Source organism: Notechis scutatus, chromosome Z (genome assembly GCF_049901735.1).
Source record: "Notechis scutatus isolate UNSWTSFEM ecotype Mainland chromosome Z, rNotScu1.2, whole genome shotgun sequence".
Lineage (NCBI taxonomy): Eukaryota > Metazoa > Chordata > Lepidosauria > Squamata > Elapidae > Notechis > Notechis scutatus.
The window spans coordinates 35,624,305-35,696,393 of record NC_142025.1 but is presented as its reverse complement, the minus strand read 5'-3'; the positions used below and the strand labels follow the sequence as shown (position 1 = coordinate 35,696,393).

The 72,089-nt window shown below is 38.3% G+C and overlaps 1 protein-coding gene across 2 annotated transcripts; it reads left to right on the top strand.

Annotated features, from left to right (window-relative positions):
- The first annotated feature begins 12,777 nt into the window (after positions 1–12,777).
- Positions 12,778–66,086, top strand: ABCB5 (ATP binding cassette subfamily B member 5). 2 transcript variants are annotated; one of them, XM_087946590.1, is made up of 28 exons: positions 12,778–12,826; positions 13,594–13,678; positions 13,761–13,818; positions 15,339–15,486; positions 17,370–17,436; positions 18,316–18,507; positions 25,470–25,641; positions 26,868–26,992; positions 27,819–27,996; positions 31,571–31,684; positions 32,848–32,958; positions 33,302–33,427; positions 33,680–33,883; positions 37,323–37,493; positions 39,668–39,829; positions 41,023–41,298; positions 42,053–42,199; positions 44,467–44,571; positions 45,306–45,383; positions 46,878–46,961; positions 52,731–52,934; positions 54,048–54,148; positions 55,370–55,510; positions 58,144–58,300; positions 59,695–59,892; positions 63,525–63,731; positions 65,289–65,435; positions 65,569–66,086. In XM_087946590.1, the coding sequence occupies exons 1-28, from the start codon at positions 12,778–12,780 to the stop codon at positions 65,764–65,766; spliced, it is 4,005 nt and encodes a 1,334-aa protein (XP_087802716.1). In that variant the 3' UTR covers positions 65,767–66,086. The 2 variants fall into 2 exon arrangements, with proteins under 2 accessions (XP_087802716.1, XP_087802717.1); XM_087946591.1 differs by having other exon boundaries at positions 39,668–39,842; positions 41,039–41,298.
- The last annotated feature ends 6,003 nt before the right edge of the window (positions 66,087–72,089 follow it).

Below are 72,089 nucleotides of genomic sequence, written 5' to 3'. Positions count from 1 at the left end.
TTCCACTATTTTAGTCCATGCTAACTGGAAATGGAAACCAACATGCTAAGTATTAAGAATCCTATGGACCAATATTAAAGAGATACATAGTTTGGGAAGTGGGATAGCTAAATAGCTGGATGGATGGATATGTAGCTATCTAGCTATCCTACTTATATCTAGCTATCCTATTTCCCAACCTATGTTGTAGAGCGGCGGTTACAGAGAGAGACGGAGCCAGATCAAAGCTAACAATCTTTATTCTATCGAATAAAGGGTTGCCGCGGCTGCCGAGGCAATCTGACAGCCAGCTGGCGGCGACAGTTGATGCCGTTTGACAGCTCCCTTTTATAGCCGGCTGTCAAACGGCATCAGCCAATGGGAGCGATCGGCGCTCCCGCGCAGGCGGCGGACCAGAAGGAGAACTGCTACCTAGTCCTTAAACATAGCACTCCTTCCCCCTGGCCGCGAGCATGCGTAGTCTCGTAACCAGGATGGCGGCTTTCGCTCGCGGCCTGATCTTCGCGGTTCCAGAGGCTTGTCGGCTGCTGCCCAGTCCTGTTCTTCCCGGGCAGTGTCAGGAGTCTGCGGAGGGTCGTCGGCCAGGGTCCTGGACTGGCTATCGGGCTGCTGCTCGGGTGAGTCTCCTCGCGGTGGTCGGGCAGCTGGGTCGTCGGGCGGCTGGTAGACCGGGTCCTTCAGCGGGTTGGCTGCTACAGGCGGTGGGTAGACCGGGTCGTTCGGCGGCTGGTTGACCGGGATTTTGGCGGCAGGCTTGGTCCAGCACCTCCTAAGTTGGTCCACATGTCTTCTCCAGACTCGACCATCTTCTAGGAGGACTCTGTAAGACCTGGGCCCTGTAACAGAAACTATCTGCCCTGGCAGCCATAATGGGTGCCCTGCATAGTTCCTGGCATAAACCAGGTCTTGCAGGGCGAATTCCCTGGCATGGCTGTCAGAAGCCAGGGGTGAGCTGGGAGCGTAGTGGGGGTGCAACCTGTCCAGGGTGGTCCTGAGGCGTCTGTCCATCAAAAGTTCAGCAGGTGACTTGTTGGTGGATGGGCATGGAGTGGCGTGTTGCGTGAGTAGTTGTGGACAGCTTGGAGTGCCCGTCCGCTTGGTCCAGCTTGGCCAAAACTTCTTTGACTGATCTAACAGCCCTCTCTGCCATCCCGTTGCTCGCGGGGTGAAAGGGGGCTGTGAGGGTGTGTCTGATGCCCAGGTTGGCTGTGAAGATGGCAAACTCATTAGAACTGAATTGGGGCCCATTATCTGAGACCAAGGTGTCAGGCAGTCCATGTGTAACAAATATTCTGGTCAAAACCCTTATGACTGCTCGTGTTTTGGTGGAAGGTAACAAGGCCACTTCTGTCCATTTGGAAAATGAGTCTACAACAACCAAGAATGTTCTCCCCAGCATGGGACCAGCCAGGTCAATATGCAGCCTGGCCCAGGGTGCCCCCATATCCTCCCATCTGGTTGGTGCAGCTGTGGGTGGGGCTGCCCTTGTTGCCTGGCAGGCTTGGCATGCATTAACCCAGTTGGCAATTTGGGCATCCAGTCCTGGCCACCAGACGTAGCTGCGGGCCAAGGCCTTCATCCTTACAATGCCCGGATGACCCTCGTGCAGTGGCCTTAAAACTGGTTCTTGCAAGGTGGGTGGAATGACCACCCTAGACCCCCATAACAGACAGCCCTGTAGTGAAGACAACTCCTGCCTGCGGGTCTTAAATGGCATGAATGCAGATGCAAATTGAATATCAGGCCACCCCCTCCCCACCCAGTCCAGGACTTGGGAAATCACAGGATCTTTTTTGGAGTGTGCAGCAATATCCCCAGCTGAGACTGGCAGGTCAAGTTCATTGCAGTCGAAGATTGCGTGGATGGGAGCTGGGTCCTCGACTGGTGTTGGCAGGGGGCATCGGCTGAGGGCATCTGCATGGCTCAGGTTTATTCCAGGGCGATGTACCAAAGTATATGAATAAGCGGCCAGAAACAAAGTCCATCTGGTCATTCTTGGGGATAGCACCTGTGGGGTTTGCTTGTCACTGGCTAACAGTCCCAATAGAGGTTTATGATCCGTTACTAGCTCAAAAGAATGCCATAGAGAAACTCGTGGAATTTTTTTACAGCAGCCACAGCTGCTAGGGCCTCCTTATCGATCTGACTATAGTTTCTCTCTGCAGCAGAGAATGTCCTTGAAAAATAGGCAATTTCTTAAGTTTGTGGGCTAACCATCTCCCTGGCTTGTTTGCGTGCTCAAAATAAATTTGTTTAGTCATTTTCAGACTACTCTCCAATTTTTCTTGTTCCAATAAATTTAGATTGTGTTTAGTTGTTATTAACTGATTCTGTATGCTTTGATTTTTGGGGTTCTTTTGTAATTGGGTTTCTAAATCCTTAATTTCTTGTTGTAAGTTACTTTGTTGGGCATACTTTCTTTTATTTCTCATAGCATTGTAAGAGATAGTTGTTCCTCTTATAAATGCCTTCATTGTGTCCCATATATTTTGTTTCGAAGTTAGTTCATTATTATTTTCTTTTAAGAAGAAGTTCAGTTCTTCTTTCAATTTATTAGTGTATTCTTCTTCTTTTATTAAGTGAGTGTTAAGAGTCCATATTCTTTTTGGTTTTCTTCTACCTCTCCAGGTTATTTGAATTGGGTTATGGTCAGCCCAGTCGTTTGGTAAGATTTCGCTATCTTTGATTTCATTAATTAATTCACCATTTATCCAAGCCATATCTATTCTTGTCCAAATTTTGTGTGGGTTAGAGTAATAGGTAAACTGTTCTTTTTTTGGGTTTAGTTTCCTCCAAATATCTACCAGATTCAGTTCGTACATCATCTCCTTACATGGCTTCGAAAATTCTCTTTTTCCTTTTTTATTCTTACTCATGTTACTATGATCCTTCCGGTAGTCAGCAATAGAGTTAAAATCGCCAATCAGAAAAATATTGCCTTTTCCGAAATCTATTATTTTTTGATGAAGATGTTTGAAAAATTTACCTTGATCATCATTTGGGGCATAGATTACTACCAGTAAAAATGTAATGCCATTAATCGAAGTTTGTACCACCAGGGTCCTTCCTTCAGGATCCACCCAGATTAACTCCGCTTTTAAATCATCTCTCACATATATTGCAATACCTTTCTTTTTGTGCTCATCAGCTGGTGCTGTGAATAATTTTCCCAGTTTCGGACAGTCTAGAAATTTCTCCTCACTTTTCCTAATGTGTGTTTCTTGTATGCAAATTATATCAACATTTTGTTTTATTAGTTTAGTTAGAATCCTCTTCCTTTTAGCTCTTGAATTTAGGCCGTTTATGTTGATGGAAAGGATTTTACTTCCTTCCTCCATTTACTTAAGTCTGCCTCGCTTTTTGTCTCGTAATTATACGGCTCTCTTCTTGTAGGAGGTATGGGGATGTTTCTACTCTTCTTGTTGTAAGTTGTCTTTTCCTTGAGTTTGGACGGGTCTTTCTTCCTTGTTCCTATGGCGGTTCCGATCTTCCTGCATGTTCCTTTGGGTTTCCTCCTTAGTGTGTTGATCCTCTGTGGTTGTTAGCTGTTCTAGAAAGTCTTGTGCTTGTTCTATTGAATCTATTTTAATTTTTCTTCCCTTCCACGATATTAGCCCTGTAGTGAAGACAACTCCTGCCTGGGGGTCTTAAATGGCATGAATGCAGATGCAAATTGAATATCAGGCCACCCCCTCCCCACCCAGTCCAGGACTTGGGAAATCACAGGATCTTTTTTGGAGTGTGCAGCAATATCCCCAGCTGAGACTGGCAGGTCAAGTTCATTGCAGTCGAAGATTGCGTGGATGGGAGCTGGGTCCTCGACTGGTGTTGGCAGGGGGCATCTGCTGAGGGCATCTGCATGGCTCAGGTTTATTCCAGGGCGATGTACCAAAGTATATGAATAAGCGGCCAGAAACAGAGTCCATCTGGTCATTCTTGGGGATAGCACCTGTGGGGTTTGCTTGTCACCGGCTAACAGTCCCAATAGAGGTTTATGATCCGTTACTAGCTCAAAAGAATGCCATAGAGAAACTCGTGGAATTTTTTTACAGCAGCCACAGCTGCTAGGGCCTCCTTATCGATCTGACTATAGTTTCTCTCTGCAGCAGAGAATGTCCTTGAAAAATAGGCAATGGGTGCCTCAGATCCATTTGAAAGCCTATGGCTTAATACTGCTCCTATACCAAAAGGTGAGGCATCAGAGGCCAACACCAGGGGCAAGTCCTTGTTAAATTGAACTAACACAGCGTTTGAAGTTAAAAGAGACTTTACTGCCTGGAAAGCGTTGGCTTCTTTTTGTCCCCAGTGCCAGGGGGCCTTCTTATCTAGGAGCCTATGTAGGGGTTCAGCTACGGAGGCCTTGTGAGGCAGAAAAGATGCATAAAAATTTAGGAGCCCTAAAAAGGCCTGTAATTCAATTTTGTTAGAGGGAGTGGGTGCCTCGTGAATGGCTCTAACTTTACTTTCAATGGGGTGAATTCCGGAGGCATCAATTCGATAACCAAGGAAGTCTACTTGATTGGTAGCAATGGTGCACTTGTCTTTTTTCAATTTGAGCCCATTTAGCCTAAACCTGTCAAGGACAGATCTTACTCTGAGTAGCAGTTGTGCCTTGTTGATGGCAGAGACTAAAATGTCATCGAAGTATGGGACCACCCCGGGTAGACCCTGGAGGATTCTTTCCATGAGTGATTGAAAAATGCCAGGGGCTACGCTGACTCCAAACTGTAAGCGTTTACATCTAAAGGCGCCCCTGTGTGTAACTATGGTTTGTAGGTCAGCAGTGTGCTGGTCCACAGGAAATTGTTGGTATGCCTGGGACATGTCTAACTTTGCAAAAATTATGCCTGGCTCAAATGAGTGGCGCTGGATTACAGGTACTGGGTATACGCTAATTTGGAGGAAACGGTTGAGTGACGTCTTATAGTCAGCGCAAATTCTCACGCTGCCATCCTTTTTTAAGGGGGTAACTATGGGTGTTTCCCACTGCAAAATCTACCTGTTCCAAAACTCCTTGTCTAATGAGTTTGTCTAATTCAGCGTCTAATTTGGGCCTAATGGTGAAGGGAACCCTTCGAGGTTTCAAACGGATTGGGGTGGCTTGTGGACCAACATAGAAAGATATGGGGGTGCCTGAATAACACCCTAGTTCACTGCTGAAAACGTCAGAGTAGTCCTTAAAAAGGGCATCAACTTCAGAATTAACCACAGAGTGAATCCCTGTAATGTTCAGGCCTAGGGCAGGGAACCAATCTAGTCCTAGCAAGCTAGGCAGGGCACCATCTACAACTAACAGTGGCAAGTAACCTCTAAAGTTCTGGAATTGAATGAGGAATTTTCCCTTACCCAGGACTGGGATGGTTTTCCCCTGGTAGTCCCGAAGAGTCAGGTGGCAGTTGATCAGCTTCTTCCTCGAGAGCGAAGGCAGTATCTTCTTCAAGGTGGTCCACGATATGATGGAGAGGGTTGACCCGGTGTCTACCTCCATCCGGCAGGGCTTACCTTCTATGAAAAGAGAAATGCTTATTTTGTTAGAGTTATGGGCGGTATTGCCCGCGTGATAACATGTGTAGCAGTTTTCCACTTGCCTTTGGGAGGAGTCAGAAACTTGAGGTCTTTGAGAAGGGGCCTGCTCTGCTTGGCAAACCCTGGCTATGTGCCCTCTCTTCTGGCAGTTCAGACAGATAACATTTCTGAACCTGCAAGTTGATCTAAGGTGGTTACCCCCGCAGCTCATACAATGGGGTTGCTGTTTGGTGATCTGGCTATTGTTTTTCCTTGGTGGGCCTAAGGATGTTCTGGGACGTGTGAGGCAGTTTACTTCTAATGGTTCTCCTTCTTCTTCTTCTTGGGAGACCTCATCATAATGAATTGTAGCCTGCCCTTGTTTTGAGGTGCTTCCATGAATCTCAGCTGCAGATAGTTCTGATAACTCAGCAGCCTGAGCTTCCTCAATAGCTAAGGATAAGGTCAAATCTTTTTTTGCCAGTAACCTCCTCTGAAGCTTTAGGTCCCTAACTCCTCCCACAATTTGGTCGAGCAGCATGTCCTCAAGGTAATCCCTAAACCCGCAGTGTATGGCAGCTGATCTTAATGCTGCCATATACTGACTCACAGTTTCCCCTTCAGCTTGAACCCTCCTTCTAAAGGCTAGCCTCCTAGCTATCTGAGAGGGCCTGACAAGATTTCCCTCAACTCATCCCAGGGGATAGCCTTAATAGACCGTGGGGACACCAGCTCAGAGGCTGTGTCAAAAACGGTAGCCCCACAGAAGCTTAAAAAATAAGACCTTTTTCTCAGGTCTGTAGCTTCAGACAAATCAATTGCATTCAAAAAGCATTCGAATCTGTTCATGTAAGATTCCCAAGTCTCTGCTCCAGGCTGGAAATGCGGGAATGTCGGAGTTGAGGCCATTGGAGTGGCAGGGTCGGTTTCCTAAGTAAGGAAATTCTAGAGATCTCGCTTTTAGAAAAGCGTTTCTGGTTGTGCCTGTCAGCGGCGTTCGGCTCCTCAGCTGTGGAGCTTTAAAGTTCGCGCTCTTTTGGAGAGCATCGGCGGCGGTGACTTCAATCAGCTCTTAGCGGCTTCAGCTCTTTCTTATAGTGACTTCGGCTCAGTTGTCTCGCCTGGTCATCTTTGCTGCATCCCGCCCTCGTCGCCAGTGTTGTAGAGCGGCGGTTACAGAGAGAGACGGAGCCAGGTCAAAACTAACAATCTTTATTCTATCGAATAAAGGGTCGCCGCGGCTGCCGAGGCAATCTGACAGCCAGCTGGCGGTGACAGCTGATGCCGTTTGACAGCTCCCTTTTATAGCCGGCTGTCAAACGGCATCAGCCAATGGGAGCGATCGGCGCTCCCGCGCAGGCGGCGGACCAGAAGGAGAACTGCTGCCTAGTCCTTAAATATAGCAGATGGGTGGGTGGGTGGATGATAGATAGATAGATAGATAGATAGATAGATAGATAGATAGATAGACAGACAGACAGATATGGATGGATGAATGGATCAACAGACAGACAGGTGAACAGATGGATATAGATAGAGAGCAGATTATCCATGTATTTTCACCATGTTATGAAAACCCCAGCCGATCATTTAACAAACCAAAATTTAGGAGAAAATATTTCTTAATCTAATGCACGATCCAAATTACTCTATGTTGTGACATAAATATGTAGTTTATACTTCATGAATTTGTGAACACATGTGTCAATAAATGTATTGTTTTTTCATAGACCTGAATTCTCAGTTTTTTGCTACAATTAAAAGAGCTGTCCCCCAAGAAGTTATGTTTTATCTGAGATGCTTTAATAAATTCTTCTTGGCATAAGACTTTCAGAAGTTTGAGCTATAACTCTCATCTTTCCAAGAATGAGCTGGATGTGATCAGAGACTATATCCAACAGTTTGTGGATTGAAGCCATGAATATGATGCCACTTGGCTTATGCTAGTAATTTAAGTGATACTGTTAATGAAAAAAAAGGCAGAGAAAGAAAGATGGAAGGAAGAGGAACAACTCTTAAAAGTTGTTGGATCTCAGCTTCTAGCAGGTCCAGCCAATAAGATAAATGGGGAAAAATGATACCATGTTCATATTCTACTCATACTATTTCCTGTGGCACCTGGATTGCTATTGTGTGAAAAAAGATACTGAAATAAGCAGGTCTTTGGAATGAACTAGCACAGCCTTATAAATTCGTATGACATTTCTCTGATTTTTTTAATTTATTAACCATTATATGTATTAATACTTTTGTTTCAACATGCTATCTTTCATTATGTTAACTGAGAAATCATATTCAGCCATTTCAAGTAATAGAAAATTCCCAAATAAAATAAGCTTGGATGAGAAAAACAGAAGAGGAGACAGGTCATGAAATTAATATCACTTATCAACCAAAATGAATTTCATTCTTCTGTGACTCATCGTCTTTCAAGTTTCTGGCATTGACTAACAAGGATTTAATTCAAAAGGAGTTGTCTAATCTGTCATTACTAAGATTTGTTGAAGAAGACAGAAGGATTTGGCCTCATTTTTAATCTGCTTGGTATAATATTTATATTGCTGGTTGAGGAGGAAGGTTCTGCTTGAATTCTATTTTTTACTTCCAGGGAAAAGAATATATTCAAGCTAAGATATATATTCATATATATTATGTCTTATAGCTTGAAAAAAAATGTGTTTGCAAAGCTGGTATCTTAAAAGAAGCTTCATTCTCATTTGCCTCAAAAGAAACACCAAAAACCAGGGCTGCAGCTATGCAAAAGATTCTTTCAACCTTCTCAAGATCCCCTGAGCTGGAACAATACTGGCTGAGACCATGTGCAATAGGGTGTCTGGCCATGTGCCATTTAGAGTTGCACTTTGGCATTTAATCATTGAGAAAGCAATGGAAAGGAAGAGAAGACTAACCTGAAAAGGAGATGGGGAAGTTTAATAGAATCTCCAAAGATGATGTTTTCTTCTGAGAACTTGGTCTCTTTCTTGAATAACATTTTTAAAAATTTAAGTGAGAAATCAATTAAATTATAGAGCTTTTGGGGAAGCAAATTCCTTAACAAACCATTCGTGTTCAACAAGGCATGTCTTCCTTCCATAGAAACATAATGTAACTACTAATGTAACACACTTAGTAAGAGAACGTTTTCTTATTGCTAGGGGGGGAAATCATATGACTGGTTAAGGATTTGGCTATCTTAGATATTGGAAAAAATCACAGAAATATCTTGTCTGAAGACTGTTTAGGAGGCTCTCTTCTTTTCACAACAAATTATCTAAATAACTTTATTAATGTTATGAATAACATAAACGTATTTTAATAAAGTTTAACAACCTTGATAGAAAAGCAGGCTCATAATCCTGCACTTTTGATTGGTCCATGGATAGCGAGCTGGGATTGGTCCTTACGGAGCAACCTGATTGGCTATTAGCGGAACGTCTCTCATTGGGTACAATTTAAACGTTTCAACGTAAGTCATTGGTTAATGGGACAGCAGTCAGCCCTATAAAAGAGCTGTTGTTGCCCAGGGTTTTTGCTCTGTTCCTGATCATTAATAAAGAGTTGAAGTTCACTGTTCACAGCCTCGTCTCCATTCTAAATTGGATTTAGCGCAGGCATACCAACAGTTACCCGTAGATGCGGAAACTGCGGAAGCACAAACTATTGTTACGCACAGAGGCGCCTTTAAGTGCAATAGACTCCAATTCGGAGTGAGTGTAGCCCCGGGAATTTTTCAAAGCCTGATGGAGAGACTTTTACAAGGCATAAAAGGAGTCGTGCCATATTTTGATGATGTGTTAATTGCCGCCCCGAATAGAGAAGTTTTAGAAAGGTGTCTCAGAATGGTTCTCCAAAAATTCAAAGACGCCGGCCTCAAGGTTAAAAAAAATAAATGTCAACTGTGTACTGAAAGGGTGGAGTTCCTTGGATACCTTCTCGATAGTCAAGGAATCCATCCCTCTGATAACAAGCTAAAAGCAATAAAAAATGCCCCGACACCTAAGAATAGAACAGACCTCCAAGCCTTTCTGGGGCTCATTAACTTTTACAACATCTTTTTGCCCCAGAAGGCGACCGTAGCTGAGCCCCTACACAGACTTCTCGACAAAGGAGCAACCTGGGTCTGGGGACATCGAGAGGAATGCGCTTTCTGACAAGTGAAAGACTTACTAACTTCCGACGCTGTATTAATGCAGTATAACGAGACTTTAACTTTGACTATTACATGCGACGCTTCACCGTTTGGAGTAGGAGCAGTTTTAAGTCATGTATTACCAAACGGAAATGAAGCACCTATTGCGTTTTTCTCACGTACATTATCAAGGGCCGAAAGGAACTATAGCCAACTCGATAAAGAGGCTCTTGCTGTTGTATCATCTGTAAAGCGTTTTCATGAATACGTGTATGGACGCCCATTTACTATAATTACGGATCACAAGCCATTGCTTGGTATTATAGCGGGAGACAAACCAACCCCTATATATTATCGCCAAGAATGACTCGCTGGTCAGAGTTCCTAGCTGCCTACAATTATCTACTGCAACATCGCCCGGGGAAAGCCATTCCCCACGCTGACGCTTTAAGCCGTTCCCCACTTCCGGAAGCCGTCGACGACCCAGCTCCAACCCTCACGACACTCCAAATTGAAACGCTACACTCGCCGCCGCTCACGGCAAGAGATATCGCCATCGAGACTAAACGGGATCCTGTTTTAGCACGAGTTCTCAGCTGGGTCGAACGAGGATGGCCACTCGACCAACTCCACAACAACTTCGTGCCATTCAAAAACCGGCAAACAGAACTTTTCTCCCAGAAGGGCTGCATTCTCTGGGGAGACAGAGTCGTCGTCCCAGAGAGGCTACAACAGACAGTTTTACAAGTACTGCACAATGGACATCCGGGCATTGTGCGTATGAAGGCGCTCGCACGGAGCTACGCGTGATGGCCGAGCATCGACAAACAAATCGAAGCCTGGGTAACCACGTGTCGGAAGTACCAAGACGTCATCAACGCCCCACCTAAAGCAATGCCAACCGAGTGGGAAACCCCTCAGGGTCCGTGGTCCTGCATCCACATTGATTTTGCGGGACCCACCAAAGGACACACTTTTCTACTAACAGTAGATGCCTATTCCAACTGGCTAGAAATATATAAAATGAAGACAACCACAACTGAGTCAGTCATTAACAAACTGAACAAATTATTCGCAATGCATGGGTTACCAGACGTTTTAGTTTCTGATAACGGGCCCCAGTTCACTGCTCTGCTTTTTGAACAGTACCTAGCAGACCGGGGCATCCGCCATGTGCTAACCTCGCCGGCACACCCTGCGGCCAACAGAAGGGCGGAGCGAATGGTACAATTCGTCAAAAAAACACTACAAAAAATGGATTCTGGAGACATCGACGACAAGCTGAACCGAATCCTGCTTCTTCAACACATCACCCCACACAGCGTCACGAATAAAACGCCTGCCGAACTGTTAATGGGACAAAAACTTGGCTCCCACCTCGACCGCCTACATCCTTCTTATTCACCAGAAAAACCCTTCGGGTCTAGCGGGAAGTGCCGCGAATTCAAGGTAGGCGACTTGGTGTTTGCTAAAAATTTCTCCGGCGACCCATTGTGGGTCCCTGCAACCATTACCCAACCCACCGGCCCCAGATCCTACCGCCTACAGACTAATGATGGGAGAACTTGGAAACGCCATATAGATCAGCTTCGCTCTAGATTGCCACCCATTTCCCGTGACTCCCCTTATTCACAAACTGAGGGGGGAGGGAATATCGAGGGAACCGAAAATGGAATAGATAATGATGTAATCAGGGAAACCCAGCATCCAACCCAAAGAAGCGCGCCAACTGAAGAAGAATCAGGGAGCGGGGAAGTTTCGCCGCGGGGAAATACCATGAGGGAGGCAAGCCCACGGAACCCAGAAGTAACTCTTGGGGACTGGGATAACAACAATGGCAGCCGCGCCGAGTCCTCCCGCACCGAAACGGAAACACCCATACCAGAAAGACTTGGAAGCGTTCCACTGGAATCAGACTGCAGACAGAAACCGGTGGAACAGCGAAAATCAAACAGGCAGGTGAAATGACCTGCATATCTACGCGACTATATCACCACATCCCTCCAAACGGAACTTAGGGGGAGGGGTGTTATGAATAACATAAACGTATTTTAATAAAGTTTAACAACCTTGATAGAAAAGCAGGCTCGTAATCCTGCACTTTTGATTGGTCCGTGAATAGTGAGCTGGGATTTGTCCTTACGGAGCAACCTGATTGGCTATTAGCGGAACGTCTCTCATTGGGTACAATTTAAACGTTTCAACGTAAGTCATTGGTTAATGGGACAGCAGTCAGCCCTATAAAAGAGCTGTTGCTGCCCAGGGTTTTTGCTCTGTTCCTGATCGTTAATAAAGAGTTGAAGTTCACTGTTCACAGCCTCGTCTCCGTTCCTTGCGCCCATGCTCAGAACTTAACAATTAATAATGTTATTAAACAAACGTTTAAATGTTTCCCAAACCTGATAGTCTGAAGTCACTGTTGCTTATGATATCCCTAAATTTATGTTAAAAAAAGAAAAGAATGATCACTGTAAATCACAAATGGTCAACATTTTAAAAACTGAGGATGAATGGAGAAAGTTTTGATGTTTTTCTTTGTTATTATTTTAATGGAAAGTTATATTTCTGGAAGTTTACACTATTTTAAAACTCTTTCCATTCTCAAATTGGCAGGAAATTGCTCTATCAATTTCCAGAAATTACAGTTAAAAGGAGTACCAGGGTCTTGTAGGCTTGGGAACCTTAGATTGCCAGTTCATGCTACACAGATAAGGAAATATCTTTTCAAACTTTAAGTAAAATAATCAGATGATGCTTTGCTGAGACAAAAATATGGAGTACATAGGACTACATGCAGGTCAATGGAATATGAAATCTGAATTTCTTAGTCTCAAGATGAAGATGACATAAACGGTGGTAAGATGAATTTCTGGAAAATCTTGAGATTATGCTGAAGAATGTATGCATTTTAATCAATACTTTATGACAGGGAAACTTGACAAGAAGTAGTTGAATTAAGTTGATTTCAAAACTTTTGAGTATCTGGATTGAGAGAGGATATTTTCACTAAACGTCAACATTAAGAGAAATAATAAAAAAAATTAAATGAGCATATTATTTCTGAAATATAATTTCTTTTGATGTAGATTTTGTTTTTGAAACTGATCGGTTCTTCGGCTGAAATTGGGTCAGAGAACAAATCAATGAAGGATCATTCTAGAAGTTACACAGTGAATGATGTTTCTATACCTGGTAAATCTGATATTTCTAATAATTTATTTATATTCACATATTCTTTTCTAGGCTATGCATAGTAAATATATCATTACATTATAACTGATCACTATTCAAGCAAACTACCATGTCTTTTGGAGTTAGAAATTCAACAAATTACAACAATCTTTCCAATATCTGAAAAAATAATGTTTTTACCTTTTGGAACAGAGTACCACTGTGGGATAGGAGTCCTTTGAAATTCACCCTAAGAAACTTTTGATAAAGGATAATCTCAGATTTCATGTTATCTCATATCCATCAACATATTAAAGTTCTGTTTTAAAAGCTGTGTTTTATATTATGAAGTCTCTGGCCTATAGTTTACACTTTGGGAAATAGAAACATTCAACCATTGTTGAAGTAATTTCAGATTAAAGCATTTTGTTTAACTATAATATGCATTCATGTAGAGTAGTTGTTAAATGAAAATGTCAAGAATGCTGCCTTTTTGCCTTATACAGTATATGAACAATTTCCTATTCTATATAAATATCTTTTTAAAAGTTTCATGTGAACATTTTTATAATTATAAAGGATATATTTAATAGAAAAAAGCCAATTAGTTTTGCTCTGTTAATTATTGCTATATAACAATCCACTTTTAATCCATGTTTAATTTCTTCATAAGTTGCTTCATAAGTATGCCAATTCTAGACCTTTTACAGTCATTTCTGCAGGTTTATTTTTGTACAGGTAGATCAATATATTCGTAGGATGTTAAATGCAATCTGCTTCCCCATTAGAAATTTCAAGCAATGGCTGTGACAATCCTGCTTTCCAGCTGGATGAAACTTCTCCACAAAAGAGTCATTTAAAAAATAAGAAAATGTAAGTTTAATTTAAGCCCTTGCACACTTAATTTGCTAGAAATTGTTTCAGTTGACTTAATCTCCTGTTCAAACCTTTTTAGAAAGAACAATGAAACCTCTAAGAAGAAAGAAAAGCAGATGATTGGATTTTTTGAACTGGTTAGTTTGCAATCCTATTGATACGAGTTTTCTTTTATTTATTTATTTTTTAAATAGGGCAGCAGATCAGTTTAAAATATATATTTTAACCCAGATGAGGAAAATAGTTACTTCATTGTATAATGATTTGTTAATTTTTAACTGAAAAATGTTTTTCTAGCTGGCTTAAAATTTCAGGCTGATGCTTCAAAACAAAGTAATTAAGCTCTAAAAATACCTGTGAGGGTTTAGAAGCAGTTCAAGTAAATAAAAATACTAAATGCAGACATTTTCCTCTGAAACTTGTCTACTTTCCTCTTTTTAATCGAAATAATTGTTTAAAATGAAATGGAAACATGTGGAATATCAAAATTAGGCACCTTCAGAAAACAATTGCCTATCAATGCAATGACAGTTGGTAAATGTTTGATGTTGAGCATAGACATTAAGTCAGGGTATCAAACTCACATCATCACAGCAGTGTCACATGATGTCTGTGGGGATTCTTCCCCTTGTCGCTAAACCATGCATGGGCGTGGCCAGCCCACAGGCCAGGAGCTTGACAGCCCTACATTAAGTCTTCTGGTAAAAATAATGTGTAAATGCTTCTGTCTTACTATCATAACCTGTTACAAATTATTCAATTACTGGTTGACAAATCTGGAAACAAGATGGCCAGGACCAGAATACAATTGAGAGAGTCCAGAGATATTTCACGCGAAGAGTCCTCCATTCTTCTGCTCATAACAGAATACCTTATACCACCAGACTTGAAATTTTGGGCTTAGACAACTTAGAACATGCTGCCTTCAGTCTGACCTAAGTGTAGTACATAAATTATCTGCTACAATATCCTACCTGTCAATGACTACTTCAGCTTCAACCACAACACACAAGCACACAATAGATATAAACTTAAGGTAAACCGATCCAAGCTCGATTGCAGAAAATACGACTTCAGCAACAGAATTGTCAATGCCTGGAATGCACAACCTGACTCTGTGGTCTATTCCCCAAACCCCAAAACTTTAACCTTAGACGGTCTACTGTTGACCTGACCCCATTCCTAAGAGGCCTGTAAGGGGTGTACATAAGAGCACCAACATGCCTACTGTCTCTGTCCTAATGTCCCCTGTTATTCATACCCATTTCATGCATTCTTAATCATGTTTCCAATTATATCTGTTATCTAAAACATGCTTGACAAAATGGAAAAAAAGAAGGAAGGAAGGAAGGAAGGAAGGAAGGAAGGAAGGAAGGAAGGAAAGAAAGAAAGAAAGAAAGAAAGAAAGAAAGAAAGAAAGAAAGAAAGAAAGAAAGAAAGAAAGAAAGAAAGAAAGAAAGAAAGAAAGAATCCAGATGAGCTTAGGAATGAAAGATAAGCATGCAATTTTTTTTTGTAATATGCCTTCCAAAATGCAAGTTGGATACAATATGTAATAGAATTATACAGATGATTGCCACCAACAAGACAATCTTGTCTATAAGCTATATGGAACATTCTGTCACAATTTCATTTACATTTTTCTGTATCCATTTAGTTTACTTTTGCAGACGCTCTAGATATTATTTTAATAATTGTGGGATCCATCGCAGCTGTTGCAGCAGGAACTGGGCAACCAATTATCATCGTTATCTTTGGCCAGATGACAAACAGCTTTGTGGTAACTATTTCAAATGTGTCTACAGGTAAGAGCTTTGTATCACACTAAGCCATAATATATTGAATTACAGCATAGCATCAAACCAGCCAATTGTAGCTTATTAAATGCTTAGTGTAGGATGTGAATCCATAGACTGAGAGAACTAAGCTGGGAAACTAAGACTCTGAACATAATGAACAATGTTGAAATGTAGCAAGAAAAATATTGCCCCACATATTCAGAATTTAATTTAAGAAATTAGTCTTTGATTAATTATGTACCTTAAAATCATTTTTTTACTTTTAGGGATCACATCAATAGATATTTCTCTATGATGATCTATCCCTAATCTGTTATTTCATGTCCCCCAATGCCACTGAATGTCCCCCAATGCCACTCTTTGCCACTGAATTATAGTGATAGTATATCCATTCTGATAGATGGCATATCTAACAGAATTATAGTGATAGTATATCCATTCTGATAGATGGCATATCTAGTTGACCTTAGCTGATCACAGAAAAGCTTGTAGAGTTGGACCAAGTTTAGATAAGAAATTATTATTAAATTTGAAAGCTGAGAGCCAGACTGGAAAAAGCATCTTAAAGGAAAGCAGTGGCAATCTCTTTTATGTTTTTGCCAAAGCAAAGAAAAAACCTTGGTGTGTGTGTGTGTGTGTATATATGTAATGTAATCCACATGTAATGATCCAAAATCTGGGGTTTTGTTATTGTGTATGACAGCCAATTTGCAATCTGGTATTGCTTGAAAAACTAGATTTTGGGATTAGATCTAGAAAGTAACAATTTATCTTTAATAAATGTTATTTTTCTTGGATATTATCGGACTTTAGACTTTATGTCTATTGAGATTCTCAGTCATCTAGGTCAGGGATCCCCAACCACCGGTCCGCGGACTGGTACCGGTCCATGGAACAAGTCCTACTGGGCCGCTGGTTTGCTGGGCGCCGCCATCTTTTTTTGATGAAAAAGTGCTTCCGGTGAGCTTTTCCAGGTAGAAAGCCATTTCTACCCGGAAAAGCTCACCGAATGAGCGCCGCCATCTTTTTTGATGAAAAAGTGCTTCCGGTGACCTCACCGGAAGCACTTTTTCATCAAAAAAAGATGGCGGCGCCCAGCTGACGCCGGTACCGGGCCGTGGCATAAAAAAGGTTGGGGATCACTGATCTAGGTCATAGTTTTCTCAAAGTTACTTTTTTTTTGTTCAAAAGGCAACTGGACCCTTGAGGAAGAAGAATAAAACATTTTGTTACTCACTCAAGAAGCTTCATCGGTTCTGATGGCTGGGGAATGGAAGGATAGGTTCTGACAAGAAGGGAGGGGGATGGAAGGATTGTATTTCTGTGCAGCCAAATGGTCATTGGCACTTTAAAAGAAGGATAAAATAATTCATCTTTGTTAAAATTGAACACCTCACCTTCTACAGAAGGGAGGTATAAGATACCACCTATCTCCAGTTTAACAACTAGCCCTTGCAGCAGTTCCAAGAAGATTCCATAATCAATTGCACTCTGGGATTCAGGGATTCCTGAAGGTACAGATATACTCCTAAGTGATCTCAACAGGTGTGAGAGTGCTATGACCACATAACTGCAAAGAAATACAATCCTTCCAGCCCCCCTTGCCATCTATAAGAACCTATCCTTCCATTCCCCCACCATCCAGTCTCAACTGTGAATACCTATACTTTCATCTCCCCATTTATCAGAACTGATGAAGCTTCTTGGATAAGAAGTGAAACATTTTCTTCTTCTTCCTCCTCAAGGGAAAAAAAACCAATCAAATTGCCTTTTGAAGAAAAAGAAGCATCTTGGAGACTTTAGACTATGTAAAAATATTTGGACTGTATTTCTGTTTAATATCTATAAGTTACCTTCTGATACTACTATTGTTATAATATTTCTTATAGGAAGTGCAGAAATGAATAATTCAGCATGTCCTCAGGCTGCTTCAGATATAGAAAATAAAATGGCCTTGTATGTACCTACACAGCTTTGTTCTTCTTCTTCCTATTTGTAACTGGCAAATTGTAACTTATAATTGAAGTTATGCTTAACTTATATGATATTGAATTACATTGAATTTACTATTCTGTTATAAATATAGCCTTATGGCACAGTGGTTAGAATGCAGTACTGCAGGCTATTTCTGCTGACTGCCAGCTGCCTACAATTTAGCAGTTCAAATCCCACCAGGCTCAAGGTTGACTCTGCCTTCCATCCTTCCGAGGTGGGTAAACTGAGGAGCCAGATTGTTGGGGGCAATAGGCTGACTCTGTAAACCGCTTAGAGAGGGCTGCAAAACACTGCGAAGCCATATATAAGTCTAAGTGCTATTGCTTGTGCTATATAGCAATTTAATGTTTTTTTGTTGATTAGACTTATAGATTTTTGTAGAAATGACTGGTTTATACTATTATGGTAAAACAAAAAGTTGTGATTGTTATTAATGCCCTACATTACTGTAGCAGATAGAGTTGGAAGTCAATGCTTCTTTTTCTTTTCTTACACTTCCTCACTTTTCTCTGCCTTTCCCCCTCCCTATCCCTGCTCTTTTATTTGCTTTCATACTTTGTATTTTATAACACTTTATAACCTAATATAAAGTGATATTATACTGTTCTTTTGTTATATAATAAACATCTGATTTTATATTCATTATCATTTATTGCTTGTATTGATTATTTGCATGACTATTAACTTTTTATGAGTGTGGAAATCAATTTATTTTCCTCCTCTTTTGTCTACAAGAATGTACTTTATGTTTTTAAATTGGGAACTATATTTGGGCTTTGGGGGCTGAAAAGGTAGAAATAAATTCTTAACAAATGTATTGACTCTTCATGTCTTCCACAGCCATGCGTACTACTTCGTTGGAATTGGCTTTGCTGTGCTGCTCTGCAGTTTTTTTGAAATCTGGACCTTTGTGATTGCTTCTGCAAGACAGACATCAAGGATACGTGACAAATTCTTTTTTGCTATTCTTCACCAAGAAATGGCCTGGTTTGATACCACACCAATTGGAACATTGAATACGAGGCTGACAGAGTAAATGTTTTTAATATGCAATTCGGGGAAGACAATCACTGCCATAGACCAAAAGAGGACCAATTTCCATGGTTGATTTAGTTGTATTTCTATATCATCAATTGGCCACATTCACTAGTTATATTTACTTATTTGTTTTTAACTGTTTTCCAGCCTTAGAACAGAATTTTCAGATGACTGCTTATAATAGAAGTTGTCATCCTGAAATTACAATTTAAAAATATTTATTAAAAATAGATAACATAATATCAAAATACATATTAGTACTAGGATTACCAGATATATGAACAGGCAAAGGAAGACATGGATAATTGGAAAGAATGAGGAATGGGGAGAAAGAGGACAGCCTATTTAGTATTTGTATTTATCAAAGAAGAAGGAATTAAAGTGAATAAGCAGGCAGATAATGGAAAATATACATTGAGAAGAATATGCTAGTTCTAACAATATGTTTGCCTTTCAGGCTCTTAGTTCAATCCAGTTAGGAGACAAGAGCTTTCAATGGATAACTGATTAAGATTTTCTCCATTTAAGACAGCACAAGCCAAGCTGGATTCCAGATTCATTAAAGCTATATAGCAATTTAAAAATTAAATTATTAACAGAATAATAAATCTCAATAGAGCAAAAATCATTTTCCATGACAATGGACAATAAGATAGAAGCCCAATTTCACAAAGGAGGGATTTCCTGAGCTAGAAGGCCGTCACCAAGAAAGAGCTGTCAGATAAAAGAGAAAACTCTGCTAAAGAAGCCATGTTTATCTCTTTCTTGATCAGATTGCTAAGGCTGTTTATGTAGTGCCATTTTCTAAAAGTCAGAATCCTACCTGATGGTTGTTAGGAAGTAATAATAATTGTATGAGTTCATAAATGCTCAGTGGAATTTCATAATTATTAGTTTATATTTCACTGCATAAACCATGATCTCTGCTCAGCATTTTATCCCAAAATTATTAACATGAATTAAGGCAGAACAATAATTATTGAATGCTTCTGAATATTGTCCTCTATTGAAATCAGACTCACAAAATGGGATTAGCAACCGTACAATCTGTCAAATATTCAATATTTAGCATTATTTTATAACAGGTGTGTCAAACTCAAGGGGGTACTTAGATCTGGCCCAAGAGGCCAACTTGGAAACAATGATGGGCTGCCCTCTCCAGCTTCATTTTCACTGGCAGAGGGTTGCAGAAGCCATTGCAGCCGAAAACAGATCTCGTGAGGGCTGCAGGCAATCATCCCGAGCTCCATTTTCATTGAGGGAGGGTCACAGGAGGCTATTGCAGCCAAAAATGGAGCTTGGAAGCCCAATTTTGGTGATAGAGTGCTCGGGCTACCATAGGTGCCCCTGACATGATGTCAAGCTGGCCATGCCCATTCCTGAAGTCAAACACAATCCTGATGTAGCCCTCAATGAAATTAAGTTTGACACTCTGTTCTATAATGTTCGGCTTCCCTTCAAAGTATGTATGCCCTTTAATGAATAATTCCATTAATTTTAACTGAGAGCATATGCTTGTGTATATAAAGAAATGTTAGAAGGATCTCCCTCCCTTCCCCCCTTCTCTCTGTCTGTGTACAGCTTTTGTAGAATGGGGGATGTTTCCATTTATTTCTGAATGTTGTTATAAAACTATAATGTACTGGGGTGCAAATTTAATTCTGGACAATTTTTCAACCATTGAATCTGCTGCAGTTATTCCCTGAGCATATTTAGCAAGACACATTTTATTTGATGTTACGAACTAACTAAATAAACTCATTATTAAAATCTCTTCGAGCTCCGCTCCAACTGCAGGCTCGTAAACCTGCAGTTCTGATTGGTCCGCAAGTAAGCGATCATGATTGGCTGCCTTCGGCTAACCTGGTTGGCTGACAGCGGCCATCCCTGATTGGAAGACTAAGTGCGGTTAAACTCGTTCCCATTGGTTATTGCGGCAGCAGCCAGCTCTATAAAAGAGCTGCTGCTGCCCAAGTGTTTTGCTCTGTTATGAAGTCACTATTAAAGAGTTGAGTCACTACCCGATGCCTTGTCTCCGTTATTGCGCCCACTCCTCCAGATCTAACACTGGCGACGAGGATGGGATGCGGAGACAATAGAGCCAACTGAGCACTCGCTGTGCACTGAACAGAGCACGTGGCTGAAAGAGCGTCAACAACGGCAAGATGGCCAGCGGCGTCATACCACCCGCTCCATTTGACCCGGCTAACGAAGACTGGGACTCGTATATGGACAGGTTCCAGATGGTTTTGGAGACCAACAACCTGAAGGACGCTTCGCCTGGCAAGAAACGAGCGGTCTTCCTGACCCATTGCGGGCCTGCCGTTTTTAAAATGGCTAAGGCACTTGCAAAGCCTGCAGAGGTTAAGTCAATGGATTGGGATAACCTCGCTCCTATTCTTCGGGCCCATTATGCACCCGCGGTGCCAACCCTCATCAGAAGACACAAATTTTACCAGAGGGACCAACGGAAAGGCGAGAGCGTTGGAGACTTCATCGCTGATCTCCGGAACCTGGGTGGACTCTGTGGTTTTTCAAACCTCGAAGAAGCTATGCGAGACCGCATAGTTCTGGGATTAGATGACCATACGGCACAGAGCAAGATCATGGCCAAAGGGGACATCGATCTTGCAGATGTCATCGCTGACGCTACTGCAGCAGAGGCAACCAGGAAGTCGGCCGCTCGAATGAGCCGCACCAACGCACCGCTCCGTCAACTCGCCAATGATACTTCACCTTTCCCAGAAAAGCACTCAACAACGGCGCACCATGAAGACCTCGAATCCCCATCAGATAGTGAGGAAGAAGAGGTCAACCGACTCCGGTCAGAGAGCGACCAGCGAGACCAGCGAAGCCAAAAACCTTCGTGTCAATGCGCCGGTTGTGGGGCAAATCACCCGCAAGCTGATTGCAAATTCCTCGATGCACTCTGCCGTTCCTGTGGAAAGAGGGGCCATATCGCCAAGGTCTGCAGGAGCAAGCGGGGGTCAAGTCCAATCCGTAGAGAAAACAACTCCCGCCAAGCTACGGGCAGCCCGTCCGTGAACCGGGATCGCCTGAATCACCAATGGAACCACTATCACTACAGATATCGAGCGCCTGCTGCATCAGCTAGATGAGAAGAGACGCATCAAACCATCACCATCGGTCACGCCTCATCCTTGGATGCAAGGAAGATCCGAGTGAGGGTCGCCATTGAGAATCATCCATTAATGGATGCGTAATGGAAGTTGATACGGGTTCATCCCTATCAATGGTCTCGTGGAGGACTTTCAAACAGCTGATCCCTGACATCCGTCGTCAAGACCTCAGCACCCAGAAAGTCATATTAAGGGACTATCAGGGAAACCGAATTCCCGTTGCCGGGTCCCGCCACGTCCAGGTCTCCTTTAAAGACCACACCGCAACTCTGCCTCTTACCATCATCGATCAAGACCGGCCCAGTTTGTTGGGCTTACAGGGGTTCGCTCCATTGGGGATTGAACTAGCCGGCATTCACCAGACCGGGAGCAGTGACTGGGAAGCCGCCCTCATCCAGGAGTTCCAGGACGTATTTACAGAGAAGCTAGGCAAGTACAAGGGGTCCCCCATATCGTTTAGCCTCAGCCCCGATGTTGCGCCCATATGCCTTAAGCCTTGTCGAGTGCCTTTCGCACTCAAGCCAAAGATTGATGAACAATTGGACAAATTGATAGCCCAAGGGGTGTTAGAACCGATCGATCACGCCCGTTGGGAAACCCCAATTGTAACACCCATAAAACCGGATGGATCGATAAGAATTTGTGGGGATTACCGAGCCACCCTAAACCATGCGCTTCAGCAAAGCGCTTATCCTGTACCGGTGGTTCAACATCTTCTTCACTCCCTGGGTGGCGGAAAGATCTTTGCAAAATTGGACCTAGCCCAGGCATACCAGCAACTACCTGTAGATGCAGAGACTGCTGAGGCCCAGACTATCGTCACGCACAGAGGTGCGTTTAAATGTAATAGGCTCCAGTTCGGTGTGAGTGTAGCACCAGGCATCTTTCAAAGCCTGATGGAGCGATTGCTGCAAGGCATAAAAGGGGTCGTGCCTTATTTCGATGATGTCTTGATAGCTGCCCCCACTAGAGACGTGTTGGAGACCCGACTCAGAGTGGTTGTCCAAAAATTCAAAAACACCGGGTTAAAGGTAAAGAAAGACAAGTGTCAACTTTGTACTGAGAGGGTTGAATTCCTGGGGTACCTCCTTGATAAAAAGGGAATTCATCCTACCAGAAAAAAAGTAACAGCCATAAAAAACGCCCCCAGACCTAGGAATAAAACGGACCTCCAAGCCTTCCTGGGACTCATTAACTTTTATAATATCTTCTTGCCCCAGAAGGCGACTGTAGCTGAGCCCCTACATCGTCTGCTAGACAAGAAAGCTTTCTGGGTCTGGGGACAACGGGAAGAACGAGCGTTCCAGCAAGTAAAAGATCTCTTGACCTCCGACGCTGTATTAATGCAATATAACGAGACTTTGCCTTTAACTGTCACGTGTGACGCCTTGCCGTTCGGGATGGGGGCCATTTTAAACCATGTTCTACCAAACGGCAATGAGGCACCTATTGCTTTCTTTTCCCGAACATTATCAAAGACTGAAAGGAACTATAGCCAACTCGATAAAGAGGCTCTTGCTATTGTAGCCGTTATTAAACATTTTCATGAATATGTCTATGGACGACCGTTTACTATAATAACCGACCACAAGCCATTGTTTGGCATATTAGCGGGGGACAAGCCTACTCCCCACATCTTATCACCAAGGATGACCCGTTGGTCAGAGTTTCTAGCCGCATACGGTTATCAACTGCTACACCGCCCGGGGAAAGCCATTCCCCACACTGACGCTTTGAGCCGTTTTCCGCTGCCGGAAGCCATAGACGATCCAGCTCCAACCCTTACTGTGCTCCAGATCGAAACTCTCCCTTCGCCATCCCTGACTGCACGAGACATCACAGCGGAAACAAAGAAGGACCCCACATTGGCTCGGGTCCTCAGCTGGGTGGAACGAGGCTGGCCTGACAACGAACCTGACAACATCTTCACACCATTTAAAAACCGACAGACGGAGCTGTTCTCACAGAAGGGCTGCGTTTTGTGGGGAGACAGAGTCATCATTCCTGAAAAATTACAACACAGCGTCCTAAAACTATTGCACGATGGTCATCCAGGCATCGTGCGGATGAAGGCGTTAGCGAGAAGTTACACGTGGTGGCCAGGTATCGATAAACAAATAGAAGCCTGGGTGGCCACATGCAACAAGTGCCAGGAAATCCACGCTGCCCCACCGAAGGCACCTCCAACTGAATGGGATCCACCTCGTGGCCCCTGGTCCCGCATCCACATTGATTTTGCGGGACCCACCAAGGGACACACTTTTCTAATAATGGTGGATGCCTATTCAAACTGGCTCGAAGTCCACAAAATGAAAAGCACCACAACAGAAGCCGTCGTTAAAAAGTTAAATAGACTATTCGCTACGCACGGACTGCTGGACGTTTTAGTCTCGGATAATGGCCCCCAGTTCACTGCCCTTGCATTCAAGCAATACCTAGCGGACCGGGGCATCCGCCATGCCTTAACTTCGCCGGCTCACCCTGCGGCCGGGCAGGGCTGAGCGTATGGTACAATTCATTAAAAAAACATTGCACAAAATGGAACATGGCGATATTGACGACAAGATAAACAGGATGCTTCTTCTTCAACACATCACGCCGCACAGCACCACGAACAGAACCCGGCCGAACTCTTGATGGGCCGGAAACTTCGCTCACACCTCGATCGCCTACACCCAACCTACACGCCAGAAAAACCTTGCGGTTCCAGCAGCAAGTGTCGTGTGTTCAAGGTAGGCGATTTAGTTTTTGCAAAAAACTTCTCGGCTGACCCATTGTGGGTCCCCGCTACCATCACGCAGCTAACAGGCCCCAGATTGTACCGTTTGCAGACTAATGACGGCAAACTGTGGAAGCGCCATATAGACCAACTTTGTTCCCGTTTGGCGCCTAACTCTCTCTCACCCCCTGATTTTCCAACTGGGGGGGAAGGGAAGACGAGGGGGCTGAAATAGAAATAACAGAGGACCCAATCAGCGAAGCCCAGCAGACCGTACAACCAGCCAGGGGATACTCACCACCCGACGGAAGCCCGAGCCGGGGGATGGCCTCGCCACATAGCAGCCCAGTCAGGGAAGCAAGCCCAGAGAACCCAGAAAACAACCAAAAAAACAGCCTTGATTCACCCAGCGAGACAGTGGAACCGTCGTCACCACCCGGTTCTACAAACGATCCACCGGAACCTGAACAGAAACCGGTAGAACAGCGGAAATCGAACAGGCAGGTGAAACGGCCTGCCTACTTGCGAGAATACGTCACCCCACCCCTCAGACGGAACCTAGGGGGGAGGGGTGTTACGAACTAACTAAATAAACTCATTATTAAAAACTCTTTGAGCTCCGCTCCAACTGTAGGCTCGTAAACCTGCAGTTCTGATTGGTCCGCAAGTAAGTGATCATGATTGGCTGCCTTCGGCTAACCTGATTGGCTGACAGCGGCCATCCCTGATTGGAAGACTAAGTGCGGTTAAACTCGTTCCCATTGGTTATTGCGGCAGCAGCCAGCTCTATAAAAGAGCTGCTGCTGCCCAAGTGTTTTGCTCTGTTATGAAGTCACTATTAAAGAGTTGAGTAACTACCCAATGCCTTGTCTCCGTTATTGCGCCCACTCCTCCAGATCTAACATTTGACTTGTATTCAAAAACACAAACTAGGTTTCTGGAACTGCTAATTATATACATTGGATATTCAACTATCATCTGAGATATCTCATAAAAATGTAAGCTGCTACATTTGATTATGTATGCTGATTTTATTGAATATGTGAATAAAGGTAATTGACAGTAACTTTTCATCCTTTATTCTGTTTACATTGCAGGGATATTAACACAATTCACAAAGGCATCGGAGACAAGATTGCTATTTTAATCCAAAATTTTTCAACATTTCTTACGGGAGTTATAATAGGATTTGCATATGGGTGGAAATTGACCCTGGTGATATTGTCTGTTACTCCTCTTATTGCTGTTTCTGGGGGCTTATGGTCATATGTAAGTTTCTGGGAGTATATTTTATTAACATAACAGAACTGCACAATTCTTTCCTGATGTAGGAAATTCACTACTGCAAATTTTCAAATGAACAATATCATCCTATTCTGAAAAATTTCTAGTGAAGCAAAGCCTGCAATCCTTCAAAACAATTTATTTTACTGTCAGATAGTTTCTTCCAACACAATTTCCCCTCTCTCCAATATTCAGTGAGCTATGGTGGCACAGTGGTTAGAAAGCAGTATTGTAGGCTAATTCTACAAACTGCCAGCAGTTTGACTCCCACCAGACCAAGGTTGACTCAGCCTTCCATCTTTCCGAGGTTGGTAAAATGAGGATCCAAGTTGTTGGAGACAATATGCTGACTCTGTAAGCCACTTAGAGAGAGCTATAAAGCACTGTGAAGCAGTATATAAGTCTAAGTGCTATTGCTATTTAGTTTGAATAATTTTCCATAGGATTTAAGCCTATTGGCTCTTAGTTTAGACCATGGAGACAATATTATTTTTCTTTTTTTGTTAAAAAAATATTATTATATATATATATATATATATTCTTAAGTTTTCGCGGGTACTTACATGTATGGCCTTCAGCTTTGTTCGGGTATTTTCCCACGTCATTATAGTTGTGCTTTTAAAGTTGTAGCAACGTTTCAGCAGAATCTCATCTGCCATCATCAGGCTTCTGTATGACACAATACAGAAGCCTGATGATGGCAGATGAGATTCTGCTGAAACGTTGCTACAACTTTAAAAGCACCACTACTATGACGTGGGAAAATACCCGAACAAAGCTGAAGGCTTTGTATATATATGATTTTTCAAAATGACTATCAGAGCATTAGTATTTCCTATATTATTAACACGCTCTGATGCTAAGGAGTTCTACTCCCCCTCCCCACCTGAAAAGAAATCTATTCCAACTGCAGTTGACTAAGCCATGCCCAGGCTCCTTTGCTGTTTCCTTCTTGCTACACAGCAAATACTGTTTCAGTTTCCAAACAGCCCTCAACTCTCTCACACACTGACAGGATGCTAGTCAGATGAATACCGATGGATGCTGGTAGGCAGAGGCAGAATTTCCTCCCCTTATTTTCCTCCCCAAGAAGCACGGTATGTTGCGTGTGTGTGTGTGTGTGTGTGTGTGTGTGTGTGTATTCACATTCAAAAGTAAAACATGTAAACACTTTTCTGTTTTTCTGAGTTCAATTATTTTTCTTGAACCAGATACTATCAGTATTGACTACAAAGGAGCTGCTGGCTTATGCCAAGGCAGGCTCTGTGGCAGAAGAAATTTTGTCAGCTATCAGGACAGTTATTGCTTTCAATGGGCAAAAGAAAGCTATAGCAAGGTAAGATGGCATTTACATATTCATGGGACAGTATCTTATGCCATCAGTTTATCTGATTTTATGTTAATATTAGCTGTGTTAAATAGTAGTGCTTCTGAAATCTTCCCCAGATCTTTATGAGCTAGAACAGGATCATCGGATCGAAACCAGGTACGCTCACATTAAGCCTTTTCTAAACCTTAGATTTCCAGCCACCAAGCTGCTTGATCCTTCTACAAATAATTATTCTTTAGACATGAAATTATGTATGTCATGAGAAATTGTATAGATTAGAATTTTTTTCCTTCCCTCTTTCCAAAAGCCAGGGAGAAGCCAAAAGGATCAAGAACAAAAGCGATGCTCCAATATAATATACAAATATACTTCACCTACTTATATTAATGTAGCCAATAGTTCTCAGAATCAGGATGGCAACTTGGATTATAATATGTGTTTCCCCCCTTGTTTGTACAGTTATACATAAAACAATCTCCTAGTGTTTAAATTACCATGCAAGATAAAGATTTGCAAGAAAATTTTGGAGATTAAATGTATTCACGTGACATTAAAGTTCATAATGTGCTCTGGCTTGTTCCTGTAATTTGTAGCAAATTTCAACCAATGTGTTACATCAATTTTTTAAATGGAACATCACTAGATAAAATATCCCTGCTTTTCTCAGGGAAATATCTTGTAAAAAGAGAGATCCAAGGAAACATCAGTGAGATTTCAACAGCCCCAGGAAGTAAAACTTTTTAAAGAAATGATTAAAAGGTACAAGTGTTTGCTTATAGGAAAAACATATTCTAAAACTGTCCTAAGTCTAACATGCTGGATCTGTTATCAGGTATGATAAAAACCTAGAAGAGGCTCAGTCTATTGGAACAAAAAAGACTATCACCACCAATATTTCAACTGGTGTATCCCAGTTTTTGATGTATGGATGCTATGCCCTTGCCTTTTGGTATGGAACCAAACTCACAGTCGATGAAAGGGATAATTATGATATTGGAACAGTATTAATTGTAAGTGTACATTTTCTATTGAACATTAATGTTTAAAATAACTATTATAAATCTAATAGATAAAAATCTAATAAATCTAACATCTAATAAATCAAAAGGTTCTTGGACTTGTCGCTCAAGAAAAAGAAAATCATTGTCAAATAATTTTAATAAAATCAGATAGACATCTGTCTTGGGACTCTGGGTATAGCTAAAATGCGTAAGGCAGGGAGGCAAAATATTTTCTAAGACAAAGAACATCCTTATTTATTTTTATTTGTTTGTCAAACATATACAAGATAACAAGTAAAAGTATGAACATAAACAAGAACAAAGGGAGTAAATACAGATAAATGGAACAGTAAGATAGGGACGGCAGGCACACTGGTGTACTTATGCACGCCCCCTTTAAGGACCTCTTAGGAATGGGGTGAGGTCCACTGTAGACAGTTTGAGGTTGAAGCTGTGAAAGGTTTAGGTTGTAACAACAAAGTCAGGTAGGGCGTTCCAGGCATTAACTACTTTATTGCTGAAGTCATATTTTCTGCAATCGAGTTTGGAGCGGTTTACCTTGGGTTTGTATTGGTTGTTTGCCCATGTATTATTGTGATTGAGGTTGATGGAGTCATTGACAGGTAAGACATTGTAACAGACAATTTTGTGTACTATGCTTAGATCAAACTGCAGGTGCCACAGTTCTAGATTGTCCAGGCCCAAAATTTCGAGCCTAGAAGCATAGGGAATTCTAATGTGAGTGGAGGAGTGGAATACTTTTCTCAAGAAATACCTCTGAGCCCACTCAATTGTGTTAATGTCCAATATACAGTGCGGGTTCCAGGCGGACGAGCTGTATTTGAGAATTAGTCTGGCAAAGGTTTTGTATGCCCTAGTTAAACAGTTCAATATTGCTGGAGAAGAAGCTTTGGAAAATAAGGTTAACTCTTCAAGCCTTTTTAGTGATGCTGTTACAGTGAGCTCGGGGGCTTAGATTGTTTGAGGTAAGTACTCCTAGACAGAGTGAGGGTCATCTGTGAGATCGCTTCCGCCTAACTTTTATTTGGTGTTCTGATTTTTTTTGCCAATGTGTAGGACAGAGCATTTGTTAGTTGAAATTTGGAGTTGCCAATTGTGTGACCATTCTGACACATAGTCAAGGTTGTTTTGTAGGGCAGCAGCATTGTTGGTGGTGTTAAATAATTTTATGTCATTGGTGAGGAGGATGCAGCTGCTTTTAATATTGTCACATAAGTCATTCATGTAAAGTAGAAAGAGTGTGGGTCCCAAGACACTGCCTTGTGGGACACCACCATTAACTGGTGCTGGATTTAATTTAATTTAACTGGTGCTGGATTTTAATTTTGACAATTTGTTGCCTGTTTGACAGGAACGTGGTTATCCACTTGTGCAGGTATCGGAGATGCCGTAAGAAGTAAGTTTCATAAGTAGTTTGTTATGCAGCACTGAATCAAAGGCTTTGCAGAAGTCTATGTAAATTGCGTTTGTTGCTTTACCCTTGTCTAGATATGTGGTCCATATGTTCCTGCAGTGTACAAGTTGCAGATTACAGGACAAATTTTTCCTGAAAACAAACTGCCTGTAGGTTGAAAGTAGGTTGTTTGTTTATAAATGTAGGGTGGTGGATTGTTTTATAATTGATTCCATGACTTTATAGGTGATGTAACACAGTGAGATTGGTCTGTAATTTTCTATTAGACTAGTGTCTCCCTTTTTAAAAATAGGTATGACTGTGGCTAATGACCATAAGTTGGGCAGGGAGCTGGTTCTGAAAGATACCTCATAGATTGTACTTACAGGTTTGCTAGGGCAGTGGCAAGCCTTTTTTTAAAAAAAGGCACATAATCCATCAGGGCCAATAGATGGTTTTAGGTTACATAGTGCTGTTTCAACATTAACTGCTGCAAAATCAGTATGTAGTAAGTCATTACAATTTGTTGTGGTGTGACTAGGAAATGGGGAGCAGCAACCATTGCTGTCAACAAAGACCGAACTGAAAAACTTATTAAAGAGGTTGACCTTTACAGATTCATTGTTACAGTCCATTAGGCCCTTTTTAGGAGTGGGATAGATTTTGAGTCTTTAATGAAATTATACAAGGCTTGGGAAGAGTTTGAGTTTAACAGCTCTTCCTCCTCTTTGCAATGGTGATTGGTACATTCAGCCTTTATCTGGCAGCATAAGGTTTTGTAGAGGTTTTTAAGGTTAGCTACATAGCCATTTTTTTTTTTGTCACCAAGGAGATTTCTTTCTTGGATTATAGCTTTCTTATTAATATGGATAATTTGTTTTATTTTTAGCTTTAGGAGTTATTTTTGATTTTTGACGTATAGATTAATGACTCTATTGAGCAAAAAAGTGTTATAATGGTCTTCTGCAGTATTACAACCTGTGAACGGGAGGTGCCAATCAATCTGCAACTATGAGATCATAATTTGCTTTTTTATAGTTATAATGTGGAGTCCCATCATTATGATTCTCTTTGCAAGGACACAAGTTGAGACAAAAATCAATCATGCTGTGATCACTGTTGGAAAAAGGTTCTTTAACTTGTAGTCCATAAATTGAGTTTAAGCTATTGTAGAAAATGATATCTTTGTCTTAGTGAAGGTCTGAAAGTATATCTGAATTCATTCTGTTGGCATTAAAAGTAGTCAAATGTAGATAAAATCTATGTATAGACATACAGGTATATACATAATCCTATACTCAAGTACCAATTAATGTTAGGTTGCCAAATGAATGATTTCTGTCAATGGAGAGATTTAAACCATTCAAGCTTTGCATAGCTGCTGATTAAAGAGACCATTATTTCACTTCTATTCTGTTGACCATAGTAAACAAGTTTATGAAAATTTACATAGAGATGTCATTAAGGATTTGGGACATTCAGGATCCCACCAGTTGACACAAAAAGTGCTGTCAGAAGCATCTGAAGAAATCAGAAAAGTGAAGACTGTGCAACCAAACTCCACATTGTTGAACTTGTGTCATGCATGTGATGCACACATGGCTTTTTACAGACATATACACAAAGAGAGATGTAGTATAATGTATTTTTGATTACTATCTAATTCTGCACTGGCTGACCCACAGATTGTTGTCCTCAGTATTCGATTGCTTTTCTTTTCCAGATTAAATACTAGCAATAATAAACTCCAGATAGGAGAGATGCCAATAGTTAAATGAATTCATTGTAGATATATAAACATGATGATTTACTTGCAGCAAGATTATCTGTGCTAGAAATCATATTACTAATCTTAAATGATACTTGGTGGGAAAATTACCTTTGAATTAAGGTAATGTTCATCAAAACAGATAAATAAAACATCAGTGCTGCCTGATTATAAGAAACGTTCATATTATGAATTGTTATAATTTCAAAACTGTGTTTAAATCAAGCTATGAGAACTATAATAATATTCTGGATATAAAGACCATGCACCTCCAGGGTTGCTGCACTATAACTCTGGGCACCCTGTACCCTGATATTGGCTGTTATTACTCTGCTGACTTATTAACTGAATCCACAGAATTGAACACTTGCATTAACTATTTTCTCTCTTTTACTTAACAGGTTTTCTTTTCTGTACTTATTGGGGCATTTTCCCTTGGACAGGCTTCTCCCAATTTGGAGAATGTGGCCAATGCTCGTGGAGCAGCTTACCAAGTCTTTAAAATTATCAAAAAGGTATTTATGTGCTACGATATATAAATATACTTATGGATATTTGAGCACTTCATTTCTGTATTTCTTTGCATTTTCTTAGATAAGTGAAATAACCCTATGGCATATCACCTGAAGGAACAGAGGAACAACACAAGTTGGCCAGACACAAATGGATAACATATCAATTCCTTGTTAGTAGATTTAGAATCTAATAATAAATGAATCTAAGTTTGAATTGTTCAAACTTGAAAACTTTAAGACTGGGGAATTCTGGGAGCTGAAGCCCACATATCTTAATGGTGTTAAATTTGAAAAACATTGATATAAATAATGTGGGATTATCCTGCTTTAGAAAGAAAAACCTTTGGCAATAGTGGTACTAGAATGATGGGATTTCAGAGGTTAAATCAAGAGCCTCACTGCCTTAGCACATCACATGAATAAAATGAGAATATAGCTTGTGAACTATTTCAGCATTGCAAACAGAGGATGAACTAAACTTAAAGTGTTTTTTTTTTCTTATTCAGCAATATTCTGTTTGATTTCTTTTAGTTACTATTCTAACTTCAAAACAGCAAATTGTTTATTTGGTAGTTATGAATGAAAGTATATGAACTGAAGGTTAGAACAGAATTGTTTTCCATCTTTGTTTCAATTGGTTAAGTTTCAGAACACTTAATTTGTTGGTTTTTGATATAGTGGAATTACCTGCAGAAGGAGAGGAGAAGGGGAAATAAAGAGTTGGTTAGGGAGAGGAAATCTCTGAGGTAAAACTCAGGTCTATATCTACCATTTCCCAAGAAAAGGCAGTCAATCTTGCACGATTCTTGTAAATAGGTGTTCAGCAATAAAATATCTACTTGGCCCTATTCACAAATGATTCTAGTTGCTTGCACATGACAATTATATGAGTATAACAGGATCCACAAATGACATTCCTAATATAGTTATGTATAATTAGCCTTAATTGATATTAATTCAAAGCGCTTGCTTTGAAATTTATAGGCAATCTATTCATTATTTGAAAAGGCAGCTATATTTCTCAGAAATGCAATTCTGTAAGAAGAAATAATGCATTGTTTCCCATACTTTACATCTCATACTTATTTAGCTTTGGACAAAAAATTGCTTACGTTATATTGTATTTATAAAAATTATAGATTTATTTCCAATTATTTTTCCAGCCTCGTCCCATAGATAGCAGTTCCACTGAGGGATTCAAGCTGGATAAACTCAGAGGAGAAATTGAATTCAAAAATATCTATTTCAGTTACCCCTCTAGACCAAATATTCAGGTAAGACAGAAATTTTTCTTTTTCTTTTTATGCATGTAAAAGAAATGTTGAAAGCTATTTTCTGTATGATCAGGGAAAGGTCTTAAGAATGTGCAATTACAAACTTCATTGCAAAATAAAAACACTCTAGCAGTAATAAAAAATGTAATTATAGAAGATAAAGGATCTTTCTTAGATATCATAAATGAGTCCTTCATTTTTAGAATGGTTTTATTGACTAAAATATATTAGATAATCTTCAAGAATATTTTTCCTGTATTTCAGGCATGTTCTATACTCTATTAAGCCAGAGAAATGACTAAAATATATTTTAAATATATATTTACATTTTGAATAATTCCAGATTCTTAGAGGTTTGAATTTAAAAATAAAACCCGGACAGACCATTGCTCTTGTTGGTTCCAGTGGTTGTGGGAAAAGCACTACTATTCAACTCTTGCAAAGATTTTATGATCCGCCACAAGGACAGGTTCGTTTTAATGCAAGGGCAACTGTGATATCTTATTATTGGGACTTCTGAGTTTGACTTTTTAATTAAAAAAAGCCCTAAATCAGGCTAACAACACCAACAACAAAACTTCTAATATACGTTTTCTAAAAACTGTATATTAGTAATCAGTATCTAAAAACTGTATATTAGTCATCAGTATCTACTTGATTACTCTAGTAATCAAAGATCTACACTGGTGGCTGTTACAAACTTCTATTTTCCTTCCTTCAGATCACCATAGATGGACATGATGTTCGAACTCTTAACATCAAGTGGATGAGGGAAAACATTGGCATTGTAAGCCAAGAACCAGTTTTGTTCGCTACCACAATTGCAGGCAATATTCGTTATGGTAGAGAGGATATTACTGATGCTGAAATTGAACAAGCAGCCAAAGAAGCAAATGCATATGACTTCATAATGAAACTTCCTGATGTAAGTAGCACAATGTTCACATTCTTGTAACAATGGTCCTCTAGTAAGGATGGAGTAATCTGTTTGCCCTCCCCCATTTATGTGCTTTTCAGATCTACCCCACAGTTTAATCACAATGTACTTTATCATAGAGCACTTTATTGAAGCCAGTGTCATCCAATGAACCTTAACACTTGACACTTGGTTATGTAGCTCAGGGGTCCCCAACCGCCGGTCCGCGGACCGGTACCGGTCCGCGGAACAAGTCTTACCAGGCCGCTGGTTGCTGGGCGCCGCCATCTTTTTTGGTAAAAAAGTGCTTCCAGTGAGCTTTTCCGGTAGAAAGCTCACGGAAGCACTTTTCATCAAAAAGATGGCGGGCGCCAGCGCTCGTGAGCTTTTCCGGGTAGAAAGCTATTTCTACCCGAAAAGCTCACCGAACGCTCGCCGCCATCTTTTTGACAAAAAGTGCTTCGGTGAGGTCACCGGAAGCACTTTTTCGTCAAAAGATGGCGGTGCCCAGCTGATGCCGGTACCGGTCGGCGTCAAAAAGGTTGGGGATCACTGATGTAGCTGATTCATTTGTATCTAACATCTATAGCCAACCAGACATTGTTAAACTAATAATTCTCAGTATTGCTTGCTGTAGGAATGTCTGCAGTGATTTAAAAAAAAAAAAAAACAGAGATCTCTGCAAAAATCTTACAAATGCAGAAAGTTGGGATTACCCTTTGTATCCACAACAAAACATACAAAAGGGAGGTTTCAATTGCTGTTTAGTCTGCTTTCACAAGGGATGCATGTCTACACACGCACACACTGAGTTGTTCCTCTGATCTTTTTCTATTGCTAGCAAGACAAACAGGTGGAATGCATTTCTATCAGTGAACAATAAAGCACACTTTCCACTTACTCCCACACTTCATGTTTTCTTTCAAGCATGCTCTATAATATTATCAAACCAACTTAAATGAATTTTCATGACATACATTATTAAACTTCACATATGAAGTTTTATATGCTCGAGGGAAAAAAGTATAAACTCATAGAGTCTGAAGCTCTATGTCTGTTCTAACAATTTAAATAATTTATTAAACTTGTATAACATCCAATTCTCAATTACTCATAACAATCAAATGAAGAAATTACAATAAAATTAATAAAACATAGAAATATAATAAAACATAGAGATACTAAAATATTCTGAGCTGTAGATGATCAATAGTACTTTAACCAAATATTAGGAAGTCCTGAGTTGTTATGACCTTTGGTTCAATTTAAAACATAAAGATATTATTAAATTATGACAAATGAAAAAAAGCAACACTAAATTTTGGGGGCATTTACACCTATTCTGAGATGAATAACCCACAACCTCTATAACTTTATTGTTTCTTTCTTTTTTTTTACTTAATAAAGTATGCAAGATTCTACAATTAAGACACAACCATTTTTTAAGGTGGTTGCATTAACTTCATAATTTTATAAGTTCCTAAAGTAAATTTTACTTAACAAGTACATGGCAAGAGGCAAAGATGAATTTAAAAGAATCAAATAAATATATTCAGAAATTAAAGTTCTATTTTATAATTAATATTGAAGTTAATATTGAACTTCATAAATCAAAAAGGCATATTAACTTGCCATAGCTGTTGAAATTTCTTAGGTCATCACACTTTTATTTTTATGGATGTATGAAGTGAATCTTGGCAATAATGAAAAAGGCAAGTTAATTCCTTAACTAAAATGAAAATATAATTATAGCTCTTCAATTGTGTTAACATTCTGTTATTAAATTTTTCCTTTTTCTGTGGATTTGAGGTTATGTTTTTCTTTAAATTAGGTACATTATTCCTAGCAGGAAATCTTGCTGACTTTTAAAAGTATTGCTTTGCATAACTTTGTTATAAAAAGAGGAGAAGGCGGAGGGGAGGAGGGAGAGAAAAGGAAGGTAAGGGGGAGGGAAAGGAGAAAGAGGAGAATGATCCATGTATTCTGTAAATCATCAGTTGTATATCCTTCTGGAACCCTGAAGCAATAACTGATGTTGAAAATCAGAATTGGTTAATGTTTACAACATTATACTGCATTCATATTTGTGTAAGTTGTACATCCCTTTGAGTATTTCAATATATTTCATTAAGATTATGAACAATATTTAATGTCATACTTGTCAGGTATTAGAAAGTTTCTGTTTCTGAAATCTACTTTGCTCTGTAGCCTTATGATTCCCCAAATAGATCCAAGTGCAAAAGAAAAAAAAATCTGATTAAATAATTCTGAGCTTTGTTTTGTGTTCTACGGCAAAATGACAGTCATGACCCTTACGTACAAATTCTGGTAACATCAAGTTTTTTTCACTTAACTGTCAAAATTAGAGTGGATAGTGTGGGCAATCAATTTTTCTATAGTGTTTAGTCAATTATGTCTGAAATCTTTACTCATTTTTCTGAAAATCTCCCAGAGGTCTATTATATATGGAAACCTGAGAGGGTGCAAAGTGTAGTTTTAAGCCACATGAAGAAATGTAAAAAATTTTGTAATGGCAGTAAGACTAGTAAATATACAGAGGTCCCAGAAACAGGAATCTTATCCTATCTTTCCTCAAGTTCACTTCTTTTCTAAACCTTGATATTTTGGAATTAGGTCAATTTTTTAGGGTTATTATATAATTTTCTTTGTTTTTCTTGCTAAAATAACTCTCAGATCATAAAGGTTTCACTGGTAGATTTTTAAGGATTTGTAAGGAAATCAAAGGCATACTCATTCAGGTTACATGGGTGTTTCTAAAACTTTTCTTGAATTTAATTATTAGCTGCTATGTCTTCTGAATATTCAGTCATTACAGTATGATATGTTGTTGTAATGGAGAGTGAACTAGCTGTCTCAATTATGCAGCTTTTACAGTCAATAGTTAATTATATTTAATGACTGGCTTTGTTTAATGGGTTTGTGCGTCAATGTACACTCATTTACTTACTTTGAGTAGAAACACTCTCTTTTGAGCAATGGAAATTTTAATCACACTGGAAACATTAACAATCAAAGCAGTAGCTCAGAAGTAGAGCAATGAAGTGTTGTATTTATGCCTCATTCATACAAATGAATGAATGTTACTCAGAGCATGCCAACATGGAACTTCCTTTTTTCTTTAAGAATCTTTCGTGTCATTGTTTAATTAAACTATTCCTGAGATTTTGAGAGAGAAACTATTGGCACAGTTCATCTGATCAAAATATCAAGAGAGCAACAAAGCCATATTCAATGAGAAAGAGTGTCTGCAGATAGAAAGTGCTCTGTTTTCTTTAAAACTGTGTGCATGTCCATGAGCACCTGCAGGCACATATTGTGTGCTTGGCTAATATATTCAATATACTTGCTTGCATACTAATAATCTTTTCTCACTTAGAAACACATATGAGCATACACAGTATTCATTTCTATATTTTGAATATCCCAGAAATTTAATACCAGGGTTGGAGAAAGAGGAGCCCAGCTCAGTGGGGGTCAGAAACAGCGTATTGCTATTGCTCGTGCCCTGGCCAGAAACCCCAAGATCTTGCTGCTGGATGAGGCCACCTCTGCTTTAGATAATCAGAGTGAATCCATAGTCCAAGCAGCACTTGATAAGGTAAAGATGCCTAGTTAAATATGATTCTGTAGTATTTCAACTATACATAAAGAATGACTTTAAGGAATTAAAAGTCTGTTGGTGAATAAGTACAAGTAAATGCATCCACAGGTGATCAAAATTATTTTCAAAAAAGAAAAATTTACTCAAATATGTATTATTTAGTAAAATATGTATTTCATGATGAGGATCTAGCAAAGTTTGCAGGATGGGGAAAAACTGAAGAAGATTTGTTTAACAAAAGCCCAAAGAGGGATATAGTTAGTGTTTTTGAAACAGTTTTGCCAGTTTGCTTCTATGATAAACACAGTCATGTACTCTGAAATGCTATGACTATTGTAACAATAAAATAAAAATCACCTAATAGTAAAAATGCTAAATATATCAATACTTCAGTGTTTCAAAATGGAGAAAGATAGGCATAACACTTATTACAACTTTTTACTAGACTCAACATTGTTTGTATTTAAAGATTATGGGTTTAAAGATTATGTACAAATAAAAACTATATCCTGCCTATATTAGACAGTTTGTTCTTTTAAAAAAGCCTATCTTACACTAATATCTTAAAGCTACTAATGACATTTTAAACCTCATAAAATCAAAAGCTTATCATTTCATTTAAGACCTTCCAACCATTTTACAAGTATCTGGCTCAAAACTGAATGATTAAAAGTAGCATTTATGGATAGTGCACAGATGGGTGTGCTTTTATTATTGCTTGTATCTGTGTGTCTGTGTTTTCCTGTAACATAAGTTTCAGTATTAGTCATTTTTACAAGGTGATTCATTAACCATTCATCTTGGTTATTCTATTAATACCAATGAACTTTCCAGAGAAAAGAGTCAGAAATGTCCCCTTAGTGTTCCAGTTCTTGCTTTCTTTTATGAATTGGGAGATTGTTTCCATTTTATAAAAGGATTCACTGCAAAGAGAAACTCAAACTACAGTACCCAAAATTATCACATGATTAATCTATCAAATTTACCAAACCAGACCTTTGTTTAATCAGTTCTAGATGATGATGTCTCCCATTATTTCTAATCGACCAAAAGAAAGTAAAAAATGCATGAGGTAGATAATATTTCCATTATTTTAATCAGCTCAAACTATAGAATGATATAAAATATAAAAATGAATGATAATAAGTATTTTTGTCATTCGTGGAATGTGAACAGATCAAAAGCCAATCTAGACATAAGACCAAAAATCTAAGATGATAAATTCAGGGAAGCCTGAAAATTTGGAAAGTGGCTTCTTTATTTATTTGATAGATATTTTGAATGTTCCTAAGTGGTTTTCAATAAAAAATAGTGGTTTTATTTATATAGCTTACATTAATAACTGGACAATAAGTATTTAATATGAGAATACAACAAAATCATAACTTCAACAAAAAGTTGCAATCATTTTCATAAAACAGAGAGTGCTTATCTATTATATTTTCCTTGTCCCAGTGCTGGGGTCAGGAACAATATGATATATACTAGACAAAGGTCCTGGAAAGACAAGATATTTCTTTTTTTCAAGCACTGTAACTAGAGTGCATAACTAAAGGTCTATGGAGATTCATCCAAATCATGGTTGTCCCAAAGATACTTTTTTCTAAAGACAACTAGACTTTCTTGGTTTTTCCTTAAAGATGTTTCACTTCTAATCCAAGAAACTTCTTTGGTTCTTGGATAGAAACAAAACATTTTCAAGGAAAAACAAAGTCCAGTTGCCTTTTGAAAAAAGCATATTTGGAACTGTAAACTAGAGAGCTTGAAAGCAGTTCTCATCAGTTGCCAAGTGGCAAACCAAAAACTCTTTACAGTTGCCTGACATTGTACTTAAATTGGTGTGAAGCAATAACCATGATTTAAAGTACTCTATCAGTAATGAAACTTGTAGATATAAGTGAATTTTTAAATCTGTGTGATATGTTCAACCATATTTAAACAACTATGGATTGCAGATATACTATATTGACATAAAATATGAGATATAAATAAGCACTAGAATATCTGGTTAAACCAATTGACAAATATATATTTATGTCATGAACTAAAATTTTAATAGATCTTATCGCTATACATGAAAAAATATAGGGCAGTATTGTGAAGAAATTCATGTTTTAGATAAGTCCCTTTTTCTTTTTCATTTCCTTTTCTTTTTTTATCCTTCTTTGAAGGCCAGGGCTGGGCGCACCACCATTGTAATTGCTCACAGACTTTCTACAATCAGCACAGCTGATGTTATCGCTGGCTTTGAGAAGGGTGTTCTGGTCGAACAGGGGACACATAGTGAACTCATGGCACATAAAGGAGTTTACTATGCTCTTGTAATGCAGCAGGTAATGGGATTCAGTGGCTTGCTTAAAATGTGACACTATATGCTTTATGAGGATAATTCTCAGGTATGCAATTTCTGCCCTTTTCCACATCCTAACTATGAGAGGTCTAGAATCGTCCATTTGGGTAAATTGCAATATAGCATTAACTACAAGAGGAAAAACATTCCACCTTTATAAATGATGTTTTGAAACTATCTTGTACATAAGCCCACCAATGTGCCTACCATCCCTGTCCTATTGTTTCTTTTATTTTTCTTATATGTACCCATTTCATGTATTCATAACTATGTATATACTTATACCTATTATCTTGTAATTGATTGACAAATCAAAATAAATAAAATAAATAAATAAAAATAAATGAGAAGCTACTGTTTGTCCAGGTTTACATTTAGCTTTGGCTAAATGTTGTAGCTAGTCAAAATAGGATTCAGGAACATATAAGCCCACTTTTCCACAATACTGAATAATAGTCAGGCAAGTTATTGAAATGTATTGGCTGTCTCTACTAGGTCAAATAAATATTATTGTTAAGCTAGATGTGCATCTTGATGAGTGTTTATTTATGGCTATTTTTTTTAATTTAAAATCTGAATGTTTAACAGCTTTCTGTTGCTTGTATCTGGCACATTATAGAGTATTAACATTAACTTCCAGAGTAATCTCTTTTTCTCAAGAATGCCACTGGATTCTTTATTAATCCAGATATGTTAGAATATAAACAAAGCAATGCTTCAGACATAGGTAAATGCAGTCAACCTTTCAAGATTCTGTTTATGATAGCCCAGTATCTCTCAACATTGACAGCTTTAAGGACTTTAACTTCCAGAATTCCCAGTCATGAATTTTTATTTTTTATTTTTGCTTATTCATTAAACAAATTACAAAATTGTTAAGTGAATCCAACTTCCTCCATTGACTTTGCCTGTTGCAAGCCAACTGGCAAAATGTAACCCTGAAAAGCTGCAACCATTGTAAATCCATGCTGGTTGCCAAGTGCCCAAATCACAATCTCATGACCATGGAAATGCTGCAATAGTAGTAAGTGTAAGGACTAATCATAAGTCACTTTTTTCAAAGTCACTAAAGGAATGGTTGTAAATCAATGGCTACCTGTAGATTTTATTCTAATAAGTTGAAATTAGAAAAATTGATATTTTTTTCTAATTTGTTTTCTTTTTATAAATGTTTAGAATTACCAGAGTGAAGAACCAGAGAGTGAAACATCAAATGAAGAGACAGAATTTGAGACTGAGGATGAAAATAGTGAAATTTCTGAGAAAGAAGATTTATATGAAACAGCAGATCTAAATGACTTGGGGAGTTCTAATGGTGGTCCAGAAGTGGCCAAGTATGGAAGTTTACGAGGAATATCCAACAGGCCTTCCCTCAGTAGGGCTTCTACTAAAAGATTTTCTGAAAGGAAAAGGAGAAAAAAACAGAAGAGGAAAGCAAAGAAAGTCCGTGTGGTTAGTATTAAGATAGTTTGTAAAATAACTTCTATATTAAAAACATGATGCCTCTGTGTAGATGGTTTAGTGTTTACTGGAAATTAGTATCTCCACCTTGTGATTCTAGTAATAAACCAGAGTTGTAAGAAAAGCTTTGTTCTTTCCATAAATGTCTTGTATTTATCCATGCATTTGATTTGATTTTCAGATGAATTCATGAGTAAAGAAACCCCAGTTGTTAGGAAAAAAAATGACATTCTGTTTCATTCATCCCTGCCCTATGTTTGGTAATTATGATGACGTACATATCAAACAATATGAACAACTTGAGAAAATCAATTAGGAAATGTGTTTCACTTTTGGACTTTGGGATTATACTTCATTTTAAACCTGCCACATCAAAACTTCATCTGAAACACATGACACAAACATAATGAGAACCGAAAGTTAATGTACAGGCAACAAGATCCTAACCCATTAGTAATGCAAAAGAATGATTCATGCAGAAATGTTGCCATTCATGAAGGCTTTCTCTTACTTTTTAGTGACCTTTGTGGACAGATTTTGAGATAAATTGGTTTTTTGTTCTTTTTCTTTTGTTTTCACCCTTGTATTCATTGTCTGAGATCATAGAAATGACTGGGCTTGAATACAGAAGTCAGTTTCCTTTCAGTGCTGTACAGTTTCAGTAATTCTCAGTGACATTTCACCCATCAATTGAATTGCTGCTTGTAATCTTGTTGGTGATAAGGAGAATTTTCTGTCTTTATAGAAAGAGACTCTTCCAGATGTTCCTTATACCAGGATCCTGGCTCTGAATAAGCCTGAATTCTGTTACATAGCAGTTGGGGTCGTTTCTGCAGCCATTGCTGGAGGTGTTACTCCTGCCTTTGCAGTTCTGTTTGGTAAAATTATTGGGGTATGTTTAGGACTACTCAATGCTTCTATTGCCTTTTTTTTTTTTTTTTTTTGCAGAAACTATAAAACCCAGCAGATGTACTGATTTCTTATTATGATCTTACTTAATTGGAAGCATTTCAATTTTCTCATCATCTCAGTTCCACCTCTAACTTTCCAAAAACACATTGTAATTTCTAAATCATTCCTCCCAAATGAAATGAATAATCTTAATCCATGTGATCAAAGAATCCTCCAAAACAGTATAAAACAAGAAAGAGTAGCCCAGAACATATATATTACTGTACTGTTTTTCTGGTGTGAATTTTGAATTTTGTTCTGATATAGTCATCATACGAACATATGAGCATTCAATTTATCTTGTGTATAAATTGGATGCTAATAGAACAATAAAATGTCATACATAATGCATTTCAAAAGCCACTGGCAAGGAAGGTGGGGGAAGAGAAAGAGAGAGAAGAAAGGGGAAAATACAGAAAGAGAGAGGAAGAATGGAATCCCCACTTCCTTTTAATCTGGCCATGTACAATACATCTGCCAAGGAGGTCCTCGACTTATAACTATTTGTTTAGCAACCATTCAAAGTTATGACAGTGCTGAAAAAAGTGACTTGCAATCATTCCTCGCACATCGTGTGATTGTGATACAGGCATTTGGCCTATATTTACACTATCCCAGGTTGCATGTTTGCCATTTGCAATGTTCTCAGGGGATTTCCGACAAGCAAAATCAATTTGGAAATCCAGATTCACTTAACAATTATGTGATTTGCTTAAAAAAAAAAAAGATCATAATTTGGGTGGAAGTCACTTAACAACTGTAGTGGAAGTTTCAGAATTCATTTCTGGTTATAACTTGAGGATTACTTGTACATTATTCTTGTGTAAATGTAGTCTTGAATTTTAAAAAATTGCCCTTATATACTAAAAGAGGAATGAATGGCAGTTTGCCAATTTGATGCACCAAAGACAAATTCCTTCTGTGTCCAATAAATCTCACTTGGCCAATAAAGAATTCTGTTATTCTATTCTATTCTATTCTATTCTATTCTATTCTATTGATGATACTTGATTAGTTTTAATAATATTTCACAATTCCAGACAGTTCCAAGTATGTTTAAAGATATTAAAGATATAAAACTTTAAAATCTAAATACTCAGTAAAATAATCTCCATTTTTTTTCAACATGAAACTGAAGTCTAGAACAGTCCTTTGGTCAAGTGCCTCTTACTTGAAACTTTAGTTGATTTGTGTCTATGGAAAAGATTAGGGTATCTGCAGGAGACGGTGAAAAAAAGTCAAGATGGCAACCTAGACAGTACAATTAAAAATCCACATATAAAAATAGGTGTTAATTACACTCCTCAGCTGCCATCTTGACCATTTTTCAGCATATCTTGTGGAAATTTCTGACCTTCTCATCAGGATCTCCCCAATGATGGAGTGCTTTCTCCACAAAAACGTTAATCTGGTTCATCCAACAAATTATATATCAGTATTTAATTTCCCATACTGAACATTATTTTTCATGGGAAAGGAGATATAAATTAAAAATAGAATTCACTGAACTATTTTATTCACCGACGGATGCAGTAGGCTGCAGTTCACAGAAGCTTATGCTTCTATATTGTTAGCTGGAAAAGTGCTTACCACACTCCTGAATTTCTCCTGCCATACTAACGAGGTTCTTGTCCTACAATTATTTGGTATGTTGGTTCCATCCATATCACAAACACCTGCAGGAAACTGTACCCTACAGATATTTCAAATAAATAAAATTATTTTTAACTTTTTATTCATATAGTACTCTTTTACAAGCTTCTATTTGGCCCTGATTAATGTTCACCTTTGAATTTAATTATTTTTGACAAGGAATGAACATGATCCAGATTTCTATTTTTTAGAAAGTCATAAGATTCAGCTACAAATTCTGTTCTCATGGGATGCTACCAAATGTGGCTTGCAAAACTCCATGCAATCACCAGATGGCAGTAAAGAGATCAACTTTTTCACACTGCTGCCATCTAACTGTCATTTCCTATAATCTGAATTAGATTAGTGGTCACTGAATTAGAATTGGTTTCAAATTCTTCATGTAAAATATAGTCTGCTATTCAGAATAACATGGTAATATTAGATGGTAACATACAGAGAAATCAGGATGGTAACATACAGAGAAATCAGGAAAATTGACTTACAGGAAATGGTCATAAATTGAACTGCAACTGTTTCTTGTGCTGATGATTAAAAGTATGCTTTGCCACTCAGGCTTTCCAAGAACAAGATGATGTAAAGAAAAGCCAGAATACAGTGCTGTATTCTCTCATGTTTCTGGTGTTGGGAGTGATCAGCTTGATAACTTATACAATCCAGGTAGGTTCTAATATAAGATTTACTTAATAAGAAATTATCACAAAGGAGCACCCTATAAGAAAGAGATGATTGTATACATTAAGTAACTCAACCAGTGCAATATGAAAAGGCTTTCAATTTTAAAAAGATGGACTTTTGACACTATGCTTTGTTTATTAGATGGAATCCAATAAATCATTGCAATCCCATAAGTCACATGAATATCATCCTTGTTACTTTGGCTATCTTAACATATACATCCAGGCCTTTTCAACATTCAATGTGCTTCTTTGTTTACCTTTTTATTAAATTTCATCAGGCAGTTCCCCAGGATAGCAATAGACACTTACACTTATATACTGCTTCACAGTGCTTTACAGTCCTTTCTACGTGGTTTACAGAGTCAGCATATTGCCCCCAACAATCTGGGTCCTCATTTTACCGACCTCAGAAGGATGGAAGGCTGAGTCAACCTTGACACATTCAGGGTCGAACTCCTGGAAGTGGGCAGAGTTAGCCTACAATACTTCATTCTAACCACTGTGCCATAACATGCAATCGTTACTATAATTAGTAATTTTTCCCTCCTTAATCTTTGATATCGTTCTGTCTTTATTTCTTGAATTTGTTAAGTTCTGCATTAATAAATACTTGAAACTGCCACTCACTTATTTCATGGATATTCTCCTCTTCAGATGAGAATAGCCCTTTTCTAAAAAATAAAAAAATAAAAGTTTTGTCTTTATCTTTTGCAGGGATTCACCTTTGGGAAGTCTGGAGAAGCTCTCACAATGCGGTTGCGCTCTCTTTCTTTCAAAGCCTTGCTACAGCAGGTAACAAAACAGAGCAGGAAAGAGAAAGAAATAGCACTTTGGGGACAAGCTTGGATCACCAATAAAAGAGAACATCAGAGTTTAAATGAGGAGTCCTTGGTGCTCTCTGAATTTGACTGATTTCTTGCAGATATTTCATTACCCAAACCAAGTAACATCATCAGTGCCAGGACCCATTTAGAAATACGCATTAGCAAAAGTCTACTAATGAATAAAAACAGTAAATATTATTAAAATAAATGGGGAATCTCAAGTCAAGCTGCTGAATTTAGTTGACTGAAGAATGTTCTTTTCTTGTCTTAGCAAGAACATGATGCCTATTTAAGGGATGTTTTTAAGAATTCCCAGCTGACTTAAGCCCGAAGATTGTCTGATGCTTTTTCATCTAAGTATTAAACTAGTCCAATTGTACTTTGATTTTCCAATCCAACCAAGGTTGGTTAGGAACTGCCTCTTGCAGTCCAAAATAGTGACTTGTTGAATAAAAAGCTAAGGCTTAAGAAGTTTTCAGACTTCCATATAGCCTAGAATTATCTATAAAGATATAGGAACATAATGCACCACTTCATCCTTTTAGATTCCAAGTGAGTTATGTTGCCAAAATGATGTATTCATTAACCCACAGAACATTTAGTGCTTGGAGGCACTAAATTTAACATCTCTTTTAATAGTGGAAAATAACATTTGAAGGGCCAAGAATTAATTTCATCATTATAAATAGCTAGTAGGAGGAAAGCTGCACTTTTAATTCAGATGTCTCTATCTGTAAGCCTTTTTTGTTTTTTTTTAAGTAGACACAACAAATGCTGACTTCCAGAGATCATTATATTTTATTTGGGAAATAATGGTGAATGAACAGCTGGTCCCATCATTTCAGTATTAAACTATTTCAGTCTATTTTTCACTGTCCCACCACTCTATTGTTTTATTGGGTGCAGCATGGAACAGGTAGTAGTGGATAAAATATCAAGTTGGCAACTATGACCATATGATTGAGCCCCTGCCCCCTTTTTAAGTAAAAATAGAGCAGGTGTCAATCAAGCATTTGCAGCTATCATTTTTTGACCCCCAGTGTGGACACCTCTTGTTTTGTTACATCAACCTTATACTAAATTGGTAAATTAAAATCAACATTGAGAACAGGTAGCTAAAAACTTTAGAGTTGCTGCCTTGATGCCACCCAAGAAAGATCACCTGATTTTGGTATCAGTGTAGTGGATGACAAAATGTAATAGATTTTGCATGTTTTGTGACTACCATTGTATATTCAGAATTACAATAGAAAAGGATTCAACTAAGAGTGACTCATATCTGATTCACTAATGAACTGGGAATGAAATGAAGACAATTTCAGGGAGTAATGGCAGGGGAAAAAAAGTTATGTTGCCAAGACATGTTTGTACCATAATTCGATACAAGAAGAAAGGTTCCAAGTTCTAACAAGACTAATTGTTAATTTCAATTATTATTTCAATTTGTTCATTTTGGTTTTAGGAAATTGGATGGTTTGATGACCACAATAATGGTATTGGAGTTCTGTTAACCAGACTTTCAACAGATGCTTCCCAAGTTAAAGGAGTATGGTTTTGCTTATTGTTTTTATATATTTTGTTGGAATTATAATTATCTTAGTATCAATAAGGGACTTCTGCAGGAAACAGCAGAATAAATCCATTATTTGAATCATTTTCACATTCTGAATACATTGGGGTCTATGTTTGTTTTGTGTCTTCAGACAAGTATTCTAATTGCACTTTCTAAAATAGTCTGCTCAGGAATGACACATTCTACAAGACCCCAAGATTCTATGAATCTGTTTGGCATTGAAGCTAACTGCCAACCAATTTGCTGGCTTTGCAGTATTGCCAGATGATATCATATTTACATAAAGAAATGATTCTGCATCAATTTCATGGTACAATGGGCAGTTTCAACTAATAAAGAAAAACTATGTAAAAAGTGTTTTCAAGAAAGTTAGCAACATGACTTGGAAAAGCAGGAAATAAAAATTAATCATGCCACCTGACGTGAACTTTCCATGCATATACCTTAGCAAAACATATATACATTGTGTTTTCACAGAGAAAGAGAACCTGTGAGCCTTCAGATGTGTTAAACCATCTGAATATTTTTTATTTATTTATTTATTTATTTATTTGATTTGCCAATTGTTTACAAGATAATAAGTATAAGTGTATACATAGTTGTGAATACATGAAATGGGTACATATAAGAAAAATAAAAGAATAAGAGAAACAATAGGACAGGGACGGTAGGCACGATGGTGCGCTTATGCACGCCCCCTACAGACCTCTTAGGAAAGGGGTGAGGTCAATAGTAGACAGTCTAAGGTTAAAGTTTTTGGGGTTTGGGGAAGAGACTATAGAGTCGGGTAGAGTATTCCAGACATTGACCACTCTATTGCTGAAGTCGTATTTCCTGCAATCAAGTTTGGTGCGGTTTACTTTGAGTTTGTATCTATTGTGTGCTCTTGTGTTGTTATGGTTGAAGCTGAAGTATTCATTGACAGGTAGGACATTGCAATGTATGATTTTATATACCATGCTTAGGTCAGACCGAAGACGGCGTAATTCAAGGTTTTCTAGTTTTAGAATTTCAAGTCTGGTGGCATAAGGTATTCTACAACGAGTAGAAGAGTGGAGAACTCTTCTTGTGAAATATTTCTGGACTTTCTCAATTGTGCTAATATCAGATACGTAATGAGGGTTCCAGACTAATGAACTGTATTCGAGTATTGGTCTAGCAAATGTTTTGTATGCTCTGGTTAGTAGTGTGATATTACCAGAGAAAAAACTACGTAGGATTAGGTTAACAACTCTTAATGCCTTTTTGGCTATGTAGTTGCAGTGGGCTCTAGCACTTAGATCATTAGAGGTGAGTATTCCAAGGTCCTTTACAGAGCTTGGGTCATCAACAAGATCTTGACTATTCAGCTTGTATTTTATTTTCTGATTTTTTTGCCAATATGTAAGACAGAGCATTTATTTGTTGAGATTTGGAGTTGCCATTTGTTTGACCATTCAGATACATAGTCAAGGTCTTTTTGTAAGGTAGCAGTATTGTCTGTGGTATTGAACAGCTTTACATCATCAGCGAAGAGAACGCAATTGCTCTTAATATGATCACAGAGGTCGTTTATGTAGAGTATGAAGAGAGTTGGTCCTAGAACACTGCCCTGGGGGACACCACTATTGACAGGTACTGGATTTGATAGAACGCTCCCGATTTTGACCATTTGTTGTCTGTTTGACAGGAATGCTTCTATCCAGTTATTCAGTTGTCCAGAGATACCATAGGATTTTATTTTTAGGAGTAGTTTGTCGTGTACCACTGAATCAAAGGCTTTACAGAAGTCTATGTAGATTGCGTCAATTGCTTTGCCCTGGTCGAGTTGTGTCGTCCATATGTTTTTGCAGTGTAAGAGTTGCAGATTACAGGATAGTTTTTTTCTGAAACCAAATTGTTTATTGGAGAGTAGGTTGTTTGACTCTAAGTGGAGGATGATGGATTGGTTAATAATTGATTCCATGACTTTACAGGTGACGCAGCATAAGGAGATTGGCCTGTAATTTTCAACTAGGCTTGGGTCTCCCTTTTTGAGATGGGGATGACTGTGGCTTGTGATCATAGGTTAGGCAAGGAGCTGGTCCTGAAAGATTTTTCAAAGATTATGCTTAGAGGTTTGGCTATGGCAGTGGATAGCTTTCTTAAGTAGGCACATATTCCATCCGGTCCAATAGATAGAGATGGTTTTAGATTGCGTAGTGATTTTTTGACATTGTCTTCTGTGAAATCGATATGTATTAGATCATTGTTGTTATCTGTGGTACGGCTAGGAAATACTGGGCATGATCCATTGCTGTTTACAAATACTGAGCCGAAGAATGTGTTAAAGATGTTGGCTTTAATGGTGTCGTCGTTGCAGTCTTTACCATCAGGTCCTATCAAGGGAGGGATGGACCTTGAGTCTTTTAGTTTGTTGTTTACAAAATTGTAAAAAGCTCGGGTGGAATTGGTGCTTAGAAGGTTTTCCTCTTGTTTAATGTGATAATTGGTGCATTCAGTCTTTATCTGGTGGCATAAATTTTTGTATCGGTTTTGAAATTGGCAACGTGACCAGATTTGTTTTTCCGCCAGAGTGATCTCTTTTTGGATTGAAGTTTCCTTATTGATATGGGTAATCTGCTTTTTTGTTTTGTTTTGGGAGTTGTTGTCGGAACATATAGTTTGATGACTCTTTTGACTTCAAGTAAAAATATGTTATAATGGTCTTCAACGGTATTGCATCCAGTGAATAGAGATTGCCAATCAAGGGATGAGAGATCGTTGTCTATAAGATCATAGTTGCCTTTTTTGAAGTTACAATAGGGGATTACATCATTGTGGTGATTTTTGTGTGGATGTATGTTGAGACAAAAGTTGATCATATTGTGGTCACTACTGGAAAAGGGTTCTTTAGTTTGTATTCCGTAAATTAGGTTCAAACTGTTGCAGAAGATGAGATCGAGGCAGTTGTTTAGTCTAGTGTTGTTGATTACTAGTTGTTCCAGTCCCAGATTTGTAATAGCATTGTAGAAGGTTGTGTGTATGATTTCAGTTGTACAATCATTTAGGGTCCAGTTAATATGAGGTAGATTGAAATAACCAAGAAGGATAAAAGGGTAAGGGCAGGATGCAGCCCATGTTAGTAATGTATTTAGCTTGTTTACATGTTCGATGTCATAATCAGGTGCTCTGTAACATAGTAAGAATCGAATTGTGATATTTGAGGATAGTTCACAGATGATGGTTTCAGGAAGGGCAAGCTCCTGGGTAACTTGGATATTTTTTAGATGTAAGGATTTTTTATAGAATATAGCAACACCACCTCCTCGACGATTTTCACGATCTGATCTGTAAACATGATAGTCTCTTACTGTGGTAATGGAGTCGGGGAGAGATGCATTGAGCCATGTTTCACAGACAAATATAATGTCGAAGTTAGCCATATTTAGGAGGAAGAGAAATTCAGGTATTTTATTCACGAGGCTTCTTGCATTGAGTAGTTTGCATTTAAGGCCGGCAGTAGTTGGAATTGAGGTAGTTGGGGGCGTGCGTGCCTAGTCTTGGGTGATGGTGGATGGGTTGAGGTAGGGTTGTGGTTGAGGGTAAAAGCTGAGTATTGGGTTGCGTGGCTTACTTTTGATACAGTCAGCATGGTAGTCAATGTACAGGTCCTTCTCTCCATTGTCTAGACGGTTTTGAGTTCGATGCGGAGTACACGGGAGCGGGCACGTTGCTGTATGGTTAGGTCAGGGCGGCAACGGAGGTTCTTATGGTTGGTGTTGGTTTTGGCGAGTGAGTTTATAGTATAAATGAATTTACGTTTGCTTGATTCATTTTTGCAAATGACCCTGCACAAGCGTGGGGCCACAGAGCCGTCTCTATTTTTGAGCTCTCGGTCAATGCGGAAATGTCAAGTATTTCATCAGCGGAGATGGTTGATACTTGATAATTTCTGATGATGTTTCGGACAGTTGTGATGTCATCATTGACATTGGTGTCTTCTAGACCAAATAAGATGGCGTTTGGACGTTTCCGTTCACGCTCAACGGCTGATGAGGATTGGGATATCAATATTTGTCTGGGTTGTGTTTATTTGTGGATTGGGTTTTGGATTGGATTGTGGTTGATTGGTAGAGATGTGGTTTGTAGCTATTGGATGTTCAGGTTTTTGCGTTGTGTCTTTTTTTTCAAGGTTGGATATTCTTTCTTTTACGGCGTCCAGGGATGCTACTATGATGTTGAGGGATGTTTTAATGGTTTCGATGGTAGGGGATGTTTCAATGGTTTCGATGGTATCAACTCTTTCAGACAGATCCAGTTTGGGTCTGCATGATTTGCAGAAATATGGAAACTCATTGGATGATTTTAGGTATTGAATCATCTGCTCAGGTAATCCCAAGCAGTCATGATGAGTGTATTTTTTACACAGAGAACATTTGGTGGAGTTTTCATTATCCTTTAGATTTTTGTAGCATTTAAGGCATGTGCAGGAGTCTTGTGGTTCATTGGTGGGGATCATCTTCTCTTTAGGTTGTGGTTTGACGTAGGATTTTCTTTTTGGCATGGTAGGATTGTTAAAATAGTACGTTGATTGAATTAATTAAAGGAACAATTTTGGGTAATCTATATAGCCAATATTACATCAAACAATCAATTGCAGTAGTCTCTCAAGTCAGATAATATTCCTGAGCAACAATCAGCCTGAACAATTAATTACTCTAATCACTAATCAATTAATTACACTAATCATTAATCACACTGTTCATTTAAATTCACTAGATCAATGATTTTGCTATTCAATTAAATTACATGAATTTTGATCTTTTAAACTAGTCAGTAATCACACTATTTGCAATAAACACTCTAATCACACTAATCAATTAAAAACAATAAATCAGTTAAACCATTAATAAAATATTTTATAGAAATTGATTATCTAATCGTTGATATAGGTGATGAGGTAGAAAAGTTGTAAGATTTGAGGTAATGAGGTAGTATTAAGAGTCTGCAAGGAACGGGTTAATTGTTTAGCTGGCAGCTGAATGGGAGGAATTTATCGCTAGCAGATCGCTATTACTCTGTAAACAGGAAGTTGTAACACAATGATCCAAGGGTTTTTATCTGAGTGAAGGAAAGATTGAACAGCTCACAGGAAACTATTTGTTTTTGTTTTCCCTTGATGAATGAGATGGCCCTCGCCCGCTTGCCTTTGCGCCTCCAGGCTGTCTGTTTGCGCTCTTTCGCGGGGCGTGAGAACGCTCGCTCCGTGCCCCGAACGAATCTTAGTATCTTTGTCTTCTCTTACTTTTCCCTTCTTTTCCGTTTCCCTCACTTTTCCGTTTCCCTCACCGTCTTCTTGCCCCGCCGATCACGGGCGCCGCCATCCGATCACGGGCGCCGCCATCCGAGGCAGATTCTTGGGGCGCTGATAAGATCGCGCCTGCAGTCCCCACTTTCTCTTGGGGGAGATGATTCTGCCGGCCCTTCCCGATCATTTCCCGGCACTTTCTCTTTCCCCTCTGGGGCTGTTTCCTTTCCCCTCTGGGGCTGTTTCCCCAAACTCCACTCGGGAAATCCGCTGCTCGAAACGCCGCTGGGATTTCTACATGCACACATATAAAATCAGATTGATACTATGTAGTACAAAGCTATTACATAATCTAATAGTTCTAGTTGAGATACCAAGAAGCCTTCTCCCAGAAGACAGCCTTATTGTGAATGTTATAAAAAGAATGTTTATTGTGGAAAAGATATAATTTGTTTTTCTTGTTTATTTTCAAGGCTACTGGAAGTCGGTTGGCTTTAATGACCATGACTTTCTTCACACTTGTGACAGCTCTCATCATTGCTTTTGCACATGGTTGGCATTTAACACTGCTCATCTTAGCTTGCATTCCCTTCATCATTGTTGCAAAGGCTTTTCAAGCGAAATCGATGGAAGGTCATGCAGCTCAGGATCAAAAAGCTCTTGAAGAAGCTGGAAGGGTATCTTCTGCATATATACACACATGGATAAGATTAATGCTATAGTGGTGACATGTAGGCAGTAAATGTTCTATGATTTGAACTTTCAATAGAGTTACATCCATTCACTATTTCAGCAAGATCTCAGTCTACTTTAGTATGCTTCTTAGTCTTCATTTTTCCCAGTAGTGCTTCTCTAGAAAAACATGGTCTATTTATTTACATGCCACCCTTTCTCAGAATGTACTTCAGACAGTGTAATGTGAAATCACTTAACACAAACTCAAAAACTTCTGTATAATGAAACAAATAATCTGGGGAGAAGCACAATTTGAAAACTCAAATTAAGCAAGCCTGGGTCTTTGGTTGTTGCTTAATTGAAATTCCTATCATTTTTTTTGTATGCTGACTAGAGTTACCAAGAATTGTTCTTTAAAATGATTTGACAAGCACAGGTTCCCTTGACTTCCATTGCAATATTCATTACACAAAACTGAAAAATTTTATTTATTTATTTATTTGATTTGCCAATTGTTTACAAGATAATAAGTATAAATGTATACATAGTTGTGAATACATGAAATGGGTACATATAAGAAAAATAAAAGAATAAGAGAAACAATAGGACAGGGACGGTAGGCACAGAAGGAGTCAACAATTCACCAATGCTTAGCATTCTTTGCTCAGCAGAATAGGAAAACAAAGAAGCACTTTATCCCATATTTTCTGTTTTGCTTTTTGGAGAAGGAGAAAAACATCCTGATTTCTTATCCCCCCGCCCTTCACCATGAAGAACATAGGGCAAGAAGTGAAGGGATTTCAGAAAGTTAATTCTTTAATAGAATATTACTTCAAAGGGGAATGTCAGAGATTTAACTTGCTGGTCTGGATTGCCTTTGGAGATAAGCTAACAATAAATATAATTGTCTAAATCTAGTTTATTTAACAATACTTTAATAAATCACAATGGCCTGGATTTACACATGATAAATTATGAGCCATGCATTATAAGCACATGTTTTATAGTATGCTATCCCACGGGTTTTGTACTTTAGGTAGATAATGCTATACATCACAAAAATCCTTGTATCACTGAATGAATGCCTTATATTTTCCCTTTTCCCCCAAATCTAGATTTCAACAGAAGTTGTAGAAAATATAAGAACTGTTGTGGCATTAACAAGAGAAGACAGATTTTTTGAGAACTACAAAGCAAGTTTATATAAACCATACAAGTAAGAATTTTATTTTTTAATATGTTTTCTATGTGAGTTTGTGTGCGTTATATATTTTATATGTATATTCCTCATTATAGTCACTACTTTAAAATGTTTTTAAACAAAGTTTTTTTAAAAAGCATCAGTAAAAAAAGAATCTAAACATACACACACGCACGCACGCACACACATCTACATATAAATACACACACACACACACACATAGACACATGCATATATAACAGTAATCTCTCACACACAAAGACACACATGAAATTGTAATGCAAACACTTTTATTTTTAAAATAAATTTTATTGATTTTACAATTAGAACAAACCAACAACACATACATAAATGAAAGAGAGTAAAAAAAGAAAGGGAGAAGAAAATAGAAAGAAAAAAATAGAAAACAATTAAAAACATTCTCATCTTCAGCAATTTGTAAGACCTCTTTTTTATCCTTATTTTATGCCATATACACACATCTAATCCTTACATATATCTGTGTATCACTACTATGGATCCTATCCTCTTTTGCCTTTTAGTGTAAAGTCTATCTTTGGTCTATCCGTTTGTACCAGCAGTTCCAGCTGTTGTAGCATATTGAAGTGTCTTTATTTTTTTAATGCCAAAGTTAATTTGTCCATTTCTGCACAACTTGAAATTTTTTGAATGATCATCTCCTCTGATGGAACATGAGGCTGCTTCCAACATTGTGCAAAAGCCAATCTGGCCACTGTCAAAATGTGTATTATTATATATTTCACTTTTTTAAAAATATTTCTTTATCAAAGATCACTAACAGAAAGGACTCTGGTTTGAATTCGATCTGTTCTCTTGTCATTTCTTCCAGCCAATTTCTAATTTTCTGCCAATATTTTTGAGCTTCTGTACAGGACCACCACATATGGAAAAAAGTTCCCTCTTTTTTTTTGCATTTCCAGCAATTCGGACCCATATTGGGGTGTGTAATGCAAACACTTTTAATATCCACATTTAATGTTTCTATCCAAAATATTTGGACAGATAAGATGATCTACTTGGAAAAGTATTATTAACATAGCTCAGTGTTTCTCAACCTCAACAACTTTAAGAGGTTGTATTTCAATCTCCTATAATATGGGAGTTGAAGTCCACAGCTCTTGATAAGGTTAATTAACACTGATATAGTTATAAATCGTGGTCAGTTTTGAATGTTATGATTGATTGTGAATTATATCAATTATTTTCTTTTATTAGGGACTCATTAAAGAAAGCTCCTATTAATGGATTATCCTATGGCATAGGGCAGAGTTTCAACTTTTTTATAAATGCTGCTGTCTTTAGATTTGGAGCATGGCTTATTGCCCATTGTTTTATGAACTTTGAACAACTGTTTATGTGAGTATACTAGCTTTTATGGAGGGTAATGAAAATATGAACTGAGGTTACTAATTTTCATATGTGGATATACGTATATTTTTAAAGCAAGAACAATCATGTTGAAGTGAAGGAAAAATTTGTATAATTAATGTCTTAGCCTTGTCAATAAACTGTTTAAGGAAAGGCTTACATAGTCAGCACCTAAATATGCCATTATCTAGGCTGCCTTTTGCTGTTTTTGTCACAACTTAAAAATAATTAACACAAATACTTTTAAAATGTAAAGAAAGAATTTGAAATATCAACAGTTTTTGGTATTCTCCAAGATAATTTTTCAAGATTCCATACAAAAACCTGGAATTTCTTCAAAATAAGAGACATCAAGATCTCTGATATGAGATTGCTAAATCTCATTAATGTCTATGGAGATTCTCAGTCTTTCATGTCATTGTTGTCCCAAAGGTGCTTTTTCAAGAGGCAGCTAGACTTTCTGGTGTTTCTTTGAAGATGTTTTGCTTCTCAAGAAGCTCAAGAAGCTTCTTGAAGCTTCTTCAGTTCTGACTGGGTAGTGAGGAATGGAAGGATTTATACTCCTTGACAAGTTATCTGCAAGGAGTATTATTCCTTTCATTTCCCACAAACCAATCAGAGCTGAAGAAGCTTCTTGGATGAGAAATGAAATGTCTTCAAAGAAAACCAGAAAGTCCAGTTGCTTTTTGAAAAAGCACCTTTGGGATAAATATCATGAGATTTACCCCCTCCCAAAAGTTGGAGGATTTCAATTTCTGTGGTTGTGTTATTTGTTTGTAAGTTTATTGACATTTGTGTCATTATGTTAGAATATAGAATCATGGTACCAGTTGAAAAGTTCTTGGTGTCATATACAAAGAATTAGGAATATATACTTCTATATAAGTCTTGCATAGCCTGGGCAGCTTACAATTAAAACAAACAAACTCAAACACAGAATAAAATAGCTATACAAAGTAATAAGAAATGTTAAAACAATTAACACCAGTCACTGGGAAATCACATGAACATTATAGCCACTTTATTGGCTCCTCACTACTCTCCAGCTCCCAGATCAGATAGTAATGCCAGTCTTCATGCTCTTCTAGAAGGCAATCAAGATTAGGGTGAGCTTGGCCTTTTGGGGAATAATGTTTTATATGGCACAGGATAAGCAGAAAAGGTACTTCTCCTAAGTCCTGTCAGATGACACTATCTAGTGGATAGAATTTACAACAAACTACTTCTGTCAGATCTGATGGGATAGGTCATCACTTAGGAGAAATAGTCCCTCAATAATCTTGCCGGCCACATATAATTTAAAAATGACAGCTTCTGATAGTTAGTAGGAATCTCCAGATTCTAGAAACCTTTTGCTGAAGAGCAACAATGGGAAAGGATTGTTCTTTTCATTTTCTGTTTAAGTTATAGTAAGAACTGAGGCATAATTCAGTATCTGCCGTTAACTCAATAACTCTTACTTATAGCTATCAGGACCTGTGAAAAGCTAAACTTTTGGGATACAGTATTTAAGTGTAAGGTCAACAATCACTGAGAAGAGAAAGATAGACTTTTTCCTAAGTTTTCCTAAGTTTTCCTAAGTATAAACTTTGATCGTGACAAGAGATAATTTTGAATTCCAAACTCTCTCCTTTGCAACATAACATCTTAGTTTTTGACTGATGGGATAATATTTGCCTTACTGATGAACATTGTCATAAGCAGGGTTGGGATGCTACCAGTTCTGCCCGGATCTGAAGAGCAGCAGACACCAAATCGGTTCTGTATTTGCTGCTGTTTGGCGCACTCGCCCATCCGGGCTCTTACCTGTCCTTTATTTTCTGCTTTTTCAACTTCAGCTGATTTGCACAGCACAGCTAAGGTTGAAAAAGCAGGGAAAAAATGGCTTTTCAAATGCTGCACACTTGCGCACAGCTCTTTTCAGCTGTCCGGGCGGCACAGCTTAAGGATTTTTACACATGCGTACAAACCTAGTCACCGAACCAGTAGTAACACCAGTTGAAACCCACCCCTAGTCATAAGGCACATTTATATGTATCTTTATAAAGTTTAAAACATACTAAATTCACTGAGATTTTTCCAACAAAATACATAGAAAATTACTGCTACAAATACCAGATCTTGACTTAAATAATCTTCTTGAATAGTATGAAATCCCTTTGCTTCAATTTTTCAAATTTTATCCAAAGTTTCATTGCATTTTATAGCCATATAGGCTTTTGGCAATATGTTTTATTTGATCTTATTTAATATATAGTATGCTCCAGTGGTGGGATTCAATTTTTTTTACTCTGTGGGCATGGCTTGGTGGGCGTGGCAGCGGAAGGATACTGTAAAATTTTCAGTCAGAGGTGATTTTTACCGGTTCTCTGAACTACTCAAAATTTCTGCTATCGGTTCTCCAGAACTGGTCAGAGCCTGCTGAATACCACCTCTGGTATGCTGTATATCCAAGATATAAAATTCAGTAAATTGTTCTGTTTAAAGAGGCTGACATTATAAAATTCAAGTTACAAAATCATGCCATTTACAGTTGATCTCAACAAAGTTTGTTACTTAAAAGTTTACCTTCATATTATTTTCTGATACACCCCTTTAGTATTTTTGCTTTATATTTCCAGAGTCTTCTCATCAGTGATTTTTGCTGCAATGAATGCTGTCCAAGCTAATTCTCTTGCACCTGATTTTAGCAAATCAAAGGTTTCTGCTCAAAGAATATTTCACCTTTTGGATCGAAAGCCTGTAATTGACAGCTATAGTGAAGAAGGAGAAAAATTAGTAAGATCTTACAGCTTATGCTTATTATGTCTTTAATATATTGAGTTGACATATTTTCATGAAAATTAGCTATGGTAACTTAGAAACTTTGGTTTCTGCAAATTTGATCTAAAAAATTACTAGGCATGTGTATAATTATCTAGTAAATGAATAAACCAATATTACATTCAATACTATGCAATAGATATCATTTTAAAATCCTGGGACTTATTTCTGAAAAAAGCAACTTCTATAAGAATTTTGCTCCAGTCTCTTTGTTTCAGTGGGAAATTTAAACTCATTCTTAAATTAAACTTCCCTTTCATTGAATTGTCCCCTTACATTTTAATGAATTTAAAATATTTGCTGCATTGTATGTTGTAAACAATAAAAGGAGTAACAGGGGAAATAGCCATTCATCATGTATGGAAATTGTGAGTGTTTGGGGATAAACCCCTAGCAGAGTATGCAGCAGCAGTCAAGCCAGGCAGCCAAATGAGAGAGGAAGGGTTTTAGAGTATACACACACTGAACACAAACACTGTTTGTAGTTTAAATAGTTTTTAATCCAGTTAGAGTTTAAGCATTGTCAATCAGTCCGTATGTCATTCACAATATATCCATTCAGTAAGACTCACTAACTCAGTCCAGATAATAGTCCTTACTATATCTTTATCAGCCGATAAAGATATCTTCTCCTCCTCCGATGCCTTTCTCCAGAGGATAACGCTGGATATTCAGTAGAACGATCAAACAGTAGACAGTCGCAGTAAAACAGTAGTAAACAGTTGTATCCAGCAGTAAACAGCAGTAAACAGTAAACAGCAAACGGTAAACAGTAAAACAGTAGGCAGTAAGACAGTAGGCAGTAGGTAGCAAGCTTTCTCCTGCTTCCTCTTATTGCAGTTTCTAACCGCACCCTTAATTGGCTAATTACATGCAGTGTGGTGCTTAAAGTTACAAACACTTAAACGATGATACCTTAGTTTATATATTTATCCACCCAAACCTTGTTGGGTATCAATGTTATACCTAACAGAAATGACCAAGAAAATATATATTGCCTTAAGTAGAATAAATGGAGAAAATTCTATGTTTCACTTTTCTTTCAGTTAATTTCAAAATAACGTTAAACTGCTTATGTAAAAAGTCAAATAGCAGAAATTTTATGTACTATTTTAGTTCATAAATTAAACTAGTTAGGAGGATAAAAGTTTGAAAAACGATCCCAGTCCATATCAAAATTTTATTTGAATAAATATGTACGGGAAGGAGGTACATTATTGTTGTTGTTGCAGCCATTCCACTACTAATTCTATTACTACGATTAGTACCACAGGAGAAGTATAGAGGGAAAAATCTAGAACATTGTGCAAAACATACCATCATCATCTCCTCACCTCTTTCTGCTGCAGGAGAAATTTGAAGGCAACATTGAATTTAAAGATATCCATTTTGCATATCCAACCAGACCAGAAGTTCAAGTTTTGCAAGGACTCAATATAAAGATTAACAGGGGCCAGACACTGGCTCTTGTGGGTAGCAGTGGTTGTGGCAAGAGCACTTCTATTCAACTTCTAGAGCGATTCTATGACCCAATTTCAGGACAAGTGGTAAGTTGACCTTGATTCTACTGAAAACATTTCTGTGGTACGTGAAGGCGTATACTAGTTCTTCTCTGTGGTATTATTGATTATGAGGCTTTATAATAATCCAGACCAGACAGAGAGTTTGATAAAAGAATGTGAAAATTTTGGACATCTTAACTACCATTTTAATGTGATTTGTGATGAAGCTAAAGTGTGGGCGCAATTGTGTCAGAGATCTGTATAGGAGTAACAGTGATGTCTGAAATAATGGTATTGAAAAGAGTACTACAAATTTTAGTATTCCAGAGAAAATGAAGGGTAGGAATTCATACAGTAAATCCTATAAGAATGTTGAAAAGCAGACCAGATGCAAGTTAGACAGTGTAATTAGAAAAACATTAAAATTTGAGGTTTGCTTACAGAGTGGATCTGTGGCTTTCTTACCAGAGCTCTTCCTGTGCTCAACAACTGAAGAATATGGTTATTGTGTCTTTATAAAATGGCAAAATAAAACAATGGTGAATTTAAAAACTGTAGGAGGATTAGTTTGTTAAATGCGCCTTGGAAGGTGTTTGACAAGTACAAGAGATAATGATGAATAAAATTTGGGGTGTACAGGTTGGTTGCAAGTAGATGATGTCCCTAGACTGGGATTTCATTATTCAGCTGGTCATTAGTAAGCATTTTCCTGAGAATCTAAATAATGTGCAGCAAATTTACAAAGATTGTATCATTGTCATCATCACCATCATTTTAGCCTGTCGATCCACTGCAGGATGAAGGCATCTTCTGCATGTTTCCAACCAATATGGTCCTGAACTTTATTTTGTCAAATGGGCCCACAATACTTACTGGTGTTATTGATCTATCTTGTTTTAGGTGTCTTTTGTGAATGCTTTTTAATTAAGTAGGATCCATTCTATGACTGCCTTGGTCCATCTGCCATCAATTAGCAGAAGGCAACATTGAATTTTGCTATGTGACCAACCCATTTCCATTTCAATTTTTTTACTCCCTTGATGATATTGTATACTTTGGTTTGTTCTCTAATCCATGGCAGGTCGTTCTATCTTGAAATTATAGCATACACAAGGGAATATAGATATGAAAAGTAATACACTGCTCAAAAAATAAAGGGAACACTTAAACAACACAATGTAACTCCAAGTCAATCACACTTCTGTGAAATCAAACTGTCCACTTAGGTAGCTGATTGGCAATCAATTTCACATGCTGTTGTGCAAATGAAATAGACAACAGGTGGAAAGCATAGGCAGTTAGCAAGACATCCCAATAAAGGAGTGGTTCTGCAGGTGGTGACCACAGACCACTTCTCAGTTCTTATGCTTTCTGGCTGATGGTTTGGTCACTTTTGAATGCTGGCGGTGCTTTCACTCTAGTGGTAGCATGAGACAGAGTCTACAACCCACACAAGTGGCTCAGGTAGTGCAGCTCATCCAGGATGGCACATCAATGCAAGCTGTGGCAAGAAGGTTTGCTGTGTCTGTCCAGAGTCTAGTGTCCAGAGCATGGAGGCACTACCAGGAGACAGGCCAGTACATCAGGAGATGTGGAGGAGGCCGTAGGAGTGCAACAACCCAGCATCAGAACCACTACCTCCGCCTTTGTGCAAGGAGGGACAGGAGGAGCCAGAGCCCTGCAAAATGACCTCCAGCGGGCCACAAATGTGCATGTGGCTGCTCAAACGGTCAGAAACAAGACTCCATGAGGGTGGTATGAGGGCCCACCGTCCACAGGTGGGGGTTGCACTTACAGCCCAACACCATGCAGGACATTTGGCATTTGCCAGAGAACACCAAGATTGGCACATTCGCTACTGGTGCCCTGTGCTGTTCACAGATAAAAGCAGGTTCACACTGAGCACATGTGACAGACGTGACAGGGTCTGGAGACGCCATGGAGAACGTTCTTCTGCCTGCAATATCCTCCAGCATGCCCGGTTTGGCAGTGGGTCAGTAATGGTGTGGGGTGGCATTTCTTTAGGGGGCCGCACAGCCCTCCATGTGCTCGCCAGAGGTAGCCTGACTGCCATTAGGTACCGAGATGAGATTCTCGGAACCCTTGTGAGACCATATGCTGGTGCAGTTGGCCCTGGGTTCCTCCTAATGCAAGACAATGCTGGACCTCATGTGGCTGGAGTGTGTCAGCAGTTCCTGCAAGACGAAGGCATTGATGCTATGGACTGGCCTGCCCGTTCCCCAGACCTGAATCCAATTGAGGACATCTGGGACATCATGTCTCGCTCCATCCACCAATGCCACGTTGCACCACAGACTGTCCAGGAGTTGGGGGATGCTTTAGTCTAGGTGTGGGAGGAGATTCCTCAGGAGACCATCCACCACCTCATCAGGAGCATGCCCAGGCATTGTAGGGAGGTCATACAGGCACGTAAAGGCCACACACTACTGAGCCTCATTTTGACTTGTTTTAAGGACATTACATCAAAGTTGGATCAGCCTGTAGTGTTTTTTTCCACTTTAATTTTGAGTGTAACTCCAAATCCCAGCTTCCATGGGTTGCTAAATTTGATTTCCATTGATAATTTTTGTGTGATTTTGTTGTCAGCACATTCAACTGTGTAATGAACAAAGTATTTAATAAGAATATTTCATTCATTCAGATCTAGGATGTCTTATTTTTGTATTCCCTTTATTTTTTTTGAGCAGTGTATATTGAAGGCTAAAATAATAATATTTGGTATGGAATGAATGATTGCAAATTATACATAAATGATGAAAAACTATAGCAATTAAATGAATTTGTAGAATGTTTACTAAAATACAGAAAAATTTTTTCTGGACAAAGAAACGTTTAATTGAGAAGAAACAAAAGATTTGAATGCAATAGCAATATGATATTTTAGGAAATTGAGCAGTTAAATAAAAATAAGTGGGTTAAGGATCTGTGAGTTCTGAATTAATGTGAATAAAATACAAAAGTATCACAAAAGAAATATGCTGTAGTTATTTGGTCATATAGAGAGAATGAAAGAGAATAGAATTCCCAAAACTATATGAAAGAAGAAAGAGAAAATAGAGAAGAAAGAGAAAATAAGAAAGAGAAGAAAGAGAAAATAAGAAAGTTATGGTTGGACAGACTTGATGGAATCTCAAAAAGGAAGTGAAGTGTACACAATGAAAAGTAATATATTAGGCAGGGTGTGTAAGCAGGCGAGTCAGTCTGATATAGTAGTTAATGGCCTGGGCTAGAAACTAGGAAGCTAAGAGTTTTAGTCCTCCTTAGATACAAAGTCAGCTGGGTGATCTTGGGCAAGTCACTCTCAGCCCTAGCAACCAATTTCTAAAATCTTGCAAGAAGACTGCAAGAAGTAGTCCAGGCAGTTGCCAGGATTCAACACTGATTGAAAGCTCCTCTTCTTAAAAAAAAAAAAAGTAATATATAGTGGAAACAAAGATAATTTCCAGGGATAGAAAAGTATACAAATAAGAAAATACCATGAATTATATTGGCAAAAACTAAATTTAGTTATATATATTTTTCTTACAACACTTTATTTTGCTTACTCTTACCTTTTTTTCATTTGTTTTGCATCGTGTTGCTTATTCCAGAAAACAGTAAGGAGTATATTTTTAACTTTTCAATTAAGAGTGTCATGTTTTCCTTTCTATTTCCAGATTGCAGATGGTGTAGACACTAAATCTCTACATATACAATGGCTAAGATCCAGACTGGGCCTTGTACAACAAGAACCTATTCTGTTTGACTGCAGTATTGCAGAGAATATCCAGTATGGAGATAATAGCAGAGTTGTTAGCCAGGAAGAAATTGAAGAAGCAGCCAAAGCAGCCAATATTCACAATTTTATAGAAAATCTTCCAGAGGTATCTAGCATTGTTTTTCTGCATGAAATTAATTATTGCAGCTGGTACATGTATCTGTTGTGGAGTAAAACTCAGTAAAGCTCAGCAAAACAAACAAACAAGTAAATAAATAAAAAGCAAGAGTGTTTTTTGAAATTCAACAGATAATTTTACAGGTATCATAACCTCATTTGAAATCTATAAACTTAAGCTCAGAATAGGTGAGGGAACTTATCCCAAAAATAGGGTTATTAAACAACTATCAAGAGGAGGATATATCCTCCTTTGTGTCCTTTTGTTCTCTGTTTGGCAAGCACAACCTTAAAATCAATGTTAGCTGAGTTTTTGAATGGCTGGATTTTTTGGACTGTGTTCACAACAATATGACATTTTTGTGTATCATAACCATATCAATTTTCTAGAATATAATAGAACAGAACAGAACAAAGCAGAATAGAATATTAGCCAAGTGTGATTGGACAAACAAGGAATTTGTCTTGGTGCAAATGCTTTCAGTGTACATAAAAGAAAAGATACATTCGTCGAGAGTCAAGAATCATAAGGTACAACACTTAATAATAGTCATAGGGTACAATAAGCAATCAAATCATACTAGGAAACAGTCAATATAAATTGTAAGGATACAAGTGATAAAATTAGTCATACAGACACAAGTGGCAGCGGATAGGTGATAAGGAGTGATGAGAAGATTAATGGTAATAGTAGTGCAGGCTTTGTAAATAGTTGGACAGTGTTGAGGGAAATTATTTGTTTAGCGGAGTGATGGTGTTCGGGAAAAAACTGTCCTTATATCTAGTTGTTCTGGTGTGCAGTGCTCTATAGTGTCGTTTTGAGGGAAGGAGTTGAAACAGTTTATGTCCGGGATGTGAGGGTTCTGCAAATATTTTCACAGCCCTCTTTTTGACTTGTGCAGTATACAGGTCCTCAATGGAAGGCAAGTTGGTTGTAATTGTTTTTTCTACAGTCCTAATTATCCTCTGAAGTCTGCATCTGTTCTACTTCATTTGCTCCCTAGTTTGTTGAGTGATTTAAATAATCTAGATTTTCATTATGTATTTCATGATGCCAGCAATCAGCTTCAGTCCAGCACCTTCAAATCTCTTATCATTGAATCTGAGAATCATATTATATTCTCATAGGATGAAATTTGAAAATTGTCATCACTGATTCTATATTATCATTAGCATATGTAAAGATTTGTTGGAAAAAATATTGTGATTGAAAAAACAAACTTTCTGATGCTGAAAAAAATCATTTTATATACATGTAGGCATTTTTTAAAAATGCCAATCAGGAATTTGCAACACAATTAGAGTAGCACCAAATTGAAGAAGTTTCTGTTCCTGTGCAAAATGGCAAAATTGTATTTTAAAGATTAGGAAACTGATTTGTTATAATACATCTATTAATGGTATTTACATTCATTTTTCTTTCTTCCTAATTTACAAACTTACTTGATATGAGAATTACGCTATCTATCTTAGGACTCTTAAGACTGTTAGGACTCTATCTTTGACTCTCTCACAATACCAATATTCTTCTTTTTCTAAAAATCAGAAATACAATACCCGAGTGGGTGATAAAGGAGCACAGCTTTCTGGAGGACAGAAGCAAAGAATAGCTATTGCTCGTGCCCTTGTCCGAAAACCTGCAGTTTTACTTCTAGATGAGGCCACATCAGCTCTGGATACAGAAAGCGAAAAGGTGAGTGAAGCCATAGCTGACTTCCTACTTCATGGGTAAGCAATTTGCCATTGTTTGAGAAATGATCTAAACTGGGGGGGAATGTATCTCTAGTGCTTTTATAAGGTTATTTCTCTTTTGTCTTTGAGTACAGATTGTCCAGAAAGCATTAGATGAAGCTCGAAAAGGCCGAACCTGCATTGTTATTGCTCATCGGTTGTCAACAATCCAGAATTCTGATATAATAGCAGTCATCCAAAATGGCAGAGTGGTAGAAGAAGGAACTCACAGCCAGCTGCTAGCACTGGAGGGATTTTATTATGCACTTGTCAATGCCCAAGTATCCCATTAATTGTATTTATAGAACCAGAAACAGAAGTTTGGAGAAGCTAGACCAAGACGTGGTATGAAAAACCACAAGCAGGTTTGGGTTTGGATTGTCAAACAGCAATCCATTTTGCTACATTGAAGCATAAGTACTAATAGTACGGTGGAAGTGGATCTCTTGTTCAAAAATTACAGTTTTCATTCTTATTTCAATTTTTGTGTACAACCCCTTTAGCACACACACAAAAAAGGTTATTCATTGAATCCCAGTCAACATGAAGAATGATTGTTCCATGTTCCATTAACAAGGAATTCTCAGGTGCCTGTAAATGCAAAGTTCAGATAGTTGGCCTACTTATGTGAAGAACAAAAATACTAATTTATATATTGCTGCATTACAATTTGTTTTTTATTATGATGCTGATGGTAATTTATGTAAGAGTAATAAAAATGTTACAAAGCTCCATAATGTTCAACTGCATAATGAAGTTCAATGGGTTGATAAAGCATATATGAAAGTAATCAGTCCAGTCCAACTGAAAATATCTTCTATAAGATAAGGTATGTTAATATAAATTTCCAAAAACAATTAAATTTAGAAAATCAAATTCCAAAAGTCCTGGAAGCAGAAAGCAGGCGATCAACTCTAGCAGATATTTCAATGGAACACATATATCAAACTTGAAATTTCAAGAAATAATATACAGAAAATATCCTTAAAAGATCTAAGTACTATGTAATCTCTTTTTCCTCTTTATTCAAAAGGAATAAACCAGGAAATAAAAAAATCTTTTTCTACTGGCTTTATGGAAAACTAATTGTTATAATTTTATTTGTAATTGCTACACAATAGACCCATAGATTAGTATCAGAATAGCATATCTGCTAATATAATTTTGAAATGATTGCAGAAATGTTTTTTTTTTATAGTTCCTTCACAATCTTACTAGCATAGTGGCTTTATATGTTTGCTTTGTATTCTTCAGTTTAGAATTAAGTATGACTTTCTCTTCCATACTAACTTTTAAACTGCTATTAGAAGTCAGGAGAATATCCTCTGCATTTTCATTAAATTACCTAAATGAATTCTGATTGTTCTCTTTAAGTAATCTATTTTATTTAGCATTTGGCAATGTTACAATATCTTGCAGACTACAATACTAAAACAGAATATAGGTTTTGGCTGCCTGAGACTACTAATCCATTTTGTTCATGCTTGTGCGCTACCCATAGTGCATCACGGAGGGTGAGCTAGATTTATACCAGAAAGAAAGATGCACAGTATCCAGCAGCAGCATCTAGGCCCTTCTTCCTCCACTGAAGCTACCTCACAAACAGGCGTTGCATCCAGGAAGATCTATTGCCAGCAGGGCTCTGACCATCCACTTGAAGCACCGGCTTGTTTTCCCACCAAAGTGGTACCTATTTATCTACTTGCAAATAACATGCTTTCAAACTGCTAGGTTGTCCAAAGCTGAGGAGTGCAGTGCTGGGATTCAAACTACGAGACAGAGACCACCTCCAGTATCATTAAGCCACTGAGCCACAGCACCTCCTTTTAATAATTTGACTAATTAGGGCATTCAACAAACATTTTGCAAATTAGTATTCTATTAAGGAATGCACATTGTAGATTTGTAATATCATAACAGATAGAAGAGAATATTTGTTCAGGGTTAAACTGTGGGGATTTTGATGCTCTTTGAGATTGGTTATTTTCTTGCAAATGTTTTATTACCAAACTACATAACATCATCAGTGCTAATGGGAAGTGGGATTTGCTCTCATTTTATACAGCACTAGCAATAGCACTTAGACTTATATACTGCTTCATGGTGCTTTACAGCCCTCTCTAAGCGGTTTACAGAGTCAGCATATTGTCTCCAACAGTCTGGTTCCTCATTTTACCCACCTTGGAAGGATGGAAGGCTGAGTCAAACCTTGAGCCAGTAAGAATCGAACTCTTGACAGCGAACAGTCTGCAATACTGCATCCTAACCATGGCTCTAATATATTAGTAACTTGCCCTGTCAATGTTGGTGGGAGTGTCTTGGTGGTTCCTTGATTGAGCTGTTGGTTACTGTCTGTCAGTGTTGATGCCATTTAATTGTAATATGGGTAGTCATCAACCTACCACAGTTCATTTAGAGACCGTTCAAAATTACAATATGATTGAAAGCAATGACTTGTGATTATTTTTTCACACTTACAACCGCTGCATCATCTTCATGGTTATGTGATCAAAATTCAGATGCTTGACAACTGACTCATACTTACAATGGTTGCAATGTCCCCGGGTCATGTGTTCACCTTTTGTGACCTTCTGTCAAGCAAAGTCAATGGGAAAACGAGATGCACTTAACAAACATGTTACTAACTTACCAACTGTAGTGATTCAATTAACAATTGTGGCAAAAAAAAAAAAGTGGAACAAAATTCACTTAACATGTGTTTCACTTAGCAACAGAAACTTTGGACTCAATTGAAGTTGTAAGTTGACGATTACCTGCAGTCTGTTGGTGGTTTCTGCACAACTTCACCCACATTCTCCAGGCAGCTTCATCAAAAAATGCCTGAGCACTCAACCCAATATAGGACAACCAAAACAAACAGTTGAAAGGATAATTGTCAGCCTCAAGATCTCTTCTATACCTTTGATCCCTTCTGCACCTTTTCTACTGCTATGCTCACTATTCTCTTTTGGCTGTCATTAGTAATGGGGGGAGGGGGGAACTGGAGGGGAAGAAAGCTGGAGGTGTTACATTCCTGTACTGTGGGTGAAAAGGAGGAGGGGGAGTATAAATTCCTGTCTTTAACTTTCTGTTTCCTTGCTTAGCTTTCTTTCCTTTTGCGCAGCTGCGAAGTTTTATCAAAATATGTCAAGGTCAACGGACAGAGGCCTCATCACCACCTAAAGATGCCCACATGATCATATTCAGAACTTTTAATTGGAAGAGTCTTCTGGACTTTGGGGGGTGGGAACAACTCCATCCCTTTGTATATGTGATCTGCGCGCCAAATTCTTTAAATTCAGAAGCTTCCCTGTAGCTTCCACTTTGAAATTTAGTAAAAGAAAAAACTTTGCTCTAACCACTGGAGTCTGAGTATTTCTTTCTTGGATTTCGAATGGAGCACAGACTGACAATAATACTGCCATATATTGAAACATCTCAGAAACCATCAACAGACTATTATAACTATGTGGCATCACTATGGCACACAAACCAACTAAGTTCTCCAAAACATCCTAGTAAAACAAAAGACCCAGCAGTCCCAGAAGAAAAAAACAGGAACCATATACAACATACAATTTAAGGGCTAAAACAGCCAAACAGGCAGAAGACTAACAAAAGGCATCCATGAACACGAACAAGCAAGCAGAAGACATGATGAAAACTCCTTAATTTCACATGAACAGACTTCACCATAGTTAATTACCAACCTACATACAAAATTGGAAGACACTTGAAGATTCAAAAGATCTCCTAATTTTAAAGGGACATAACAATAAAAAAGAAATCATCTTTTAACTGGCATGCAAATTAACTTATTACTTGGTGTATCTGCCTTTCATCCCACCTCATCCTTTCCATTGTGAATTTTCTCTCCTCATGCCATACCTATCACAACTACTGCAGCTGAAGCACAAGTTTTTCCCTTGCCACCGGCCTTTTCACTTTCCCACAAAAAAGAAATCTCCCTATTTAGAAAAATAATGCAATCCTGACTGAGATAGGGAGGCTGGAAAGTAAACGGGCACAGATGATCAAGCGATAGTAGGTGGTAGTTCATCTTATAAAAGTCGATCAGCCCATGTGAAACTGAGGAAGAAGCATTTCAAATCATTCAAAAAGATTCTGCCTTGACAAACTCAATATAAATGAGAAATTGAAATTCTTCTTGTAATTTCCAGTAATTTGTGTCTTCCCCCAAGACTAGCATTAAACATATCTTAGTCAAGTCTCTGCCATTCTTGTTTCTTGATCTTTGTGGGGCTTGACAATTACTATGTTTTGCAAAGATGCTTCTGTTAAGCCTGGATTCCCCAACAGGTGTTAAGGAAAACGAACTAAACAGAACGTGCAGCGAAGTCAGATAGGAAGACAGGTAAATGTGTGAGATAAGCCTTCTCGTTAACACGCAGTAAAAATACAGATACGCTTGTGCTATCAAAATTATAATTTATTCCATTTAAGAATTATAGCATAGTCATGTAAACAGTCCAGTAGTCATATATCAATTTCAGTCAAGTCTTGTCAGGGATACTCTATTTGCAAAGTCCGTGTTGAATAACCAATGTCAGTACACTTACAATAAATCAGTCCAATCTTCTCTCCGTTGAGAAATATCTTCAAAGTAATCCAACACTTCTTCTCCTCCCCGATCCAGCAAGAATGCAGTCTTCAATAAGCCAGCCAGTAAGAGCCAGAGAGTGCCTTGCTGCTTATATAGTACTTTTACAGCTGCACCCTTAATTACATTCCTTTAGCTTAAAGTCACATACACTTTATCTGACAAACCACGATTCATCATTTTATTATCTTTACCCAAAACAGTTAGGGTAAAACAATGTTATCCCTAACAGCTTCAACACAGGAAAATTAATTATTGAACCGAGCATATGTAAATGCTGTTAATCAAACATACAAAAATGTTTTGTTCATGATATATACCGACTTTCTTGAACTGTAGATGTTTGTGAAAGATTATGTAGTATATCTCCAAAATGGCAAGATAGGCTTAAGCAGAAATATATAGAATGGTATAATGGGAGGAGGAGGAGGAGGAGGAGGAGGAGGAGACAAGTGTCCATTCCCAATCATGAAAATGAACAGAAGAGAAAATGCAAATTGTGATGTCATATTATTCTATTCTTTCTATTCTATTCTCTTACACTTGCATGACAGTGTCATATAAATGTATGTAAGGAACAGAGTTTCCATTACAAATGTGTGTTTTGTCACTTGCAGATTCCTGTATGTGAAAAAAGAATTCAAATATGAAACTGATTACTTAAATCCTAGTGGTTTAGTAATTTCATTGACCTGAAGCTTTTAAATACCATAGGTATTACTAAAATAAGTATGATTTAAGGACAATCAGGAATTCCAAACTTCCCTGCATCTATGGGCACAATGAATATATTGAAACCATGTGGCTGTCAGATGGAATGGGACATGGCCAGTGGGGCACAGCCAGCTCACCACTACCAGCTCGCCACCACCAATTCACCTCTGTCAATTCATTGCCACCAAGTTGCCACGGGACAACTCCACAGGGCTAATTCACTGCAGAGACAACTCGATGTGGGCAGTCAAAAGGAGAACTGAGTGGGCAGGTGGATGAATGGGTGGGCAGAGCACAGAATGGTATCAGTGGTCAGGAGCTTCCCATTTTCACACCCCTTGGTACCACCGCTGCCAAGCTCAAGCGCAAAAAGTCCAGGAGTAGTAACAGTACTGGGCTGGGTGGGTGGGGAGGGGGCAGTGGCAGGGAGTGTGAAAATGAGACATCACCTTGCTGCTACTGCTGCACTGCCATCCACCCTGCCCACCACTACAGCCAACATCCCTGGCCTCTTCGGCCCAGAATTTGGTGGCAGTGGCAGGGGATGTGAAAAATGGGAAGCTCCCTCAGTTGCCACCACCATTCTGCACTTTTCCCACCCTCTAGATGCTTGCAGCGAGTTGTCCCACAGCGAGTTGTCCCTGTGGAGTTTTCCTTAGTGACTTAGTGGTGAGTTGGCATAGGCAACTTGGTGGTAACAAACTGGCACTGGTGAACTGGCCACACCAAATTGACTATGCCAAGTTGTTATAGACTCACTGCCAGAAGACAATCTGATTAATATGTGTATATATGTATGTGTATTGAGTGCATTAATTAAAGAAAAAGACAAAAGAAAAAGACAAAACAAAAAATACAGTTGCTTTTGTTTCTACTTGGAAGCCACTTCTGGACATTATGCTTGAGGTGGAAAAAACTGAAAGTTTTGATTTTGAGTTTCATTGATTAGATAGGCTTGTTGTTATAGAAGTGGCTATTATCCTATTTTACTGTACCAAAGGGAGTTGGAAGTCAACACCTTTTCTTTCTTTTTTTTCCTTTTCCCTACACTTTTCCCTTCCCTTCTCCCTCTCTTATTTTCCAATACTTTCTTTTGTATTTTTGTATTTTGTATTATAAACTAATTTAAAAATATGAAATTGTGCTTTGCTATCCATCTCTAGCTTTCCATACTGCTCACTATCAATCTCAAATTATCATTTAATCTGAATATATTTACAAAATCACAGTATTGAAGCCACTGATCATCTTTCTTTTCTAAAACTGGCTTTGGGGTTGGGT

What these genes read in the sequence shown, in the direction of transcription:
- ABCB5 (XM_087946590.1), top strand. Translation starts at nt 12,778, where the DNA reads ATGAAGGATCATTCTAGAAGTTACACAGTGAATGATGTTTCTATACCT. An exon ending in TTGAATACGAGGCTGACAGA is followed by an intron (nt 18,508 to 25,469) that starts GTAAATGTTTTT and finishes TTTACATTGCAG; the next exon opens with GGATATTAACACAATTCACA. An exon ending in CAAAAGAAAGCTATAGCAAG is followed by an intron (nt 26,993 to 27,818) that starts GTAAGATGGCAT and finishes ATCTGTTATCAG; the next exon opens with GTATGATAAAAACCTAGAAG.